This window comes from Talpa europaea (genome assembly GCF_964194135.1).
Source record: "Talpa europaea genome assembly, chromosome: 15".
Classification (NCBI taxonomy): domain Eukaryota; kingdom Metazoa; phylum Chordata; class Mammalia; order Eulipotyphla; family Talpidae; genus Talpa; species Talpa europaea.
In genome coordinates, this window is record NC_140083.1 from 68002401 (window position 1) to 68065334 (window position 62934).

The 62934-nt window shown below is 36.2% G+C and overlaps 1 protein-coding gene across 1 annotated transcript; it reads left to right on the plus strand.

Annotated features, from left to right (window-relative positions):
- Positions 1-5928: 5928 nt before the first annotated feature.
- On the plus strand, positions 5929-50769 carry LOC311185445 (ovostatin homolog 2-like; the record flags this gene model as incomplete). The annotated part of the gene is made up of 35 exons (XM_084256071.1): positions 5929-5993; positions 6316-6499; positions 6992-7148; positions 8424-8476; positions 8931-8951; positions 10795-10963; positions 11626-11710; positions 15020-15134; positions 16348-16459; positions 17535-17644; positions 17939-18097; positions 18738-18965; positions 20461-20519; positions 21245-21386; positions 21709-21858; positions 23694-23864; positions 24675-24819; positions 28011-28110; positions 30917-31145; positions 31795-31924; positions 34031-34149; positions 34858-34909; positions 36016-36099; positions 37119-37307; positions 37946-38027; positions 38828-38984; positions 43438-43512; positions 44285-44450; positions 45826-46037; positions 46988-47197; positions 47508-47632; positions 48735-48825; positions 49167-49235; positions 49849-49951; positions 50717-50769. The coding sequence occupies 35 exons, from the start codon at positions 5929-5931 to the stop codon at positions 50767-50769; spliced, it is 4371 nt and encodes a 1456-aa protein (XP_084112197.1).
- Between the last annotated feature and the right edge of the window lie 12165 nt (positions 50770-62934).

Genomic DNA, 62934 nt, shown 5'->3' on the forward strand with positions numbered 1-62934 from the left:
ATGGGTAAAGAATTTAATAAGCAGGGTTTGAAATGGGAATCCTAAAATGATTATACATTTTACAGGTGGAGTAGAAACTGAAGGAATTATTATTAAATTAACAGTTCTCAGAAACTGAAATAGGTTTTAAACTTCTGACACTTCAAAGTGGGCGGACATTAAATTATGTGTATAAATCTACATCCACATCTCTAACTTTTTTGAGAGTGCCAGATCTATTACTTCAACTGTCCACTGGATGTCACCTCCTTTGTGGTTCTGTGATCACCTCGTATTTACTATATATCAAACTTCAATCCTCCCTTCACCTATCATTCATTTTGTTTTCCTGTCTTGTCTAATTGCAACAGGATTCACCATCAGTATCTTTTTTTTTTTAAAGATTTATTTATTCATGCATATAAGAACAGGATACAGGCCAGATGTGCGGGAGGGTGAGAGGATTCACCAGAGACAGAGTGGGGAATGAAACAGGCAGACTGACGGAAATACACTGCTAAGGGGAGCAGCGGGTGCCACAGGAGAGGTCTGCCGTGCCATGTGGGTATCTTCCCTGCCAGCTGGGATGGAACCCGTGCTGCAGAGGCTGTGGACAGCCTCATAGCACTGCTCTCAACCTCCTGCACCACCAGGGAGGCCCCATCAATGTTAATCTTAACCTCTTCTTCTTCTTCATTCCTGTACCAGTCTTAAGTTCTAACAAAGGAATAAAATAAAATGTTTCTTGAAGGAATAATGCCTCATGCAGGCTCCTACTTCTGTAAACTGGAGGTCTCTGAACACTCTCACATGTGGCTTATCACTATTTTACTTTCACACTGTTCTGTTTTCCATGGAGTACATATCACACTCACTGCTTCTCAAAATAACATTCAAATTCCTTAGCACAAAGAAAAGACTTTTCACAAATCAATCATAACCTTGAGTTGAATGCCATTTCATACTATACTTTCCCCCACCAAAACAGTACCTCCTTTTATTTTTTAAACACTCAGAATACTTAATTATAATTTTCTTCAAAATGCTGTTAATTCAATAATAATTCCTTCAGTTTCTACTCCACCTGTAAAATTTATAATCATTTTAGGATTCCCAATTCAAAATCTGCTTATTAAATTCTTTACCCATTTGCCACTTATTATTTTAATGTAATTCCTTTGAGCATTGTTTATTGTTTTAATATAGGATAGTCTGTTTAACACACAGCTTTGCAATTTATGTCTTTATATCTGTAGTTAAACCAAAGTGACTCCATCTTATAAGAACAAGATGTTAAGCCTGTGACAGGTAATTCTCCTACCCTGGGAAGATAGCCAACTTCCTGTTTTTTTTTTTTTTCATGTGTTAACCTGCACTTGATCCGTATACAATTCTATTAACCTTAATAGAATAAAGACTCACGTGACATGGCCTGCTGACATCTGGAATTGTTTGTCTAATATAGGAATGATCACAAATACCAAGCAGGGTATAAAAAGGCCCTGTTAAAACTGTGGACATTAGTGGAGAAAGTTAAGTTTCTGAAGTTAAGAGGGAGAGAGAAAACATTTCAAAGGGATATAAGAAATGATGGTGGGAAAAAATATTGTACACATGATAGTATTAAAAATTAGCATATCTGATGATTTTTCAAATGCATACCTATGATTGCCTTATATGATATCTTCAAATGAACTGGTAAACTCTCTGATTGCTTAGATGACTCCTCAAAGAGATACAATAAATATTTCTAAGCTTAAGGGGATAAAAAAACAATTAAAAGAAGGTTCCTGTCAGGGTGAGTGGCATGGATCCTGCCTCAACCCAAGTCCTGCCCACTGGCCACACTCCTATAAATGAATACACTTTAATCATGATTAATGGACATGCCTATTTCACTCTTCAGGCTCAAATTACCTTGTCAATTTAGGAGAACATATTCGTTCCCACAACTGCATAATATCCTGCTGAGTGACAGTGAATTATTCTAGAAAAAGAAATGGTCTTACTCATCTGTTCATCAGCAGGACCTAGATCAATATTAAGCCCCTCCATCCCCAACATGCATCTCATGGTGCCCAGTTCTTTCTCTTCTGTAAGTTACCATAACTGTAATGAAACAATTAAATTGTGCAAGTAGTTATTTAACCTCTGCCTTTCCTGATAGAATGATGACTCTTAAAACATATATTCACCTCTTCATCTCCTCCACCTGCCATTATTCCAGCAGACAGTAGGTGCTCAATAAATATACACTGAATGGATAAGTGAACAGAGGTATTTCTGTAGCAGTGAACACCAATAACCTGAATAGTATTGAATCTGCAAGTCCTGATGATGCAGTCCTGCCCTCTGCTACATCCCTTTGCTCAGCAGAAACCAAATGAGAATGAGAACAACACATGGATCCATGTCCTTTTTATATTCTTACATATGAACCTTTGATCTCAATTTATGATTATTTAAAGAAATTCTTCCCCACTACTTCCTGTCTGGGTGACCTTATGAAAATTAATGTCTTTTTCTAATAGTATATGTTTCATATCTGTAAGATGAGAAAAAAATAATAAATTTAAGATAATACTTTCTGAGGATTAAGTGAAATACTATCAACATAAGTGTTACTGGGCAAAGGGTGTAAAACTGACAAAAAATGATTAATTTTAATTAACAGGAGAGAGAGAGAGAGTCCAATTATGGACTGATGGTATAGATGGAGCTGCAGCTACAGGAACCTGCAGGGGGCGACACAGCATGTGGTGCTCCAGGGCAAAGTCTAACAAATCCTGCCATGACTGGGGCTTCAGGGCAGGGAAGAGACTTGCTACTGCTGAGGCTGTGAGTCCCCCCAGGGGAAAGGTCTGTAGCCTGCCCTTTTATCAAAGTGCTTCCTTCTGCAGCACTCCTGACACCAGTGAGCAAGACCACGTGTGTTGCTCCCTTTCAAAGGAAGTGCAGGACTCAGCTGCCCCACACTGCTCTAACAAAGACACCCCAACACTGCCTGCTGCTCAATGAATATCTTCTTTCTTGCACAGTTCCTTCCTTCCTTCATCCTCATGTCCCTCCTTCCCCCCTCTCCAAATCTCCCTTTCTTCTCACCTCTCTTCCTTTCTTTCCTCCTTCCTTATCTCTTTGCTCCCTTCCTTTCTCACCTTGACCACAAGAATGTAAACTCCTTCAGAGACTTATTCATCTTTTTATCCTAGAACCTGTCACTAATGCCAATACACTAATGCCAAGGACTCCACAGATACTGTTGGATTCACATCTGAATTTTCTGGGATAAGAGCCCATTACCCTGAAGGCCATATTAATCCGACAAAATTATTTTGGGCTGTTAATCACATAAAATTGCATTCTGAGAAGGGATATTATAAAAGCATGCTGATTTCTAAGATGATTTAAATGAACAGTTTAAAACATGTTTCTGTTAACAGTAAATTGCTTTGATAAAAGTAAAGATAGAGTCATTTACTCAACTCAAAAATGTTACATTTAGAAAAATATTTTAGAGATATTTCAGTACTTGAGATTTATCAGCCCTGGGAATGAAGAATTAGTTGCTTTGGTTTATAAACTATCTGTTCATTTGCAATCTTTGTTTTGAATGCTGATAAGCGAAAGTTGGTGTGGAAGCTGATGACTTAATTTATGGGTGTGGAGAGAGGAATGTAGATAGTGACTCTAATAATAAGCCTAAGAAGCTACCAGAGGGAAGCATGTTTTTGGGCAAAAACAGAGACTAAGTTTGAGGTTGGTAAAGAAAGAAATTTAATCTCAAAACTGAGGCTTAGCTCTACCGCAGAGATTTGAAGGAAGTTGGCCTGCTTAAGTCTAAAGGACAGAGAGCAGTTCCTGTTGCTCATCACTCAATGTAACATTCTTCAACTGGGAGGTACTAACTCCATCAATACTTAATATCCTTTAAAAGGATGTTTAAAAAATAAAAGAAAATATAACAAAATGAGAGAATAAACACATGGAAGGAGGCCTATCAAATGGCTTTTTGATAAGCTCATTTTATTTGCAACTAAGGAGTACCCAGAGACCCTAAATTGTTAAGGGGGGAAACCCTGTTAGTATGTTCTAAAAGCGTCCATCATCCCCATGCCCAGAGGAAAAGAAAATGTACTCTAAATGGGAAAGATCTTTAATTGGTGTGCAGAGAGAGAGTAAAGAATGGGGTTCAAAATAACAGTTTTCCAACCAATCTCTGAAAATTATCCATCTCCTGATGGGCAAACACTTAGCCATACAGGCTTGGCCTGAGGCAGGTTAGGTACAAAAGCTTGCCATGAGTCCATGGCACCTTCTGGCAGGTGAGAAAGATCCCAGAGAGCTGGGACAGGAGAGACCTGAAATTCAAAATGTACCATATAATCCATGATGAAGTCAAGATAGACTGCCATTGTCTCAGCCAACATGCAAAAGTCCAGGAACAACCTCTGTGTTGACTTTCACGCATGTGTCTCTCCTCCCTCGTTCATTCCAGCTGATATGTGTATACAGCTGCCTCCTCCTCCCTCCTTCCCAGTTGCCCCCATTGAGGAAATCTGGTTCATGTTCATCTGGGAGTTGTAGTCCAAAGTAGCAGCATGTAAGTGGGGACAGGGAATATGGCACCATTCCTGGGGTTACTGTACTACATGTCTCCTCCCCTTTTTGCTGGGATGCGTTCTGTAACAGGAATGGTTTGCAATCAAAATCATTGTTGTTGGGGTGCAAAGTTCAGCACCCTGAAACCCTCTGGATTCTTTTAAACTGGCAAATAATCAGACAAGCATTGGGCAGAAAGATAAGAGAAAAAGTCATAGAGAAGTTTAATAATAACATATATGCCATCTACGTATCAGCAGAAAGAGACCCAGGAGGACTGAATAACCCACATGGCTTTAAATATCATCTTAAATAGCTTAGTTAAATCAAGGGAGGTTGGAGGGAGCAAGGGGAAGTTCAGTTAGGATGTTTATTGGGAAAACAAAGGAATACTGATTTAAAGAACTGCCTTTCCCATTGGAAAGCGATAAAGAGATTAGATCTTTCTGGGAGAGGTCCTTGTAGAGAGAAGGTGATACATAAATATCGAAAACAGCTTCTACCCAGCCTCAGAGTCCCTCCTATGAAATAAACCTCTTGCTAAAGACATGTTGTGGGGAGGCAGATTTTTGCCCTCCCACACTGTTTTTCCCAAGAAGCAATTAGTATATTTGTACATATCCACACATATTCTTAATATCTTAATTTTTTTCTTATTATACTTAGGATAGAAAAATACATTGAACTTTGCATAGAAAACCTCCCTAAGACAATCATAGTAACTATGGAACACATAGCAACATTTTAAATACTCTGTCCTCTTTTGTGAAACTATAAAAGAATAACTTAAATTTCAATTATCAATAAAAATGAGCTTATATTGAGATACCTTTCAGCAACATCAGATATGCTACTTGTTTAAGAAGCCTGAATAGTTTACCTTATGGAGAAATAGAATGACAACAGCTCTTTGTGGAGAGGTATTTTTCCTCCCGGTGCCAATTCCTATGTTTTTAATCCTCTGAGTGGTGTTAAAGAACTAAAGAACTCCTTAAGTGTGGGGCCACAGGTTTTTTTTTGTTTGTTTGGTACTCTTTCTTCCTGTCCAATCTGCCCTACTGATACGGAAAATAGAAAAGAATCCAGTGAACTTAAGAAGGAAGTGGTACATTAAGTGACACCTCCAGGAAAAGAATGAGCTAGAGGAAGGCAATGTGATTGGTAGGACCCCGATGCGTGTTCCTGAGAGTAATTGATCCTTCATTGTGTGTGGCTATAAAAGCAGCAATAGACAGAGAGCTGCAGAGAAAGAAGGCAAGAAAATACAGAGTTGAGGCAGTTAACTTCAAATGAGAGAGAGAGAGAGAGAAGATTTATCTTGATCTCTTTATTTTCAGGCCTCAGCATAAAATGGTGCCCATTATTTTTCTGAGCTCCCTTTTGCTTCATTTTACTGTTTCGGTGGCTTCAGAACCGTAAGGGAATATTATACTTTCTGTTCATATTAAAATACTAGCAAGGTGACCTTATTAAATATGTTCTGTCATTAAATTTGATTATTTGGAAATATTTCAACTTCTGAGACTGAGAACTGGTTTGCCTTATAAATTTTCAACAAGTGAATGAAGGAGGTATCTTTTTCTTAAGATAACTGCTCTGCACACTCAAGTTTATGGTAAAGGTGACTATGGAAAAAGTGTGTGTTTCAGGCATATTTCTATAAGCTTAAGCTGCTTTGTTGCATGTTCTGCATTTCTTCTATTTCTGCTCAGAGTGTTGGTTACTTTCTTTGCCTAGGCAATATCTCCTATGGGTCTCCCCTGTGATTCGAAGTCACTCTACAGAAAAAGCCTGTCTTCACCTTTTAAATCTTAATGAATCTGTCTCCTTGAGTGTTGCCTTAGAATATGATGGGTTCAATACCACTATCTTTGATCAGTCAGTGAAAGAGGATCACTTCTATGCTTGCACAGATTTCAAGGTAAGGCACTGAATTTGCCATTTCAGGATTTTCAATAGGAATATGAAATTAGTACATAAATACTATTTTTAGAAGATAGCACATCTTAATTTTGGATGAATTGTGGAAGCCAAGAAGGAAAACCAGAAAATTCCTGATGCAAAATATAAAAGGAAAATTCATCTAGGCAACAAAACTAGGGAAATATTGCCATTTTTCTAATGAAAAGAGTGCTGTAAGACCTAGTTCTGCTCTATAGATAGTACAGCTGTTTAACAATGTAAGAAGAGAGAATCTAGGTTATAGATGCATAACCTAGGATTGGGTCTCAAGGCAATAAAAAAGGAGACCTAAAAATGAGTGTATTAAAAGCTCTTCTCATACTAGTGATTGCTAAGCCTCTCAATAAAAAATTATGGGTTTGCATGACTCAGCCTGAGAAGACAAATTAAGTCATTACCTTCTTAACAACTACAAATAATTTTCCCATTCTCTACTTTTTAACATAAACAGGTTTCTCAAAAGTCTTCTGCACAGTTGTCTTTTTTGACATTGTTGGTGAAGGGAAAGACTCTTCATATCTTTGAGAGGAGATCTGTAGCACTTGTTGCAGAAGAGACAGTAACCTTTGTGCAAACAGACAAACCCATCTATAAATCTGGAGAGAATGGTAAGTCCATATTTATGTTTCCTTTCATCACTGAATTTAGGAATACACTCTTCACATTTAGAGCAACCCGTGAATTTTAATCTTAAATTTATTCTTAATGTCATAATGTGTACTAAAATATGTACTGGTGATCTAGATGAATTATGAAATAGTGTCCTTTAACATCAGTAACTGAATGCTTGGCCTCTTAAAATTTTGCTTGCCCCCCTCACTGTTTACAAATTCCAGGGGCAGGCTGACATGAGACAATAGTTAAAATAGAATGTGTTGCCAAATTACTTCCTGAGAATAGTTACTCCATAATTTAACAATGGCACAAACTAATTAAACCTCTTTTTACTCAATTTTTATCTGCAGAATGAAGATAAATAAGTGTCTCACTTGTGAAGATAAAGATAGTCAATGTAAAATAGTACCTAGGACACAGTAAAAACTCCATAAGATATTTTCATCATCATCACTATTATTTATTACATCATTATTATTATTATTTATATCACTAGAAGTAACCATAAATCTGGTAATGGAGGCAAAGTCCTTCTCTCTTCCTTGTGGTTATGAAAGGAGCAAAAAAGAATACCTAACCAGGATTCAGAAGGATATAGATTTTTGTCTTGGCTCTAAATAAACTACTGGCTTCCGTCATGGACATTCTGATCGTTCAGATATTTTGTTTTCTCATTTGTCATATTAGAGGGTTGGATGAAACAGCATCTACAAATTTTGTTCTAATATATGTCAGTATGAGTTATTACAAAGAGGTTAAAGAGCTAAAATTAAAACTCTTATAGTAATATTTTTGCTGCATTATATCCTCTATTTAAATGCTACGATGGCAGTTGCATACACAAAAGTAGCTAAAATGGGTTCTTCTGGAATTCTGCCAAAATTAATTTAACATTAGCCAACATCAATATATCTTCCAGGAAAATTATGTTTAACTCCTATCATCTATATTTCACATTTGTCCTCTATGACTAACACAGCCACTAATTTTAAAGATATCCTTATCCCTGTGGACTTTTATGGTAAAAGTGTCAGCTTTGGTAATAGAACATCAGAGCATCAACAGATTACAAATGTGCCATAAGAGATCTTTCCAAATGAAACCCAAGCTCAAAGGGTCAAAGCAGAGGTGGGAGAGAAGGGAGTACACTTTCTATGGGTAAAAGTTCTATCCATGTATAAGTCAATTTCTATCTTTGTACAAGTCATCACAACAGGGAGAGAATTAACAAGAAAAAACAATTATCCCCTCTTCATCTTGTCTTGTAGTTCAAATTCGCATTGTGACTCTGGATACCAAATTCAAACCTACTGAGGAATTGGTGAGTTCATTAATTTTTAATAGTACAATATAATGTAAACAAATCAAATAAATCCATTGCTACATAACGTGTCGTCAGGAAACTTTTCAAAAGTATGGAAATAGGAACCAATGTGGAGAAGGATGTAGGTATAGTCTCAATGCTAAGTCTCAAATTGACATGTAAGACTTTCCTTAATAGTGAGTTGATTTATACCTCTTCAGTTAAAAAATTAACTGCATGGGACCTGCCTTCCACTTCCCAGAAGAGGTTTGGGATCTTTTTACATGTAGAGTTTTCTTAGAATCTTTGGAATTTTAAATCTTTGAATTTTTAATTTACTTATAAACTCTATCCTCTAGGAAAGTGGGGCTAAGTCTCAGAAGTTAAATTAAGTTCTGTAATTATAATGCAATATCTGGTGAAAAAGAATGCACTATTACAACATTAACCTGTATTTTCTTCCCTCTCTCAGTATCCTTTCATCACACTTCAGGTAAGAGATCTGCATTTTTGCACCCACTATTTTAATACATCCAGCAAAGCACGTGTCTGTTTAATTTTCTTTATATAGAATTAGAAATTAACACAACTGAAATAAGGGGAAGAGAAAGCTGTATGCACACACACACGCACACACACACATACACACACACCCATGAAAGCTATCAGACGAAGACCTCAGTGAAGGGCTGTCACTTTTAGTGCCATGTGGCAAATGCTAGAGTCTGGGCTTTCATGGAAAAATAAAAGATTGGGCTTTTGCTAAGGGAGGTTTACATTTAAAATGGCTCATTTGGGGCTGCTGGCCCATCTTAATCTTAATTCAGTCACATGCTTAAAGGAAAAGCAAAATTTAAATACCTAAAAATTGGGCCTTCCCTGGTGGTGCAGGAGGTTGAGCATAGCGCTGTGAAGCTGTCCAAGCAGCCTCTGCAGCACCAGTTAGATCCTGGCCGGCCGGCAAGAATCCCACATGGTGAAGCAGACCTCTCTTGTCTCACCCGCTGCTCCCCTCAGCAGTGTATTTTGTCAGTTTGCTTGTTCTGTTCCCCACTCTGTCTCTGGCGAATCCTCTCACCCTCCTGCACATCTGGCCTATACCCCGGTTCTTGCATAAATAAATAATTCTTTAAAAAAATTAAATACCTAAAAATTTAGAAATATGCTAGAAGGTGATATTAGTATAAAATACATGCTTAGCTTTCAGAAAGTAGTCTCCCTTTGCCAGTAGAAATCTTTAGCGTAGTGTGGATTTCAAAATGATCTGAAATCTTAGGCTTATTAGTAAAGAATTTGTATCAGCTCCAACTATGTATTTTAATTTGTATGCATGATAGACACCATTGTTATTGCCTAATTATGAATTCAATATACGGGAATCTAGGTTCCTCATTAATGGTTGTATGTAAATATACAGTTCAAACATTTTCCATATAATTAGAATTTTTCTTGTGGTTTGCTTGTTTTTAAAGGCAATAGATCTCATATATTTATTATTTAATTATGTTTTTCAATTGAGGCAGTGTTGGTTTACACCTTTGCTTAGTTTAAATAAGTAAAAGAATTACAGTTTTCACAAATGACTACCTCTGAGTACAGTCAATTTTTCAGAAAGAGCTTCCATCCAATGGCTTCTACTTGTATTTAATTGGACAGCCCTGGGCCATGTGGATAATCCTTACAGAGAGAAGTCTGAAAAAATTTAAAATTTTTAAACTTTATTGTACAGGGAAACAAATTTTTAAAAATGAGTAGTAAATCATGTTTTTATTTCCTTGTGAAATCTTACCAGGATTTCTTTCATCGCTGTTGGATGACATTAACACACTTGTTGAATCAGGTTCATATAAGCCACAGTGTGTTAAAAGCAAAGAGAGAAGAAAGGGGGGTTTCTATCCTTCACTGGACAGTGGCTCTTTCTGAAAAATTAGACTGTGCAGGCATTGAAAAACAACACACTGCAGATGGCAGAGCTTGAGTTGAAGCCACAGCTCAAGATAACATTGTGCTGTTAATGAACTGAGCCTGAGGTGCTGACACTGAGAGGTAGTGGTTTGTAAAAACAATACACCCTTTACTGATTTCAACCAATGTCACTTACCCCAGCACTTCCTTTTAGCAGCTCTTATATGGAGCATGTACTTCACGATCCACTACACACAACCCAAATAAAAAATAGTGGCAAACCTTCTGTTACAGGGCAACCCCAATGAGATATTAGCGCAATAAAATGATAGAATTTTATCTCCCCCAAACTACAGAGTATAATAATAATAATAAAAACCAGGAAAGGATAATACTCTTATATCTGTTTTTATTTCTTCTTTATTTTCTAGGATCCTCAAAACAATAAGGTTTTTGAATGGCAAGATGTGGCTTCCTTTCAAAATATTACAGAACTCTCATTCCAACTGACTTCAGAACCAATGTTTGGAGATTACTCAATTGTCGTACAAAGAAAATCAGGAAAGACAACGGCACACCAATTTGCTGTTAATAAATACAGTAAGAGTTTCTACATTTTGTTGCCCTGCATAAATAAAGAGTTCAAAGGACTGAACAAAACAACTTTCAGATTAGAATTAGGCAAAAGTAGATAAAGTTTGATTTGGTTTTTACTATAATCTTATCTTGGTCATTTCTGCTTTATTGCCTCTCCTTTCCTGCACCTCCTTATCTTGATTCTGATCCCTGCTTTTTCTCCATCAGGAAATGTCTCATTTTCTAGAATACAGATAATCTTCTAGGGAGGATCTAAGGGATTACAAGAAATAAAATGTGAAGTTCTGAAAAACGGGGAGAGAAAAGAAAGGAACATAATCAACCCTGAACTAAAAACCATCACTCACTGGTGCCACACAGAATTTAGGGGCAAGTGAAATATGGTTTCTACAGATGTGTACATCAGACAGACAGATGAATGCCTACAGACAGATATGCGTACATACATACACACAGATGAATATACATACAGGCAGCTGCACAGAGACAAAGGAATACCTGCTACAGATTCATAAATACACATGCATGTACACATAAAGATGCATACAGATGTACACATGTACACAGGGAGATCACTGTGCATGGAAGCCAACTTAGTTACACGAGTACACTAAGTTTTGTTCAGCAGTGATGTGGGAGCTAAAGTGTATTTCTCTTTATTCCAGTGTTGCCCAAGTTTGAAGTTAAGGTCAGTGCACCTCAAACAATAACTATTTCAGATGATGAATTCCAAGTGACTGCATGTGCTAAGTAAGTACTTATTCAGTAGATTTGACCCCCTCCCCACCCCGGAGATCAATACAAAGCTCAGGGAGAATAAAACATGAGATTAACCATGTAACTTTAATAATTTACATGCTTATGCCACAATTAGAAGTAATGCATTCTTATCACAGAATATTTTTTAAACATAAAGAAATACACAAGAAATTCCTGCTAATTAATTCTACCAACTGCATTAAAATGGTGATATATTTTCCTTTCATCTTTTATGGATATTGTCCACAACTGCAATCATACTCTCTGCTCACTATGATTACGAAAATGTGCCTCCCTATCTTGCCAATCTTTCATGAATACCAGTTCCTTGTAGTATAAACATTTCCCTGTTTGGTTATACCAAATTCACTTAACTATTTTTTTTATTATATAAATGTAGGCTGTTCTATTCTGTTTGCCTAGAAATAATTAAGAAAAACATGTCTCCCTGTCCTGCCAATGTTTTCATGAATTCCAGTTCCTAAGAAATGTTTCCAGAATTAGAAGGTGTAGGAAATGTGTAACATTCTTTAGTCTCTTGAGACCACACTGTTTGCCATGTTGTGCCACAGTACAATCCAGAAGCTGGCACAGGGCCTGCCTCACTGAATCTTCACCATCACTGGGTATTCTCATTAACAAAAAGAAAGAAAATACATATTTGAAACATAATACTGTGAAAAGGTATTTTATCAACTTAATTTGAGTTGTCTCAAATATTTCCTAATAATGAAAAATAACCAATATTCCTTGTCACTTACTATGCTAAGCTTTCTATTTTTTATATTTTCATGCTATGAGATAGGAACTATTATGATCTCTGCTTTATAAGGAAAGGTAATAAAATACAGAGAACTGAAATAAGGTAATAAAACACAGAGAATTGAAATAATTTTCAGCATTAATGGACATTTTTGATGGCAGAATGAAGATTTCATCTAGGCTGATTGGCTTCACAGCTATTCTAACTAATACTTCCACTGTACTGTACATTATATAAATGATAAAAAGTATTTATTTGCCATATTAAACACTTTCATTTAACTGAAGACAGAAGAGTACTTGCCTTTAAATGTTATCAGCAGTTGATTAAAGATACACCATATAAAGGGCTGTCTGATAGATAACATGTGGAAGTAATGGTTAAGAATGCCAATTTTAGGAATCTTAGAAATCATTTAACTTTTTGGATAGTTTTTGTTTTTTTTAAGTTAGCTACTCTGGCCCTTTTTCTTTATCGAGGTAACATTGATTTACAACACTGTATAAGTTTTAGGGGTAAAGGTTCACTTTTCTTCAGATATATGTTGCCATATCAAGCCAACCATCTAAGTATTGGGTAGTATTTTTCAATCTTCTTTGGAATGCAAGAAAATGATTATAATTTTTCTCTGCATTTCAATGAAGTATAGTTAAATGTGTGCCATAATTTTGTATATGTAGTATATAAAAATTATAGATTATCCATGTTAAAAATAATGGGATCATCAACGAAATTTTGAAGAACTACAAGATCTTATACTGGTTTCACTGGGAAAACCCTCACAAGCCAGACTTGTCAAGGGAGTAAAATCTATCAATGTTTACCAGCCCAATGGAATGCTGTAAAAGTACAACACAAACCAAAGCAGCCAAAATGTTGTCAAGCATGACCTTCATGAAAACCTTGCTAAGCCAAATGCTGACATGGATTCAGTTATTCCTAAACATATACTTTGTTATTTTGACTTCTTGTGATTTCTTTATTATAGTCTACACATACCTGACATTAAATAATAAGCCAGTATTAACAATAATTATGGCCGAGCAGTGGAGACAAGAGCTCTACTTATTGGAAGTTATTTCTGGGCAGTTATGAGAACCTGATGAATGAAAGCAGTATATCTAGAAATTAACCTTCCTCAATGAGTTGCCTTACCTCAACTTGGATAATACAGTGTTTGTGCATTGTTCCTTCAGTATTCCCTGGGACTTACCTGGGATCAGCTCAAGAAAATAATATCAAATTAGGCAATTTTAGCAAACAAACTCAGAGATGAATTAAGCTTTTAAGAGAAGAAAACTTGCCTACAGGCAAAGACATTTTAATGAAGGCAAAGCAATAGTGCCTGCTGAAAGCTTTTCAAATTACATACAAACAGGGAATGTTTATTCTGATCTGAAGATTTAAGTTACATATTTCATGACATGTGCTAACCTGTAGATAAAACTAAAGAAACTTAGCAGAAATGAGATGTTCAGTTTTTAATAGTTATGGCCTCATATTAGTCTTGCGCTATGTAACACGCTATTGATCTTTAGAGGCTACAGATAATTTTAGTTAAGTTGGGTTGAGTCAGAATCCCAAAAGCATTTAGAATTTTTAAATAAGGAAACAATGAAATGAGCATGGACTGTGGAGTGTGATAGATTTATTTTAATTCTATCAATCACAATGTGGAGAAGCGACTCATTTGAGTTCAATTTACTAATCTGAAAAGTGAAGTAACGTCCCTACATCTCAGGGTCACTGGAAAAAATGATTGAGACAATGTGTATAAACACTGGAGATATATTAGGGGTCAATAGTTTGAAAAATAGTACTATAATTGATAAATTTGACTTTCTTCAGTTTTACAATATATTAGTTTCACATTTATCTTTTAAAACTATCTTAGAATTCTCAAGTTAAAAAAAAACCTCAACTCAGCTGTATTTTCCATGAGTGGACATTTTTTAAAAAGTGTGTTGTAGTTTTTTTGGTTTGTTTCAGGAGAAAATGAGATCTTTATACAACTCTATCCCATAAGAGATTATACTTTCAGTCAAAATGCATCCAATTTATGCCTATCTCCATACCTTTTATATTTGATGAATAATAAAATAAGAATTGCTTAAATATTGATCAGTAAGTACTTCAAGATCCTGTATCATCCAAATTTTATTTAGATACAGATGTATTTTTTGCTAGAGGAAAAAAAATACTGCAATCGTTATAATGTTCTATGAAATTAAAATATAATTCAAAAAATTCAGTCTAATCATTAAATTCTATTCACTGAGATTTTAGGTGATTTTAGATTCTATATTATCTTGAACTTGATTCTTACGAAAGCAGCTGAATTCTCCTAACAGGTCAAATGTTTAAATCAACCTAAATTCTGTGAGGAGCACAGCACCAGTAGGTGAGGATCCCTGGCTGAGTTAGGTCAGATTGGAGGAATGGTGGTTTAGAGATTTCATACATGACATTTAAGAAGACCATGAGATATTGCTGTGGTATTGTCTGGCTATAATCACAAGGATACCTTGTTCCCTTAGGTACACCTATGGCCAACCTGTGCAGGGGAAAGCCCAAATCCGAGTGTGCAGAAAATTTTTTTCCTCTTGGAACTGTGACAAAAACAATGAGATATGTGAACAATTTACTGCTCAGGTACAGACCATTTTTTGCTAAAAAAAAAAAAAAAAGTAAAAAACAGTTATCTTTCATTTTCATTCTTCTTTGATACCATTTACAAAAAAAAAAAGGAGAATTCTTTGTGGACAATAGAGGTTGTAGCTGGATAAGGTGAAGAAGGAGAAAATACAATGCTGAACAGTGTTCTTTTATTCTCTAGGGCATGTAAATTATTATTTTTTTGTTCCTACTCTGATTTTTGACTCCATTATTTTCTTTCTATTTTTTTTGTGTGTGCTTCTAAATCATTTATTTTAGTTTCACTGTTACCTTTACCTAACATTTTTCATTTATTCTGCTATTTAAAAATATATAGTAGTTCCTCTTGAGTAATAAACACATTCTGAATTTCATATTTTCCTTTAACCATAACTTGACACCATCGATTTTGATTCAAAGCATTTTCTTCTTCATGCTAAAGTAGTCTAGATTCTTACTAACTTTACACTTTCTCTTTGACTCCAAACTTCTTTTGAATTTGTCTGTATTATAATCAGTAAAATTGGTTTTGTTGTTGTTGCTATTATAGTTGATAACACAGAAGGGCACACATTTTAGAGTCAGAATGTTTAATGAATTTCACCATCTTCTGGCTGTGTGACCTTGGGCAGGTTATATAACCTACTTGGAATTCAGAATTTTCATCCAGATAATGGAGATGATAATAGTATCCAGTTGATATAGTAGTTTTGAGAATCAAATGAACTGCTATATCCTTCTAACATTTTAAGTTTGGAATTAATAAACAGATTCTTATTTTAAACTATTGCTAACTCTACCATTCTCTAATTATTAATGTCACTGATAAAAGATTTATCCTCCCCTTATTTGAAATAAGCTATTTGCCTTAAAAGGTATTTTGGTGTTACACATTTATAGTGCTTCTGTTCCATCTGTCCTTAGTGCCACTCATTTACCCTGAGAATTATTTCTTACCCTGAGAATATCATTCACAGCTCCATTATCATCTTTTTAATCAGTGTTCTATCTACACTGACCCTTGAAATCTGTAAAGTACAAATAACCTTCTTACCTTGGTTTTACCTTGGTTTAACTGCATCACCTCGCCCCCTTTTTTTTTTAAATTCATTGATCAGGGAGTTTGTGGAGTCACAAGATGGTAGGAATTAGACATCTGTGTTAAATAAAACTCCATATTTTAAAGACTTTCATTACTCTTATTTTTCAGTTGAGAAATGGCTGTGCTTCTCAAATTGTAAATACAAAAGTTTTCCAACTCTACCGCTCTGGATTGTTCTTGACGTTTGATATCTCTGTGACTGTTACAGAAAGCGGGACAGGTAACTAGCATTTGCTATGGCCAAACTAGGGCAATATGGCAGCTTACTAGGGAGAAGTTTGTTGAGTTACTAATACCGACTGGATAGAATAGTGAAGCATATTTGTCTATAGATCAGACTGAGGGTTGCTTTTGAATAAGATTTGCCTAATAATATTCAAAATTAAAGTATTATGTTAGGTGTTATATCTAACATAAATATATGTTATATATATATATGTGTGTGTGTGTGTATATATATGTTAGTTTGTGTCTGCATCAAACTTCCCTCTGTAGTATACACCTAAGCTAATAAATTATCTCTTTTTAACTTTGTGCACACCACTTGATAATCAATTGCCAAAGCCTAACCTTTGATTTAATACAAGAGTTCATAAGCTACCTCTAGAGAGTCAAGTCCAGCTCCCTATCTATGAGATGTAATTTGGGGTTGGGATCAGATTCAATTATTGATTATTTCTTGTTACTTAAAAAGTACATTCTATAAATATATGCTATCAATATTATAGCATATTATATGATATGATATATAACATATTACATAATGAATAATATATAGCATATTACATAATGAATAAGCTTGTCACAAATCTATTGTAATTTAGCTAGATATATTTGACTCTGCTTATTTGATTGCTCCATTGAAATCACAAAGCATTTCTATTTATTTTGCTATTAGAGATTTTTTTTAATCTGGTAAAAGTCTAACAACATAGCACCCTACACGCTAAAGATTTCAAGAAGTGAAAGTCTTATGCTTGAGATGCTCATGACATTCTCCATCATGAAGCATCACAGGCAAGAACTGATCAGCATAGTAGGGGGAAGTAAGGTAGGGGTGTTTTCTCCTGCTTCTGATTCAAATATTTTATAGTATTTCAATATTCATTTTGAAATTTCCCACACAAATATAGTTCTCTAGAAGATGTCCCAGCATACCCACACCTCCTTTTTCATGTGGATCAAGATTACAGTTCTGTGTATAGAAGTTGACATGTGTACCTAAGCTATCTGTTCTTTTGAAATTTTCGATCAAATGACTTCTCTCTGACACTATCATTCATTGCTTCTTATAGGTGTGCAGATCAGTGAAAAAGCTTCCACCTCTCTCACTCCATTACTCGGGCGAGTAGACTTTGAGAACATGGACCCTTTCTACAGAAGAGGAATTTCTTATTTTGGAACTGTAAGCTTGCCTGAAAAAATACATATTTTCATTTCCTTTTCTTGGGTCATAGACAGAACTCTGTTTTTCTAGATTTTTTTCTGCATTCAGAATACATTTGTAGTATGACTGTGTCTGATACACTAGACTGAAGAAAACAATAGATAAAATGATAGCTGTTTCCGTATTAGACACTTAATAGAAAATCTTTATTAGAATTTAAAATTATAAGGAAATGATCACATTTATGAAAAGGGTATTCTTTTTTCTAAAGAAATTTGTATTTTAAGAATCAATGCTTCTCTTTTTATACAGCTTAAATTTTCCAGTGCTGCTAATGTACCAATGGCGAACAAAGTACTGCAATTGGAGCTCAATGACAAATTTCTAGGAAATTATACCACAGACAAGAATGGTGAAGCTCAGTTTTCTATTGATACTTCAGGCCTATTTGATCCGGAGCTAAACCTGAAAGTAAGACATCAAAGTGTAGATAAAATCCCACAGAGGATTTGAATGTTATAAATTTTAATATTAGGAATCTCTTAATTGATAACTTATATTAATATATTTTAACTGAGTTTTAAAATAACAGGTATTTTATATGTTTGCTTGTTCAATAAATAATACATGAGAATATTTTGTCAAGAGGATGAGCTGATAGCCTGTACTATAGTTATATAGTTCCAAGCAATATGTTCCTCTGACAAACTAGAAACCCCTCTCGAAGATGATTTGACTTTTTCACCATTGCATGGACAGGGTAGATACTATGATTTCTTTCTTTCTGTTTCTTAAACAAAATTTTGCAGTTAATCAATTTGTCCGAGGTCAAATGTAGCTGAAAAACTGGGTCTACGGCTATGCTGTGACTTCAATTACAAAGTAAAAATAAGCTTTTAACTTTAGTTCTAAAGAAATACAATTACATCTTTTCCACATGAAAAGAGGAGAGTGTTATTATTTCATTTCCAATAACAAAGCTGAAGCATCAGCCACAAGTTAAGATTCCTCCCTGTTTTGAAGAGATAAGAAGCCTTCCAGTCCCTAATAACTGCTGTCCTGGGAAGGTCTTTATAGACTTAAGGGCCTTTGATTTCATTTATCTTATCAGGCCACATACGTTCATCCTAAGACCTGCCATCCTCTTGACTGGTTGGCTCCTGAGTACGCGGATGCTCGGTTCTCAGTCCCACGCTTTTACTCCCGAACCAATAGCTTCCTGAAGATTGTTCATGAACCAAAGCAGCTAAGATGCAATCAACAGAAGGTTGTTACTGTGCATTACTCTCTGAACGGTGATGCATACAGAGACAGTGCAAAAATAAACTTCTTCTATCTGGTAAGTTTCAGTTGGTGGCTTCTTGAAGCTTGTCTAATTGTATGTTGCTTAAGCAGAGTACAGCTTAGAATGTGTTCCCAGTCATGTCATATTAATGTGATTGATTGTTTATTAATTACTATGTGATTAATAATTTCCAATAATTAATGTGATTAATATTATTGTGAGCCCAGCTTCTCACTTTGTTGGTGAAAAGTACTGGATCCCTTAAAAACAAACACAAAAGCAAACAAACATCTAAGATCTAAGGTTGAAAAACTTAGTCTACTAAGTCAGTGTCTACTTTTTAAAATATTTGATATTTAAACATTCAAACACCAAATATCTTTGACTCTTCATGAATAAAATATCAGGCACATACTAAAGAGTAAGGTGAAAGGCTGATTTTGATAAGCAAGAATAAAAATAAAAAAGGAATTAGTCTTTTAGGTTCTGTCTCCATATTTATTCATTTTGTTTCTAAAGCGTATTGAGCTACAGACTTAGAAATTAAGACACTCCTAACTGGAATTCTCTACTCTTTCCTATTTATCATTAAAACTAGTTGATCTCAGACAGATGGCTTACACTCTCTAAGCCTTAGCTTCCTCAATTATATATTTCCAATTGGAAACAATGACTTATTCCTTGAGTAAGTATTATGTGTTAGGCACTGTTATAGACCTTTATATGTGCTAACACTTTAATCAGCCCATGGCTATTTCCATTTACAAATAAGAGAACAGAGGCAAAGAAGTAAAAAAAAAAAGTAGGGAAATTAGGCTGTCTCAGGGAACCCCCAGGGAAAATGAGGTAACATTGGTATGAGTCCTCACTACTGTGACAAGACCCAAAAGCAGACATGCAGAGAAAAATTTAAACAAGATGTTTATCCACAAGGGCAGTTAGAGGAGGGAGGAGAGAGAGACAGTTAATTGGCCAACATGGTCAGATATCCATCCTGCTAGCAAATGCTATCTGGGTGCAAATCAGGGGCTAAAGAAGCAAGAGTACCTACCTGCCTTCTGTGTTACATAGGTACACCTAGCTGCTCACCTCCACTCCTAGTTCCCAATAGCTTCTCTGCTCAGGAAGTCCAGTTCATGGCATACTGGGACTTGTAATCCAAGGTGGCTGCATGTAAGCAGGCATGGGGAAAAATAATGCCTGTTCACTGCACTGCAATATTCCTCCCCCTTTCAAGGAGATGCACTCTATAACAAGGTCACAAAGGTAATGAGTAGGCTAAGGCTTATTTAAATCCTGAGCAATTTCAGAGCTTTATGCACCCTCTTGCCCACTGCATATTGTTCAGCAAGTTTCTAGTCCATCATAGTCACTTCAATTATCACTTCCTCTGCTCTTTGCCAAGTTGTGCAAAATCCATTTTTCTTGTTCATAGAAGTACCTTATCTTATGGAATAGGATTACTGTCACAAAGGCATTCATTATCTAACATTAAGATGATATCAGTTAAAAAATATATCACACTTTGTGTCTTCTTTTTTCTGCACAGATGATGGTAAAAGGAGCTATCTTTCTTAGTGGACAAAATGAAATCAGAAACAAAGGTGTGTGTTGAATATAAATACACTCATTTCTAAACATCTCTACCTTCATTATCCTTTCTTTTTTAAGTCAAGAGGTTAGGAAGTATACTTAATATTTTGATTTGTAGCTGCAGGGTAATAGCTAACATGGCCTAGGGTAAGCTACTAAATATATTGTTGGCGATTTCAACTTGTTCCTATTATTGCCAAGTTATCAAGTACATTCTAGGAAAGTGATATCCCAAATCCAAAGTGTTACTGCTTAAATTATTAAATTCCTTATTTGTATATATCATTCTTATTACTTAATTTTTTGCCATCAAAATAAAACCCAGGGCCTCACCGGTGGTGCAGCAGTTGAGCGCTGTGTTGCAAAGCTGCCCGCAGCCTCTGCAGCGCCGGTTCGATCCCCAGCTGCTCCCCGGCCACCAGAGGAGGGTCCCACAGGGCGCACAGACCTCTCCTGCTGCCTGCTGCTCCCCTCAGCAGTGTGCTTCGGTCCTTCTGCCTGCTCTGCTCCCCGCTCTGGCTCTGGTGAATTCTCTCACCCTCCCGCGCTTCTGGCTGTACCCAGTGCTTGTATAAATAAATAAATAAATCTTTTTTAAAAAATAAACAAATAAATAAAAAATAAAACCCAATGGTTTTGCTCATTCTGTCCCTAAGTCTTTCTCTTTTATTGACATGTACACTGTGAGTAAGGAAATTGTTGGCATTGTGTGTGTTGATGACATCTGTTCACACAGCCAGGAATGGAAGCTTCTCGTTTCCAATCAACATCAGTGCTGATCTGGCTCCTGTGGCTGACATGCTCATCTACACCATTCACCCCAGTGGGGAGATTGTGGCTGACAGCATCAAATTCCAGGTTGAGAAGTGCTTTAAAAACAAGGTGATGTTTCCTTTATTTCTTGCCTCTGAGTGGGGTGAGCAGTTTTCTCCCTATGTCTCCTTCTTCTCTGACTAATGTTACCTTACATGTTAATCACCATAAATGTTGCTATCATTAAATCATAGGGGATGACAGAAAATCATCTTTGGCCATAACACCAAGCCTAGATGACAGGAGGTGGGTAAAGGGCTTTAAGGGGAGCTGAGGAAGAGATTAAGCAGGAGAAATAACAGTACAAAACATTTATAAAGATTTATTTGGGAAAAAATGAGTATATTCAAATAATTTTCATCTACTCATAACATTTTCTTTCTCTCTTAAGGTCAGCATAAAGTTCTCCAAAGAGCGGGGTCTACCTGGCTCCAATGTTCGTCTCTATCTTCAAGCAGCCCCTGATTCATTCTGTGCCCTCCAGGCTGTGGATAAAAGTGTCCTTCTCCTGAAACCTGAACAAGACCTGTCACCCGAAACTGTAAGCGCTCAGATTTTTCTCTTTGAGTCTCTTCTCCTTTGCTACAGAATTTCTTCACATTTAGCTGAGGCTTAATTTTTATTTTAGTGTTATTTTTACTCATCTTTTATAATGCCCTAACCTCACTTTTCTTCTTACCTAATCTTTAAACCTAAACAGCAGCCGATATCCTTATTCTACTTTCCGACCTCTCATTTTATTTTTTTAATTTTTTTAAATTTTAAAATTTTTTTTTCACATTTTATTTAAATTTTATTTTTTATATTCCCCATACAATTACAACCCCCTTGTTTTGACCCCAAGCCCTCCTTTCCCCGCCCCCTACCCCTCATAGAGTGTCTCTGGTTCATAGTTGCTTGTTGATTTTGATATTTTCTTTCTTACAGTTATTCTTTTTCCTGGTCCCTTATTTAAGTTTTCTAGATTCCTGCTATGAGTGAGACCATCTCATTTTAAAGTAGCATCTTCTGGGTCAGATAAAAGACAAAATTTGCAAGCTGACCATATAGATCTGAGACATACAGCAGGGAAAGTGAGGGGAAGGGTCCCAAAAAGGGGAGGTGAAGGTAGATTTTGGGTGCTGTGGTGGTGGAAGAACTACAGGGACTGCACCTGAGGGGAGAAATCAAATACTGTCCAAAAATTAACAACAATGTAAGAAAATAAATACAAAAACAAAGTAGCATCTTTCCTTCTTTGTCAGAACATATAACGTTTACATCCATTTTTGATTCACATCCACAAGGTTTTTCCTGTTTCTTTTGTTACCTTTTGGTTGCATAAATTTTGCTTATTTAAAATTTTTTTACTAAAGCCTTGTTATGAGATCAGTAGGAATCTTTGGTTCCTACTTTCTTTTCTTGAAAATGGTACTCTAACATTGCCTGGCTTAGAAGATTGTTTTTAAGAGTTCTGACAGGGCCTCCCTGGTGGCGCAGGGGTTAAGTCTCAGAGTTATCAAGCTATCCCCACTCCCTGGCCAGGGAGAAAACCCACATGGCATAACAGACCTCTCGCTGTCTTGCCTGCTGCTCCCTTCAGCAGTGTATTTCAGTAGATCCGCCTGTTCTGTTTCCCAGAGCCTGTTCTGCTCCCCACTCTGTCTCTGGTGAATTCTCTTACCCTCCCCCACAACACCCGCACCTGTGGCCTATACCCCAGTTCTTGTATGCATCAATATAAATCTTTAAAAAAAATTCTAACCTAAGTCTGAATCATTTGACCTTGTAATTACATGATTTTTTTTGCCTGAGATCTTGAGGGGTTTATTTCCTTTATATTTAAGATTCAATAGTTTTAGTAAAATATCTCTCAAAATGTATTGTTTGGGAGAAAATTTGTCAGCTAATCAGTAGCTCCAGGTGATGTGTAAATTCAAATCTTTCCCTCTCAGAATTTGTCTTGAATTCTAATTTTAAATATTAGTCTTTCCATTGCTTTCCCCTCTTCTAGAAAAACTTTATTGGATCTTCTCTTGGAATTACTTTCCAATTCAGGTACTTTCCCTGTGGTCCATTTTAATTCATTCTTACAGCTGCAATGAATTACCAGTACACTAAGCCTTGGATTAAACACAGGTCTTCAAGCATCTCTCCTACATGCTACCCCACATCTTGCATCACAGTTAAAATATTGTGTGAACATGATGTTGACCACCTAAAACACAGTTGAAGCTTTTCTCTTCTGGAAGCATGAGTTGACTCAAAATTGTTGGATTATATATTAAAGCTATGCTCTTCAAGGAAAGAATAAATGGTTATGGCAAAAAAAAATTGCCAAATTTTAAAAATAAAAGCAGCACTTAAAGTCATCGAACTATCTGCTCTTTATCGTAGGTGTATCACTTGCTTTCAAATATAGAACCATATGCTTATTCCTATATTGGTCTCAACCTTGATGATGGCAAAGTAGAACCTTGCATTCCTCAGACTGATATGTTTTACAATGGCTTGTATTATATACCCATAAGCAACTATGTGGATGGAGATATCGATTTTATTGTCAAGGTAAGATCAAAAATTATTTCAGTTCAATCTCAGTTTTAGTATTCATAATGCATGGTTACATTTTATTAATTATATTGTTTTCTTCCTATTCTTTGTGATCAATGTCAGTAAGCTATTTAAAGAACACTCAGAAATTGTCTTATAAAAAGGAGGTACTAATTTTTGCTGATTTTCTTTCTTGTTGAAAATAAGTGGTGGCTAAAATGATACAACTTCATGTTCAAAGCAATGAGAGAGACTTCAATTTATTGTGAAAAGTATTATATATAAATAATCAAATCAAGAGGCTAAATATTGTCTGGGTTCCATCTTTATCTAGGTATCATTAGTTATGCCTTCTTAAAAAGATCTTTATAATTGAAATCACAGGTATAGAAGAAAAGGGGCATAGAATTAGATATTTTAGTTTAAGTACCAGCTCTCCAGATTACTAACTGTCCATTGCATGTGTGTTTCTGTGTGTGTGTGTGTGTGTGTGCGTGTGTGTGATGTTAATTAGGGTAATGCCTACCCTATAACTATTTTTTTCTTAGAAATATATTGAGAATATGTAAAAATACTTAGCAAAATTGTAGAACTAAGTGCTAGATAAAGCATATTGATTATCTATTTTCTATCTAACAAAGGTGACATGACTTCTAAAATCCCAGTATTAACTCAATAAAAATACATTTTAAAAAAATCCCAGGCCCTTGCTAGCAGAGGTAACATGTATTTAGCATCTATTTGTCATTCCCCTTTTAAAGTCCTGTTACAGGTCTTGCATAAAAGGAATGCACCACTTTTCTTTTGTTGTTTGTTTCTTTGAAGAACATGGGTTTGAAAATCTTTACTAATCTCCATTACCGGAAACCAACAGTTTGTTCAATGGGGGTAAAGATGCCATTCTTTAGGCCACTTTATGGAGAAGCAGGTGGATATGAGGTGATGTACAGCGTCGCATCAAGGAATGCACGTGAGTCATCCAGAGTTTTGCATGTGAGAGATGGCCAAAGGATTCATGGAATTTGGACATATGTGGGATAAAACTCTAAATATTAGGATTTCATGTGTAAATTATGCCATGCTTTTGACTACAACTAGACATCCTTCAGTTGAATAAAGTACAATAAGGCAGACTGGAAATATGTTTGATAAAAAGGAATAATTAGTTACATATATGATAGGGAGGTTATTTTTACTGGTAGAATATGATATCAAAAAGTATATAGGAGGGGCCTCCCCGGTGACGCAGGGGTTGAGCGCTGGGTTGCGAGGCTGCCCGCAGCCTCTACGGTGCCGGTTCGATCCCTGGCTGCTCCCTGGCCACCGGAGGAGGGTCCCACATGGCGCGCAGACCTCTCCTGCCGCCCGCTGCTCCCCTCAGCAGTGTACTTCGGTCCTTCTGCCTGTTCTGCTCCCCGCTCTGGTGAATTCTCTAACCCTTCCGCACTTCTGACTGTACCCAGTGGTTGTATCAATTAATCAATAAATACATCTTTTTTAAAAAAAAAGTATATAGGAGTATGCAGTGTGATTGAAATGGGAGGACAATCATTATATTCTATTAAGGCCCTTGTACCTTGTACCTTATTATACTACATCCTACTATGCAGAGTTCAAGGTAGAGGAAATTTTGACTCCCAGAGTCAAGCAGCTAACATCAGAGAAATGTGTTCAAATACTAGCCCATTTTCTATTGGGAAGACCATAAGCACAAAACAGCCTTCATCTTAGCTGAATAAGTAATTTGGCAGGTTTCTAATAGAGAAATTTAGTCAGAGAAACAAAATGAAACAAGGTCATCAAAACAGAAACCAAATCAAAGCTGTGTTCCAGATCTGAAAATACTTGAGTGACATTCTTTAAATCCCTTTGATTTAACATTGAGATTAGTCCAGTACTTGAACTTGGACTGATCCTGAGATGAGTATCAGAAACTCCACTTCAGAAACACTAATGCCCTGACAAATTTATACAAGCAGATTCAGTGAGTACTGAAGAGACACTATGAAGTCCAGAAGTTAAGTCCTAGTCTACAGTCTGTAGACTTTTCTGTTACTAGATCATACCATATTTAGTGAACTTTATCAGAAACATCTAAACTTTTCCTTATCTTTGAATAAAATGTACTGAAATCCAAAGTCACTCATTTTATTCTCCACTTCTTTAGTTCTTCATTAATTCAGTCAATAAACCTTTGCTGTGGCCAGGATCCAAGTTACATATTGTAAATTCAGTGGCTTAGTATTTGTTTTCCTAGAACTTTTAGTCTAACAGGAAAACATTACAGTGAAAGAGGTAATTCCTAAAATCAGGGAGGAGAGTATTAAACGGAAAGAATATGAATAGGAGAGATGTAAATTTCTCAAGGGGACATTATGTCCTACTAGAGGAAGTAGCATTCATACTAAGACCTGAAATTGAATGATAATACACCACAAAAAGACTTAGAAAGACATTCAGAGCAGAGAAGAAAGTACAATGAAAGATTAGTCAAGAAACTAAAAGCACATCAGAATGGTAGGAGTTATGGCTCCAGGGTAAGAGTAAAAATACTAAAGCAAGAACAGAAAGTAGGCAGATCACAAAGACCTTGAAGGCTATTTGGAGTTTGGAATGTTAATGCAGTATCATTTTATTTTTAGTTGTATTTTTTTTAAAGATTTATTTATTTATTTACAAAAGCACTGGGTACAGTCAGAAGCATGGGAGGGTGAGAGAATTCACCAGAGCCAGAGCGGGGAATAGAACAGGCAGACTGACGAAGTACACTGCTGAGGGGAGCAGAGGGCAGCAGGAGAGGTCTGCGCCTGATGTGGGACCCTCGCCCAGCAGCTAGGGATCAAACCGGCGCTTCAGAGGCTGCGGGCAGCTTCGCAACCCAGCGCTCAACTGCTGCTCCACCAGGGAGGCCCTGCAATATCATTTTAATGTAATAATATACCACTGACAAGTTTTAAGCAGACATTCTGTGTTTTTAAAAGATATTTTTGGCTGCTCTGCGGAAAAAGGGATAGGATTTAGGCTGCTAAAGGCTAAAGACTTATGGAATTTTATTAATGCTAATAATTAAATTGACTTATAAAAAGGAAGTAGAAATGGAAAAATGTAAGATAATTTTTTACATCATTTTTCATTTTTAAACAATATTTTCTTTCCCCCACCCCCTCAGGTGTAGTCCCCTTAAAGTTTCCTTCACCAATGCACCATGCACATAAATTTAAGAACTGTTTTCAATTGGCTGGTTATGGAAAATGCATAATGGGGTGTAGGACAGGGTTCAGAACAATTTTTAAGTTTCTGGTGTTGTTAAATGGGTGGGTTTTGGTATTCTTTATAGAGATGAGAAGTGTTGGATAGAAGAAGGGAGAGTATATGATTGGGACACTTCCATTTGAAATGTTTATAAGACATCTGCAAAGAAATGTGCCCAAGGATGTTGCAGGCACAAGTCAGAGTTCAGAGAAGAGGCCCAGGTAGAAGGGAAATTCAGGAGACAGCAGCAGAAGTACTATGATGGGAGCCATGTGTGAGGATCTCAATGGGGAGACAGGTGCTTAGAAGCCTAAAACAGAACTCTTAGGAACCCATCAAGATGTAGAGATTCCATCCTCAAATGAGAAAGACAAAACAAGAGTGTCAAAGAGGTGAGAAGAAATCTAGAAGTCTTAAGAAAGTTAACAGTTGGGACTGGGAAGGACACAGAGGTTAAGATTATCAAATATAGCCCAGAGGCCACACAAATGGCGAAAGTATTCCTTAGGATTACCGATACTAAATCATTACGAATTTTAGCAAAATTAATGTCAGTTAGTGGAACTGGCAGGAACCAGAGTGCTTTCTGGAGGACACCTGAATGTCAGCTGAGAAACTTAAATCAGTGAAGAGACCTCATTTTCTCTAAATCTGGCTGTGGAGGAAAAAATGTAAGCAGATTGTCAGTTTTGCTTGTCTGGTGTTGGTTATAATACTGAGAGAGACTTGAACATGGAAATGCTAGTGCCTGGGGTGAGATGCACATTCACATCTCAGGCAGTGCCCTCTAAGAGCTAATCCCACATTGCTTCACACTAAGCACACATGGCTGCCAATAGAGCTGAGGTGTGTGTCACTGAAACTTGGGTGTTCATTCTCTCTAAATAACGCGTTTCTCTTTCTTTTTAGCTGATGGCATTCTCACACCCATATTTGCAGAACAGGCTATAGTGGAAACAGTAAGAACAAAGTTTCCAGAGACTTGGCTATGGAACCTCGTTAGGGTCAAGTGAGCTCTTAACAATTTTCTTTCCTATGTGTCTTTATTTCAATTTTCATTTTGATTTTCTTTCTTAAACTTTATTTCTGGATATATAAAGCAGTGCCAAATTTGTAAAAATATGTAACATCACCTTTTTTTGCATTTATTTGTAACTGTACAACTGAGGGTACTCAGAGACCCCAAACTGTAAAGGGGAAAAACCCATTTTGCACATTCTAAAGGGTCCAAGCATCCATGCACATAAAAACAGAGAAAGCATTTAGAGTTAATATTGATATGTTAACATCTGTATTTGCCATTGTGTCAGACTCCCAGACTTTAAACTATACTACAAAGCCATAATCATCAAAACTGCATGGTATTGGAACAAGAACAGACATACAGACCAATGGAATCGAATAGAAAATCCAGAAATAAACCCACAGATTTATGGTCAACTAATCTTTGACAAAGGAGCAAAGACTATGCATTGGAGCAAAGAAAGTTTGTTCAATAAATGGTGCTGGGAAAACTGGGTCGCTACATGCAAAAGAATGAAGCTTGACCATCACCTCACACCATACACAAAAATCAACTCAAAATGGATTAAAGAACTAGACATAAGACCTGAAACCATAAAATATATAGAAGGAAATATAGGCAAAACACTACATGATTTGCACATCAAAGACATCTTTACAGACACATCACCCAAAGCAGTGATAGTGAAGGCAAAGATAAACAGCTGGGACTATATCAAATTAAAGAGCTTTTGCACAGCAAAAGAGACAATAACAAAAACAAAGAGAAACCCCACCAACTGGGAGAACATTTTTGCACCCAACACTAATGATAAAGGACTGATCACAAAAATCTGCAAAGAGCTGATGAGACTCAACAACAACAAAGAAAATAATCCAGTCAAAAAATGGGCAGAAGAGCTTAAAAGAAACTTCTCTGAAGAGGAAATGCAAATGGCCAACAGGCATATGAAAAAATGTTCAACATCACTTGTCATCAGGGAAATGCAAATCAAAACTACCATGAGATACCATCTTACACCAGTGAGAATGGCACATATTAAAAAAACTAGCAACAACAAATGTTGGCGAGGGTGTGGAGAAAAAGGAACTCTTCTGCACTGTTGGTGGGAGTGCAAACTGGTCCAACCACTGTGGAAAGCTGTGTGGAGATTTCTGGACCTACTAAACATAGAGCTTCCATATGACCCAGCAATTCCACTCCTAGGTATGTACCCAAAGGACACAGAAACATCAATTCCAAAGAACACCTGCACCCCTATGTTTATAGCAGCACTGTTTACAATAGCTAAGCTTTGGAAACAACCCAAATGCCCAAAAATAGATGACTGGATCAAGAAGATGTGGTACATATATACCATGGAATATTACTCAGCATTCAAAAAAGATAAACACATGCAATTTGCTGCAACATGGATGGCGCTGGAAGGGATCATGCTCAGCGAAATAAGCCAAAAAGAAAAAGAAAAATACCGGATGGTCTCACTCATAGCAGGAATCTAGAAAACTTAAATAATGGACCAGGAAAATGAATAACTATAAGAAAGTGAAAATCAAAATCAACAAAAAACTATGAACCAGAGACACTTTTAGGGGGGCGGGGGCGGGAGGGGAGGGATTGGGGTCAGAATGGGGGGCTGCAATTGTATGGGGAATATAACAATAAAATTTATTAAAAAAAAAAAAAAAAATAAAAATAAAAAAAAAAATAAAAAAAAAAAAAAAAAAAAAAAAAAAAAAAAATAAAAACAGAGAAAGCAGACACTTAGTGTGAAAGATCTTCATCTTTCACTGGTGTGGAGAGAGACAGAGACAGACAGATAGACAGAGACAGACAGAGAGAGAGAGAGGGTGAGGAGGAGAAAAGATTTCAAATAACAGACTCCTGATCAGACTCTAAATATTACCCATCCCTTGTGGGCAAATGCCAGTTAAACAGGCTTCAAGCAAAGTGGGCAGGCCAAGGTTCAAGTGCTTGCCACAAGTCTAAGGCACCTTCAGGTCAGGACACACGAGAAAGGGGCTAGGCAGGTACCGGAGGAGGACAGAGAAACCTGAAATTCAAAATGCACCATATGCTCCACTATGACGCCAGGATAGTGGTTGTCATTTCTCTGCCAAAAATGCTAAAACCACCAGGAACAAGGAGCAAGTGCAGCTTCCCCGCATGTCTCTCACCCACATGCCTCTTCTCCAGTGTCTCTTCCTTCAATCTATCTTCCATATATCTCTCTCCACGTGTCTCTCCTGCCTCCTGTGTTCCAACTGCAATATCTATCTGCTTCACCCCTTCCTCCTTCCCGTTTGGGAAGCCTGGTTCACTGCATGCTGGGAGTTGTAATCCAAGGTTCTGAGATGTCACCAGCGGGACAATGGGGGCGGAGTTCATAAAGAACATCATTCACTGGCCTGGAGTTTGCTCCTCACTGTTCCACTGACAAAATGATGACCTATTTTTTCCCTCTGGCATTGTTTCTCTATTAATTTCATGCAGGTACATATAAGCTACCTCAATTTTTAAATAATAATGTGATATTTAAAGAAATATTCAGAACAGATGTGATGCTATACTTCTCAATCATACACAGAACCATAAACCATTTAAAAAAAAATGTGATCTTTTGAATGTTAAATTTTTTAAAAATCCAGCGCTCAAGATCTGTATCTAATGTCCTGTCTAACACTATAATTCATTTTCAACCTTCAGTTAATTCCTTTTTGCTTACTCTGGATTAAATTTAGGTTCCTGCTTTAGACAAAGCATGTCATTTACCAATAATCTATCCTTGCAGTTCCTCAGGCTCAACAGACCTTTCATTCTCCATCCCTGATACTCTAACACAATGGAAGGCCAACAGCTTCTGTGTAAATGGTGATTATGGATTTGGCATCTCATCAACAGCCACCCTAGAAGTCTTTCAACCTTTCTTTGTTGAAATGACCTTCCCCTTCTCTGTTGTTCGAAATGAACGATCTGATTTGATTGTCAATGTCTTCAGCTACCTGAATACCTGTGTAGAGGTGAGTGCTTCTTTTAACCTGGAGGCAAATGAACAAGGGCAAAACATTCCTTAATATATTCTTTCACTACTGCCATATTATTTTTATTCTCAACTGCAAAATTGTCCTCTAAAGGGATAAGGCTTGTTTCCATATTACCCAAATGAAAACAATTACTTTAACGCACAGCAATGATTTAAATACTGCTTTGAGAATGTCATTCCATAATGATATGTGTTCTACCATATTTATCATGTAACAAGTGGAGTCATTTAGTATCTTTTATTTTTGCAAACTTAAAACAAAATAGATATGGGGGCCTCCCCGGTGGCTCAGTGGTTGAGTGCTGGGTTGTGAAGCTACCCGCAGCCTCTACAGCGCCGGTTCGATCCCCGGCCACAGGGCGAGGGTCCCACATGGTGCGCAGACCTTGCGGCTGCCTGATGCTCCCCTCAGCAGCGTACTTCATCAGTTTGCCTGCTCTGCTCTCCGCTCTGGCTCTGGTGAATTCTCTCACCCTCCCGCGCTTCTGACTGTACCCAGTGCTTGTATAAATAAATAAATAAATCTTTAAAAAAAAAATAGATACAGCAGCATTTTTCCAAAATGGGAAAAGGAGTAAAAGCAAAGTATTTATAGTGCTACCCTTGATGCATAATTATTTTTTTAGATTTCTGTTCAACTGGAAAGATCTCAGAATTTTGAGGCAAATATCAGCACCTCTAAAAACAATAGGAATGAAGTTATCCAAGCTGGAGAGAAGAAAACCTATATCTGGACTCTTCTACCTAAGAACTTAGGTAAGCAACTGTGTGTCTATGGCATTCTTTCATGGAAAGCCAGCCCATTTTTTTTTGCCTCTCCTTATTGTCTTCAAATCCCCTATACAATTTTCTCCCTCATATTCTTTTTTTTTTTTCAATTTATCCATAATTCTTTGTGGTTTTTACAATAAAACTAAGTTCTAGGTCATTAAAAAAAGAATGAGGCAGGATAAGGATATATATGATTCATACACTTTCCCAGGATATTTAATTATGGATTTAGCATAATTAAATATGCCCAGTAGGGCACAAAGTCTTCATTTTGGCACTGGAGAACAGGCAAGGATGGGTTTGGGGAAGGCCATTTGAGTCTTATTCTTTAATGTCTTTTAAACTGTAGTAGAATGTTGTCCTCTATGCATTCTTCCTTTTACCCAATTACAATCCCTTCTCCATACTCCCTCCAATATAAAGAATAATTGCTAAACCATCTGACATCCTTACCATAAAATACACTTATTAACTTAAAACAGCAAATAACTTTACATTTTTTTAATGAGACCTATAAGAGAAAATCTAAACATCTATTCTCTTTCTCTTTACCTGATCTACTCTCACACTCTTTGGCACTTGCTATTCATCTGCCTGAAATATTCTTGCCACAATTACTCTACTGGATAAATCATTCTTTAAGGTGTCAGTTTATACTTCCTTTCATTGGAAATAGCCCTCTCATTCTTGATTATTCTTTATAAAAATTATCAATTAAAAATCCTCTTTTCATAATCTAATTTCTGGTTGCTAATGCTTGGGTAGAACAATCATCCTTCATTTGTGTAAAAATTTAATGTAATTGAAATGCAATTGAAATGCTAATTTGCATGACCTATCAAGTCCATCCATCATATCCCAAATGAAAGCCTTATTTTCACTAATGTTGCCCAATTCTTTTAGTCCTCGCTTGCTCTGTCACCTGTCATCATGAACTTATGTCACCCAAACAAAAATTGCTCCTCACTCTAAATGATTGCTAGGAGTTGCAAATTTACTAAATATATCATGAAACACCAAAAAAACTCAACACTGGATGGGGATTAAGCAACGATATGAGCATTGTCTCGGTGCATGTGCTATCTGCAATACAGAAAACAAATCTGAAAATATATTGTTGGAAATATTAGGAAAGGGAAAAGTTAAAGCATTTAGTAAATAAAGAATGCTAAATGTAATGGCTGCAGAGTAGTCATTATCACTAATTAAAACAAATTGAGTCATTAAAATTTCCTTTATTTCATATCCCATATTCCCTGTATTAACTTAGCAGCACAGAGCTTATTTATGAGATCATTTTAGTTCACCTGTGACACTGGTCTTCTTAGGACCAATTTTCCCATTAATGTTTAGTCCTCTCATTTTTTTCTAAGCACACAAGGTCTTCAAAAATCTTACCCTGAAAACTGATACAGAAATACTTACCAACTTGCATGATTTTATGACACTGAGTAGAGGATAAAATTCTATTAGTGTAATAGCAAAGACTTACTAAAAAGAAGCAGAGAAAATAGAACACCCAAACAAGAAGAAAAGTATATTAATTAACATATTGGCATATTGGCATGCAGGTAATATTAAGCCAGAAGAATTATCTTTTTCTTTCTTGTAATTTTTATAAGTAAAGAAACTAGAGGTCAGTTTTAATTACATGACCTATGAGATCACAGTGTTAAAAACAATAGATCCCTTGCTGACTTGATTTAAATCCAGTGCCTTTTCCATTATATCATATTTTATTATCTTTGTTTGATCTTAGGAAAAATTAAAAGCTTTGGTTATCATGTTATGTTCCTATGTTGTCATATATAACCTTTATAAACTATCAATATAAAGGAATTGTCTTGTTTCACTTTGCAAAATATTATCTTTCTTTGAAATTTTTTTGAGTTCTTATTTAATATAAGGAATCATGAAACAGGAAAATCAGAATATATCAAAGTATCTCCAGGCAGGAGAAAGAGTAACTTTAATTTAAGTACGATAACTGAATTCAGTTCATCCAATTCAAGATGTGGTTTATAGACTAATCATTTTCCATGGTAAAGAGAGAAGTTTCTAATTTTACTCGTATTTGGGAATGTTTTCTAGGTAAAGTCAATATCACGGTAGTTGCAGAGTCCAAACAAAGCAGTGCTTGCCCACACAAAGCAAATGAGCAGGAAAATCTAAACTGGAAAGATACTGTGGTTAAGAGTTTGTTGGTAAAGGTATGTACATATAAAGCTGTCAGACTCGTCCAGGTAAGAACCAGATAGTATCTAATTGGTTAAATATTAAAAAAAAAAAATTCTCAAAGAGACTTAATTCATTGATGATAGTTTCTGTTGACCAAAGACATGCCATTTTAAAAATGAATTAAAACAGCAATAAAATTCATCTTTTCTTTAATATATACCTGACCCCTGATCCTAAAACTTAACACTTGAAACAGACTTGATGATTTTGGGTTTGATCCTGACCAGTGACATTTCTAATATACCTATTCTACTTCCTTCCCTCATCTTAATGGATCTCAAATCCGAGACATACCTACTTGTCCTCACTCCTATGTGGTTCCTATCATCCTCAGAAAGAATTAGTTTTCAGGGGAACGTTCTTACCTCACCTCTTGGCATGTTCCTACTCTGCTATACTTCCATTTGTCTCCTGGAAATGCTAGGCTGGATCAAATAAGTGTCCTGAAATGACAAAGTTATCTCTACCTGTGCTAAGTAAATACAGGCTCTAAAATGGGTGTGGGTGATGTACAGTGACTTCCAGGTGAAAACAGAGAGGGATATAGAATGGACAATCTCCCAGAGACAAATCTGTGCCAGCTATGCCTATGTGAACTGGTATTTGATTATTTTTCCTTTATGGAAAGATGACCCAGACTCACAATTTTATGCTTGATTTTTTTGTTTGTTCTTAAACAGTGTGAAGGTATTGAAAAAGAAGTGACTCAAAGTTTCCTTGTCTGTGCAAAAGGTAAGAGGATCTGTTAGATGGTCAAATTAGTCCTAAAGAAAACTGACCAACAGGGTCTATTTATTTTGCTCTTTCCACATTCATTCACTTGCTATACTGAGTCCCTTAGTGATTTTTATTTATTTTATTCCCTTAGTCATTTTATTCTAGTGATTTTATAAAATCCTCTACTAGAGGATGGCTTTATTTCATGTCCTGTCTTCATTGTATAATTTTACCAAACAAAAAGTCTTTTGATGAGATTGATGAGATTCTTTTTAGGTCACTTATGATATTTATCTGCCTCAGTCTATTTTTCCCTATTTTTGACATGCAATTGTGGCACAGCAATGGACAGTGGAAAACCAGGATTATGCCCCAGTAGTGCATAATCTTTTTTTTTTGCACTCTTTACATGAAACAACACTCTGTAAGTCACTGCCCCTGAACCACGTGCTTTATGACCTTCACCAGTTTTATTGATTGATGATGATCTGATTTTAATGCCTAATAGGGGTCTCCATGGATTAACTTTTGTTTGTGCTATTTTTTATATTAACTTCAGTTGTTTCTTCTATGTTTTCATACATTAATAGCTTAGGCACTAAACTAATAGAGAATAGGAGCCATTATTATATAGATTTACATACCAGTTTCTTTTTTTTTAAAGATTTATTTATTTATTTATTTATACAAGAACCCAGGTACAGGCCAGATGCGAGGGAGGGTGAGAGGATTCACCAGAGCCAGAGTGGGGAACAGAACAGGCAGATGGACGAAATACACTGCTGAGGGGAGCAGCGGAGCGGGCAAGGCAGGAGAGGTCTGCCACACCACGTGGAACCCCTGTTGGCCAGCGGGGATCGAACTGGCAATGTGGAGACTGCGGACAGCTTCACAGCGCTGTGCTCAACCGCCTGCGCCACCAGGGAGGCCCTCCCTATATACAACTTTCTGAATGTATTGTTACCCTAAACTAGATCAAAACCTCAATTTTATCTAACCAGCAACTTATAAAATAAAAACAAATGATGGAATGAATTTCCTAATATCTCTGTCCCACAAATCTGTTGTTATTGTTTAGAAAAGGAAGTCATCACTTTATATTACTGATGTTTTCTTTCCAGGTACCAAAGTCTCCAAGCAAATTGTCTTAGACTTGCCAAAAAATGTAATAGAAGGATCAGCCAGGGCCTTTTTCAGTGTTGTGGGTAAGGTGATTAAATTTTGTGCTTCATAGTGATGTGAAAGTTTTGATTAAGGTGGTCTCAAAAGAAAATCCTTAAAAACAGGAAGGAGAGATTTTCTCACACTACCAACTGCAGGGCATTATTGTTGAGGATTATCTTCTATGCTTGTTTCCATATGAGATCTGAAGGGATTACAGTTCCATTTTCCAAATCTGTGTTCCTAAGACCCACTTATTTTGAGGAATGATAACTAGTATTTAGAAAACAAAGGGTTCTATTATAACTCATTAATCTGAAATATTAAATTCCCCTTTGGCAAATCAGAATAAATACTGGTTATTAAAAATGCTGGGAATTTCCTCATTAATGGGAAAAATCTGTTTTACAAAAGTCAAACTTCTTTGTCTATCATCAACATTAGCATTTGGGGAGTAGGAACAGATTACAGTTTATAGTGTCAGTTTCTCAAAAACCAAATAAGCACAAAAACAAGCAAACACTTGCATTCCTAAACCCCACTTTCATGCTCCCCTCCTCCACCCAGTAAGACTTTCAGGAATATGTGTCATAACAGAACCCTGTTAACTTCACACATCTTCCTGCCTATCTCCTGCTTAGAATTACTTCATAAAAAATTTCCTTGTCATTGAAATTCTGTTATTGCTGCTCACAAACATTAAATTCAATCAAAACATCAATAGCTTTGCAACATCAATATTTTTAATATGTTTGCATTGCAACAAACATTTCGGCTAATGGATTTCACCCATATTGATTTCCATGGGAAAGGTTAGTCTGACACTGAAATAATTAAAAAAAAAAAAACAGGGATTATTGGTTTGGAATTTTCAAGGAGATAGAAGTATAAAAATTGGTTATTGACTGAAAAACAAAACAACAAAAAAAAACTTTCCTTGTTTCCACCTTCTAGACTCAATTTTAAATGTTTCTTGTTTCCACTATGCCTCTTTTATCTATTGTCATTAGTACCGAGATGCCAACTTTCAGCAATAGTAATGATCTACTTTTTCTATCTTTAGGAGATATTCTAGGACTTGCAACGCAAAATCTAAAGAATCTTCTCCAGACGCCCAGTGGATACACTATATTGGCAGGAGAGGAAAATATTGCTCGACTCGCATCTGATGCCTATCTCCTTGACTATCTGAAATCTACTCGACAATTGACAGAGGAAGTTAAATCTAAGATTTTCTTTTCCTTTTCTAGTGGTGAGATGATTTAAATAAATTCTGTGTATAATAAATAAATTATAGAATATTTATAGGACTACAACTTTATAGAATAGTTGTTGCTAATACGAACATGTCATAAAGCTGTTGTTACGAGGTAGTCTTGAAGAAAAAATGAATCTGAATTGGGGTACTCAGAGTCTTTGCTATATTTTTAGTTTTTATTACTTTTTTACTACAAAATCTATGTAGTCATATAGCCTCACAATTTTTTCCATTTCAAAGAAGTGATTTGTCTGTACAAAAGGGTCTATAAACCTTGTAAAATGTGTTATCAAGAAAAAGTTCAAGGGTATAATGTCTTTTGGTCTTTTTTTTTTTAGAAAGATAACAGTGAAGTAAAATAAAGGAAAGGTATTTAACAATTAGTGGTGCCAATTATTGAGCTAGACACTGTCACATGTCATATCTTATTTGTTATTAAAATACTATAAGGTAGGAGTTATTTTTCTCTCTCACTATGAAGGGAGAAGCTGAGCTTCAGAAATAAAAATTGAAATGATCATCCTGGTAGTTTAGGTCTGACATTAAAACTCAGGGCTTGCACTACCCCATCCTTTTTCTCCTAACTTTCTTAGATTAAAATAATAATAATTTTCTACAATGTTATATTTTAGGTTATCAAAAGCAATTGTCTTTCAAAAACTCTGATGGATCATATAGAGTGTTTTGGCTGAGCAATGATGAAGGAAGCACATGGTAAGAAATGACAATTTTAAATAATAAAGGAATTATCTAGGAGGGCTGGTGAGGGAAGAGATTTGAGTGAAGTGGGAATTAGAAACAAATTACATATCAAATTAACAGAGGAAATCACACAAAACTAAAATATTTGATTATTACAATTCTAATGCAATAATATATCTGTGGTCTCATGGAAATGTGATTAGGACTCTGATCATTTAATGACATATACATGGAATAAATGAAATATATATATCCCCAATATATGGAAAAATATATACATGCATACACACACACATACATACATACACACACACACACACACACCATTCCAAAGCTTGCTAATTCCATGGAAAATGGCAGGTCTTATTCTACATTCTGAATCTATGCCCATATAGATTCAGGAGACTAAACTCCTAAGGCCCAAAACATCTAATTGCATCTGATTACACCCATTCTGTCTCCACATATGGATAATACAGTGGAGCAAGAACTGTGTGGATAAACATTAGAAATTACCTATCTTCTTTTCATATACCCATCATATGCCTATCTTATTTTCACAAGTTATACTGTTCATAACATCTTATTGGCACAAACCCACTATCAATCAACTCATTGCAAAAACCTATATGATGCTACAAACCAATGTTATATCAATAAAAATAAATGTTAACGATCATGCTATAATCAACATTAGCTAAATTCAGTGTATCCATTACCCAAAGGGAACAATGACAACACATGAATTGAGTAGACACCATCATCATTCTTTTCATACCTAACTTTTGTCTAACCAGCAATTTGCATTACAGGCTCAGTGCTTTTACTTTTAAGACATTAGAGGAAATAAAGAAACATGTTTTCATCGATGAACAAATTCAAAAGCAGACCTTAATCTGGCTGTCAAGCAAACAGAAAAGCAATGGTTGCTTTAAAAGTGATGGCAAACTTTTCAGCACTGCCTGGGAGGTGAGAGACTAACAGAACTGGGCCGTGCTTGTGCTTGGCATGTCTACCTTCGCTAACTCTGGCCTCCCAAATCTGGAACATGAATATTTTTCTGATGACTGTGTTACCCTTTCTGAGTCTGCTCTCATTATAAGGCACTAGTGCCCTGGTCAGCAGCCTCATTACTATCGCCTTTAACCACAGCCTGAATGGGACTCATGAGCACATTGTTTGCCTTCTGCAGTCCTTTCATAGAACCAGTCCTCTTCAGCAGATGAACTGGAAATAGGGGAGCATGAAGAGAAAAGGAACTGAGAGAGGAAACATTCATAAATTTGGAGCCAGGCAATATATTAAGGGAGGGAGCCTTGAATAGGTAGTTCATCTAATTTGTGGATAGCAAGCAAGCCCATGAAAAGGATCTGGGGATTTATACCATTTAATGATGCACTCTTCTAACTGCTTTTGAAGTCAAACTATGAGAATCTTGTTTGCCCTTGGTCAAAATACATCTGGTATGAAGTATGTTTTTGACAATACCCACTCCTCCTCTTTTCCTGCCTCTGTTTAGTTAAATCTTCTCATTTCCTTTCTTTGAGGTAGATGTTCACCTCCATCCCATGGTATCTTCCCTAGCCTCCATGTTTTGCCTTAGAAACACAATCTCCAATCATGATATTTCAGCAGGCTTTGACATTCCCTGAAATATTCTGGACTTTTCCTTGGTATACTTCTGAACTGCCACGCCTCTTCTTGGGTTTTGGAATATAAAGTTAATTTACTTCAAAATATGAATGAATAGCAACCCTGTATGGTATTTAATTTTAATGTGAATTATTTTCAAATTACTTTACTCGTATGTCATATGGAGAAATGATCTTAAATTATTCCAAACCTAATCTTCACAATGGTGGGGGAGGGAGGACTTGACAAAAAAGATCTCTTGTTCTTACATAGAAAAAAAGGAGACTTGGGCCTCCCCTGGTGGCACAGGCGGTTGAGCGCAGTGCTGTGAAGCTGTCCGCAGCCTTTGCAGCACTGGTGCAATCCCAGCCGGCCAGCGAGGGTCCCACATGGCAAGGCAGACCTCTCCTGTCTCGCCCGCTGCTCCCCTCAGCAGTGTATTTTGTCAGTCTGCCTGTTCCGTTCCCCACTCTGTCTCTGGTGCATCCTCTCATCAACCACGTGTCTGGGCCTGTACCCCAGTTCTTGTATGCAGAAATAAATAAATCTTTAAAAAAAAAGAAAAAAGAAAAAAAGTAGACTTTTACATATTCTTCTCTAAAACATCTCCTCCACATCATTCTTCTTGGATTCATTAGTAATCACTACTTCAATTTGTCTGACCTTACTCAATCCTTTTCTGTGATATTGTGTGTGAGTGTGTGTGTGTGTGTGTTTTCAATTGGGAGGGACAAAAAGCAAGGGAAAAATAATGCTGATCCAACTTATCATTTAAGTGTGTTGGCCCCTACATCTTGAGTGACCACCATCTGCAGGTATTTCACTTTGAAAATGGAGCTCCCCAGGGACATTCCCTCTGAAGAACAGAGGTCAGCTTTTAATTAAATGAAAAAATGAAGTTTATACTTGAATGCAATTTGCATCAGTATCACTAGAGCACCCTCTAAAATTCATTTCCTTGTATCTTATTCTCTGACTTTTAAAATCATAATATTTTGTGTGGATACTGGTTTATTTAATTCTTAAGTACCCCCACTGAAATTTACACACAGCTTGAAAACCAAATAAATTAGGAATGGTTTTCTAATTTTACACAGAAAGAATCTGAGTCCTGATCACTGTCACCTCCCACTATACTTTTCTAGGAATGTTCAGGAAGCTTCACAGCAACTTTCTGCTCTGCCCCATCATAAATATTGTTTGCTTTTCTAAATCAACACCAAATACAGTAAAATAGTCATATGAACTGTTTGGAATTCATGCTTAATGCCAGGTCATATAAATATGATTACAGGTGTCATTAAGTGTACTTGAGGTTCACTGTGTGTTTTATTTCATTATTATGGTGACTCTTGATGGATTATCACTCAGATAGCATGGTTATTGACTAACTCAAAAAATACACAACCTCAAGTGTTTTTTTTTTTTTTTTGTTTTTTTTTTTATAAATTTTATTGTTATATTCCCCATACAATTGCAGCCCCCCATTCTGACCCCAATCCCTCCCCTCCCGCCCCCGCCCCCCTAAAAGTGTCTCTGGTTCATAGTTTTTTGTTGATTTTGATTTTCACTTTCTTATAGTTATTCATTTTCCTGGTCCCTTATTTAAGTTTTCTAGATTCCTGCTATGAGTGAGACCATCCGGTATTTTTCTTTTTCTTTTTGGCTTATTTCGCTGAGCATGATCCCTTCCAGCGCCATCCATGTTGCAGCAAATTGCATGTGTTTATCTTTTTTGAATGCTGAGTAATATTCCATGGTATATATGTACCACATCTTCTTGATCCAGTCATCTATTTTTGGGCATTTGGGTTGTTTCCAAAGCTTAGCTATTGTAAACAGTGCTGCTATAAACATAGGGGTGCAGGTGTTCTTTGGAATTGATGTTTCTGTGTCCTTTGGGTAAATACCTAGGAGTGGAATTGCTGGGTCATATGGAAGCTCTATGTTTAGTAGGTCCAGAAATCTCCACACAGCTTTCCACAGTGGTTGGACCAGTTTGCACTCCCACCAACAGTGCAGAAGAGTTCCTTTTTCTCCACACCCTCGCCAACATTTGTTGTTGCTAGTTTTTTTAATATGTGCCATTCTCACTGGTGTAAGATGGTATCTCATGGTAGTTTTGATTTGCATTTCCCTGATGACAAGTGATGTTGAACATTTTTTCATATGCCTGTTGGCCATTTGCATTTCCTCTTCAGAGAAGTTTCTTTTAAGCTCTTCTGCCCATTTTTTGACTGGATTATTTTCTTTGTTGTTGTTGAGACTCATCAGCTCTTTGCAGATTTTTGTGATCAGTCCTTTATCATTAGTGTTGGGTGCAAAAATGTTCTCCCAGTTGGTGGGGTTTCTCTTTGTTTTTGTTATTGTCTCTTTTGCTGTGCAAAAGCTCTTTAATTTGATATAGTCCCAGCTGTTTATCTTTGCCTTCACTATCACAGCTTTGGGTGATGTGTCTGTAAAGATGTCTTTGATGTGCAAATCACGTAGTGTTTCGCCTATATTTCCTTCTATATATTTTATGGTTTCAGGTCTTATGTCTAGTTCTTTAATCCATTTTGAGTTGATTTTTGTGTATGGTGTGAGGTGGTGGTCAAGCTTCATTCTTTTGCATGTAGCGACCCAGTTTTCCCAGCACCATTTATTGAACAAACTTTCTTTGCTCCAATGCATAGTCTTTGCTCCTTTGTCAAAGATTAGTTGACCATAAACCTGTGGGTTTATTTCTGGATTTTCTATTCGATTCCATTGGTCTGTATGTCTGTTCTTGTTCCAATACCATGCGGTTTTGATGATTATGGCTTTGTAGTATAGTTTGAAGTCTGGGAGTCTGATGCCTCCATTCCCTTCTTTTTTTTTCAGGAGAGCTTTGGCTATTCGGGGTTTTTTGTGATTCCATATGAATTTCATCAATAATTGTTCTATTTCTTTGAAGAATGACATTGAAATTTTGATTGGAATAGCATTGAATCTGTATATTGCTTTTGGAAGGATGGCCATTTTAATAATGTTTATTCTTCCAATCCATGAGCAGGGGATGTCTCTCCATTTCTTTGTGTCTTCTTCTATTTCTTTTAACAGTGTTTTATAGTTTTCTTTGTATAGGTCCTTTACCTCTTTTGTTAGATTTATTCCCAAATATTTGATTTTTTTTGTTTCAATAACAAAAGGGATGGTCTTTTTGATTTCTTCTTCTTCAGATTTATTGTTTGTGTATAGGAAGGCTACTGACTTTTGCGTGTTGATTTTGTATCCTGCCACTTTACTGAACTGATTGATGAGTTGAATTAGCTTTTCTGTGGAGTTTTTGGGGTTCTCTATGTATAATATCATATCGTCTGCAAATAGTGATAGTTTGACTTCTTCTTTTCCTATTTGGATTCCTTGGATGTCTTTCTCTTGTCTTATTGCCCTGGCTAGGACTTCCAGTATTATATTGAAAAGCAATGGTGAGAGTGGACATCCTTGTCTTGTTCCAGATCTTAATGGAATTGCTTTCAGCTTTTCACCATTGAGAATGATACTGGCTGTTGGCTTGTCATAGATGGCCTTTATGATGTTGAGGTATGTTCCTTGTATCCCAAGAATTTCAAGGGCTTTTATCATGAATGGGTGTTGCACTTTGTCGAAAGCTTTCTCAGCATCTATTGATATTATCATATCAACCTCAAGTGTTTTTATGAATGGCATTTGTTCCAGTGTTTCTTCCCTTCCTAACTTGGCTTCAGAAAATCAGCTGTTATTTTGTGCCTCTGCTATCCGATATGACTCCTTGTTCCTTTGTGTTTAGGGCGGAAATGAAGAGGATGTCTCACTCACTGCCTATGTAGTTGGAGCATTTCTTGAAGCTGGGCTCAATTTCACTGTATGGATTCCCATTATCTTTTAGTTTCAGTAAATGAAATGCACAAGAAATAGGATTCAGAATGATCTGAAATACTCAGATTAATGACTGATTAATTAATGATTGATTGATTAATGATTAATGAAATATGAAAAATTAATGAAATGTGAAAAAGTACTCAATTCATTATCACTCTTTAAATTGATATTACTCAGACTGATTTGATTCATAGAAACCTTTGGGAGAATATACTTATGCATGCACATGCGCGCACACACACACACACACACACACACGTTTTTCAGAGCATTGCATGTATTTCCTATCTCCTGAAGTTCAGCAATGAACTTCAGTTTAAGAACCCCTGTTCTAAGTATATTTAATGTTCTGCTCATCTAAACAATTCAGTATGTGAACATTTTCAACTTAAGTGTGATTCATTATGGCTACTTTCCAATCCAAAATTCAGATTATCTAATTTAAAAAAATCTACAACTAAGATACTAGAAATATTTAGATTCATTAGTATATCTCGAAAATTATCTTTAGAAATATAAACCTCTATTTTAAGCACCAGAGTAAAATATCTTAGATATTTTATGTTTTTCTACCTAGAAGAAACTTACACTAACTAAAATACGACTGACCAGTATAGACAGGCATTTTCATATTACTTAAATTTTATTTCTCAAATACTAATATTGCCATTAAAATAAATTTCAGGAATATATTTAAAGTATGATATATAAAGCATTTGGGTGTTATTTTAAAATACTTTATTCTTTCTAACTAGTTTCCAGCTCTACGAAATGGATTCTTTTGCCTGGAGGAGGCTTTGAAAAATGATGTCACTAATGGCTACACTCAAGCAATTCTAGCTTATGCTTTTGCATTAGCTGGAAAAGAAAAACAAGTGGAATCTTTACTTCAAATCCTGGATCAATCTGCTACAAAAACAAGTGAGTATTATTATTCCATTATGCTAATAGAGGTGACTGTGAACAAAGTGATGAAACTTAATTAGCATCACAGAGACCTCTTCACTAGTATATTTGTTTTTCTCTTCTGGAATTTTTCAGGGGCCCTTTATCTTTATTTATTTATTTTTTAAGATTTATTTATTTATTTATTTATTTATACAAGCACTGGGTACAGTCAGAAGCACAGGAGGGTGAGAGAATTCACCAGAGCCAGAGCGGGGAGCAGAGCAGGCAGAAGGACCGAAGTACACTGCTGAGGGGAGCAGCGGGCGGCAGGAGAGGTCTGCGCGCCATGTGGGACCCTCCTCCAGTGGCCGGGGAGCAGCCGGGGATCGAACCAGCACTGCAGAGGCTGTGGGCAGCTTGGCAACCCAGCGCTCAACTGCTGCATCACCAGGGAGGCCCGGGGGCCTTTATCTTTAAAGAACATCATATGTTTTCTATTTTCCTCTTCTTCCTTTTGTGCTAGTTTCTTTTCAAATAAGTTACTAAAGGCAATTTAACTTGGTGACCATGACATAAACAAAACAAAAATTACTTGTGAAACAATCACATACCACTTTTGACCTTAAAAAGTGGCAATTTGAAGACTTATAGTTGTTTTGTTTGATTTTGCTGGGGCTGCCATCACAAAATACCACAGAATGAATGGCTTAAACAACAGAAGTTTGATTTTTTCACAGTTCTGAAGGCTAGCAGTCCATGATCAAGGTATTGACAGATATGATCTTTTCTAGTAACTTCTCTTCTTGTCATTAGAAGAAGGTCATTTTCTTCCTCTCTCTTCACATGTGTGGGAACATCCCTGGGGCCTCTTCAGCAAGTCCAAATTTCCTCTTTTAATACAGATACCAGTCATATTGGATTAGGCCCACAGTAAGGGTTTCATTGTATCTTAATTGGCTCTTTAAAAGCCCAGTCTCCAAATAAAGTCACATTCTGAGGTATGGCGTATAGGGCACTTGAACACTAGGCATGATTCAGCCCTTAATAGAGACCAAAATGGAATTTGCATCCTTTTATGTGTAGTCAGTGTGTTGTTTTTTTTTTTTTAAGATTGATTTATTTTTATACAAGAGCTAGGTACAGGCGCCGGAGGGTGAAAAGATTCACCAGAGACAGAGCAGAGAGCAGAACAGGCAGAAGACGGAAATACACTACTGAGGGGAGCAGAGGGCGAGGCAGGAGAGGTCTGCCACACCATGCGGGATTCTTGCCAGCCAGCGGGGATCAAACCAGCACTGCAGAGGCTGCGGACAGCTTCACAGGGCAGCGTTCAACCCCCTGCACCACTGGGGAGGCCCTAGCCAGTGCTTTTTAAAGGGATTGTGTGAAAATTCTTCTTCTTCCTCAGATAATTTGATATATTGGGAAAAAACAAAGAAACCTAAGGCCAAAATACCTCCAGCTTTTATTCCCTGGATACCGTCTGCTGAGACAGAGAAGACTTGCTACGTGCTATTGGCTGTCATTTCCAGGAAAACTCCCGACCTCACCTATGCTAGCAAGATTGTGCAGTGGCTTACCCAACAGCTGAATTCCCACGGAACCTTTTCATCCAACCAGGTGATCGATATGGACCTGATATTAATAATGATATGATTAACACCTAATATGAAACTCTAAAAGAATCTAGGTAGCAAAAGTAGTGATAGAAAATGCCTTGTGAGATGAAGAACACTTGACTTTATAAATCTCATTTTATTTTATTTAATCTCAGTCATTTCTGGGGGCAGTTATTATGTATCAGATACTCCACTTGGAACGACCTACATGAAAATGAATAGACTAAGGCCCTCATTAGGAAATTTGTGCCTGGTTTATATCTCCATTTAGATAGTAAAAACTGAATGTTGGTCTACAAGAGATTATTGCCATGGGGACCGGAGTCTTAGTCAGTTAGCTATCTGATGATACTATGGTCAAACTATGCAGCAATCAAGAAGAAAGTGTTTTCTCTGTTTCTATGATCTACCCATTGGGAAAAGCAAATGAAAGGAATGGGTCAGAGGAAAAAAGAGGCATAAGAAGCATTGATCTGTGTCTTTTAAAAGGAAAAACATTTTGAAATGCAAAGAAATACAATTTCATTCCCACAAGGAAATTCTTGACTTTCCGCCTTAGTTTTGTCTTAGCTTCTGAATAGTCATATGTTAGTCCAACACCCTTCCCGATGCTGACTTTCCTTCCTCGAAGATATCTGGGCACAAGCATTATCCAGGGCAGTCAAATTATATAACATCTTTTTTTTAAAAAAAAAAAAAAAAGAGATTTGGCACTATTTTCAACAATAGTGATTGTACTTTATAAAATCCTTTAGAAAAACTAAAATCTAATTAAGATTATTGCAGAATATTAAATGGCAACAACCTGCACAAGCAAATATATTTTCCTTTGGTCAGGTTATTGCTTCTTGGTGTTCTATTGACCTGTCTTAGGAATATTTTTATGACCAAATGATGATGAATATCCCATCCTAGCAGAGCTCAGATTGTTGCTTGTTCTTTTCTGTGCAGGGCAACGCCGTCTGTCTTCTTGCCATAACCCGCTACGTGAAGTTAACCTTCTCCAATGGTCAAAACAAGGTTACCATCAGCACTGAAAAATCCAAACAGATTTTCCAGATTAACAGTGACAACCGCTTACTGGTCCAACACTCAGAGCTAACCAAAACACATGGACAATACACAGTAGAGGTGGAAGGACAAGGTTGTATATTTACTCAGGTAATAGAAATCCTGGATGTTTGTTACTTAAAAAGATTGTTCAATTATTCATGAAGTGTCATTTTACCATCTTGCATATTGCCATGATTATTCTTTCTCTCACTGATATTTCCCAATCAACAGCTGAAAATGCAAATTATTTCATGAAGATTTTTGTGTCTTCTGAAAATTAAATTACATTTAGCCTTATTCTCTGATGGTAAAGATGTAAATAAAGTGCATTATAATGAAAATAGAGAAACCATAAACCCTTCAGTTTTTATTGCAAGATACATGAATGGCTTTTCTTATGATTTGTTATCCTTTTTAGGTTACCCTGAGGTATAATGTGCCCCTCCCAAAGGAGGCTTCTGGATTTTCCCTAGCCATGGAAATGGTAAAGAAAAACTCCTCAGATAAATTGCAGAGTAATTTTGACCTGACCATAACCTTCAAGTAAGTGTTATATTTTGAATCAACTTCCAGGTTAAAGAAAGAGTAACATATTAAAAAAAATTTTAAACAAGAGCAAAACACTGATGTTGCTAACCACGATGAGTTCACAGATCAGTGTGTGGTTTCTACAACATGGTCACTTAATAGCTCTCTAGGTATACACCACAATTTAGTAGTTCTTTAAATCATAGCTAGAATTATGCAAGCATGATCTGAATTGTATGCAAGTATAATTTGAAAGTTCTTGCCACACTGACAATCAAGCAATTCTTCTGTTTGTTGTTTTCTATTTTTTTTTTTTTTTTGCATGGAAATCTTGTCAGTTTTGGACAATGGACACTCTCTTTTTCTCGTTCAAGACAAGCACTTTAGGAAGTGAACCTTTAGGAGAAAATCAACAAATACTTCTTTCATACTTGTATGGAGCAACATTTCAGATTTCTATTTTTCAGAGTTGGAAAAAAAATTTTGTTTTGAAATCATTTATCATTCATAGATGCCAAAGAATTTCAGCCTTAGTTAACATGTGGACAAAAATTGAGTAAAATTAGTTGGAAATTAGTTAGGAATTTTTCTTAGGATTTTCTACTGAAAACCTCTTGACCCCAGAGCTAAGATGGAAATACAACATGGAATTCTTAATTTTTTTTCCAAAAAATTCTATTCAGAGTCAGAGGCATTACTTAGACTCTGGGGAAAATGTCTACTCTATGATTCTGCTAACACCCTGCTTTTTAAACAAAGATTTCCTTTAAGTATTGCTTAAATTAGACTAAAAAAAGTATATATGATATAAATGTATAAGATTTCTTTGTGAGTTCTGAATCTAAGTCCTCAGATAAGCCTAAAAACAAGGTTTGGGGAGATTCCAGGTCCAGATAATTCATTCTTTATTTCAACTTAAGTTGCTTTGTATCATCTCATTCATTATCACTCCAATTGTGCTTCTTCTCAGAAGTTTGAAAATGACTTTCTTCAGGTGTTCTTCAGCTTTTGCCTTTCCTCCAGTATAGCTAATACATATTTATGTACTGATCACCCTTAGTATTATGTCACTTTTCTACACTGATATTTAAACTAGTGTTCTGTTTATAAATTTCAGATATACTGGAATTCACAATAAGTCCAATATGGTCCTTGTTGATGTAAAAATGCTATCAGGCTTTACTCCAATCATGTCATCCATTGAGGAGGTAAATAATCAAAGCCCAATCTCAGCATAGAAAAAGTAGTAGAGGATAATGTTAGCACAGAAATAATTTGTTAGCTAAACCAAGTTATGAAAGTCTTCTTTTAAGCAAAGTTACTCATTTAGAGTTTCCATTTTTAATTGTGCTGTAACACCGGAGGGATGGTGCTCCTAATTTATATTTATTTAGTTCCTATTTTGAGTTGATGAAAACATCATGACACATGGGAACAATCCATAAAATAGATTCCTTACAACTGGTTAAGTAAAGGCATGAAGAAATCAGTACTGGAACGGAACTCTTTAACATCTATCCTCCATCCCTTCCTGTCAATTTTTTCAAAGCTTGAAAGCAATGGCCACGTGACAAAGACTGAAGTCAAGAATGACCGTGTTCTTTTCTACTTGGAAAATGTAAGTTGAACAGTGTATTTTTTTTCTTCCATGACTTTCTTGTTTTCTCCTGAGAGTAACTGGTATAGGTATATACCAATAGGGTTTTTTTTTTATTGATTTATACAATAAGGTTTGCTAGAAAAATATGGGACATTAAAGAGGACTAGTGTTCTGTTCTACTACTAATCTCTCTCTTCCCCATTAATTCTAATTTATTCCCTTTATGTGTTTGCTAACTTACTAGATAATTTTCAGGTTTAGAAACATCATTTCCCTGCTTTTTATCCTTCATATCAACTAACATAGTCTGGTCACAGAGTTAAGATATTATTCTTTTTATAGTTTGATTTGAACTTCAACAAAGGCTGGTGTGATTTTCACTCATATTTTCCAGAAGAACATCACTACCATTCATATAAATGCCTACATTACCCTAATGCCTCTATATAAGCAATGAAAGATAAAATTTTATACAATTTCATGTTACCTAAGTCATTACTTTGTCATTTTATCAGATATCAATATTCTAGATCCATTTAATTGAGTAGATCATGAACTTTGGAAGATAATTTCTTCAGTGATTTTCTTTTTGCAGAGATGCTCTGATAAATTTGTAACTTGTATTTTATAGGTATTTGGTACAGCACAGCGTTTTACTTTCTCCGTTGAGCAAAGTAACCTTGTATTCAACATTCAACCAGCATCAGTTTTGATCTACAATTATTATGATAAAGGTAGGCAAGCAATAATCATGCCCTAAAGCTACTGAACATGGTATTATATATAAGATTACCTGAACTATTACATTTTCCAACATCATCCTTCAAATACACACACATATATATATATATATAGAGAGAGAGAGAGAGTATATATACTTTATACACACACACACACACACACACACATTTGGTCCCTGATATATCTTTTTACTGGTCATTTTCCAGTTACCAGAGTTTTTTAATACTTATAATGCTTTAGATATAATGTTAAAAAGTACTCCTTTAATGTGAAATACAAATCATGCTAAATTTCCAGGACTTGTAGTTAATGCCAAGGCTTATCATTTCATCCAGCCTCTGTGACCTTTGATTTGAGAAAGGAAGTGGGCAACATTCTGAAATATTAGAGGAAACTCTTGACAGATTAACTTTCAAAAAAATTGTTAAGAAGTTGATAAAGAAAAAAAAAAAAAGAAGTTGATAAAGAATTAAAATGTTTTCCCTGGAAGGTTAGTGCTATTAATTTCTTACTGAAAGGCATAGAAAGTTTGTAAAGAAATAATACTTCAATCCTGGCTCTGTCATTAACTAGTTGAACGTACTTCAACAAGTGCCTTAAATTGTAATAGGATATTTCTGGATTAAGAAAAAGAAGTGATAGACTGTCTTGCAATATCATTGGAAAGATTAGACCCTATTCTATCTATGTTTTCTGAAATAATCTGGTTATGTAAAGTTGGAGATTTAATATGGTTGAACTTTCCCTCTACTTGCCAGATGAGTATGCCATTGTTTCTTACAACATCAAGAGTGTTGCAGTTTCCCAGTGATACAAAAAAGAAAACACAGGAAACGGTAAGGAAATACATACATCATAGACCACTGAACCCATTTAATAAGAAGATGGAAACTGAAAAAAAAAAAAAAAAGGATGAAGCAAAAAGAAGTCTCTGGAACTATGTGCACTAGATATTCAATATAACAGTCATTAAGATTTCATTAATTTCTTTAAAATGGTTTAAAGCATTTATAGCTATGCATGTGCCTTCTAAAAGTCTCATTAAAAAACTCAACTTTGTTTTATACATCGATGTCAATAAGTATGTGTGTATATGGATACACATTCATGTATGTGTTATATGACTTATATGTGTTATATTGGCTTGGCTTTATCTGTGTGTATATATATGCATGTTTGTTTCCATCTATATAGTTATCTATATATGTGTATACATGTGCACACATTTAATTGTTGTTTAACTATGTTTTTAAATTCCAGGTGCAAAGCTATTTACTTTGGACAAACTCATTCTTTTGTATCAAACCTGGAAGAAAGCCATGTCATGAACCCATCTCACATCTGGAATAGTCTAGAATCTGCTACAACTTTGTATCAGATATTATTTCTTTATTATTCCATTAAATGCAGTGATTTAATATCTGAGTCAATGATTTTCTTTTCATTCAGTAAAATCATCTTTCACCCTAAACAACTCAAGACTTTGTTTGGTAACAACTCTGATAATTTGCTTTGTTATCAATTCTGAATTCAAGTTTTTAGATATTATGGTACAGACCATGGAATTCTCCAATATGCAGAGAAAGAGAGAGAAAAAAAGGCAGGTTTAGTGGGAGGTGGGGAGGGGGGAACTAAATTGATAAGGACTTCATATGAACTCAAAGAGATAAAAGAAATACATAAAAGCAAAATACAGATTATTCTCAGTGAAAGATCTTCAAAGAATAAAGGAAAGTCATATGTTAACTGATGGTTTGCTGACTTCATGTACATGATCAAGTGGGCAATTCAAGGGCATTTTGTCTATAAAAGGTATTTTCTGGAAAAAATTATTTTATTGTTCTGAATTTATCACTTATTGCTGAAAAACAATATATAGTATCTATCCTTTCCTTAACACTACTGTTATAGCAATGAATTAATATTGAGAAGATTGAGTTAGGGAGAAGCTGGAGAAAATATGAAATGAAAACAATTTCCCTATTGACTTCTGATTATTCTGAAATTCTACTATAGATAAGTTCTCCAGTTGTAGAGTTACCAAAAAAAAAAAAAAAGGAAAAAGAGTATCCTAGATTATGTCAGTATTCAACAAATTAAACATGGGGTGTTTTAAATATAAGATGGCTAGACTTCTATCTTCTTGTAGTCTTCCTGCCCAATGTGTAACTCTAATATGCCTAAATTACAATTGGACCTTTAGTACATGTTTATTGTTTGATTCACCATAGATAAACTGGTGGTTTCAGGTCATACCTGTGTCTATAAAAATTTACTTTACTTTGTTAAGAATTTCTTCACACCTTCTCAGTTTTTCTGTTTTACCAAAACATGACACATCACATGCGTAAATAAGATAGCAACAGTCATATTTTTTTAAAAACCATACCAGGCTCAAGGAAATGTGATTCTACTAGCACACTTTGTATTCAAGTTTCAGTAAAAGTGAAGGGAATTCACTTTACAATAAACAATGTCTCTTTGTAGGGTAGAAGACCCATAGTTTAGTCAACAAGCCCACTGGTTTGAGTCAATATGGCAGTATTGAGTCTTTTTAATTAGACCAGAAAATGGTGCATTGATTTTTTTTATTGACTGACAACCATAATTCAATAAAGCTCTCAAAAATCTATTTCAATCTATTTCAAAAATAGCTTTAACTATTCTAATACAGACAATGTTTTCATGCTACAAAATGCTATTTTCAACTACTGATGAACAAAAAATTAATAGTTTAATGTTCCAACAGTAATATTAGATATCAACTTCAATATGCATAGGATTATAGTTGTCATACCTCTTAGAATCTGTGCCAGAAAATCCTTGAAGAATGAAAATGTGTCCATTAAGTTCCAGAATTTTCCAGTCTGCTCTCCACCAGGGCAAATATTTACATGGAAAATAATATATACAGGAAATCAGCAAGTTATCATGGAGGAAAAAAATGATCCCAATCTTGCTTCTTTTATTCATTGAAAACATAGCTACAAATATCCCATATGTACTAATGTGAGCTGCAATTTCATTCTAAATATGCCAACAATTCTAACTCTTCCTCCCCCAAAGCAAACTGCAGTGGCAAAGACACTATCTTTCTCACCCATTGACAGGTGCTCAAGGCTCTCTAAACAAACATTTTTGGAGGAAGGGGATAACGGCAGTGGCTTAGAAATATATTCAAAGTTAATGACATCTTTCATAGGGATTTTTAAGATAACTTTTTATTTTCATAATTTAAAATCTATTTTTATACAATTAATATTACATCAGAATTATCAGCAATAACAAAGTTAATTCTTTTCATGTAAGCTTATTCTCTTCTACCCCTTCATTATGTAAATATTTAATGCTATTATTAGATTCATAACTTGGTTTTTCTTTTTCGCTTAATAGTAAATAAAACTTCTGATATTTTAATAAAGTCTTCATATTTATCACTTGATTTATGTATGACATTCTACCAACTTCTCTTAATATTCAGCACTTCAGTTCATCTACAGTTTGTAATACTATTTTTTGTTTAGTGAATGATTTGGTGTATGCATTTTTTCTATTTGTATGAGAATTTTTTGATTGAGTCATTTATTTTGGGGGCTCAAAACCACAGATAGCCAACTCAGATGTGATAGCAAATTTCTCCTGAACAAGGAAGATTTTCTAAGATAACAATCAAAACAATAACTGGAAAAGCAACTTTATTAATAATAACTAATAATATATAATTCTATATATATTATAATAACTGCCAAGTACTCACTAAATGCTTCACATTTGTTAATTAATGTGACCTATTGCAAGGAAATTTTTTTTCTTTATAAATTTTATTGTTATATTCCCCATACAATTGCAGCCCCCCATTCTGACCCCAATCCCTCCCCTCCCGCCCCCGCCTCCCTAAAAGTGTCTCTGGTTCATAGTTTTTTGTTGATTTTGATTTTCACTTTCTTATAGTTATTCATTTTCCTGGTCCCTTATTTAACCTATTGTAGGTCTCATACGTCCATCTACCTTTAACATAGTCCTGATACAAAAAAAAGTATGGCATTAGGAATGGGTACTTTTGGCCCATTTCAGAATTTTTTGTACTCATATATATCATAGTCATGAGTGACAGAAATAATGACAACTTCATTGAAAAAAATGACCTCTGCCCTCCTCCAGCTCTTTTCAATGTTTGTATTATTCCTAAGAGCTAGTTCCATAAAAATAAGGCAGAGACTGGAAAGAAATAGGGGAGTGTCTTACTTCATCCAGATAACAAATACCCACTAAGACACTTCATCTGATAAAATTCAGAAACAGAATAATTGTCATTGGAATGTCCATTTGTGAGTTTATTCTAATTAAAAATAAAATAATGTTTTTTTGCCTATCATAAGTAAATTTGAAGATTATTTTAAACAAAAAGAATTTTCTTTTCAAATTAGAAGTTTATTCATCCAAACATGTAAGTTACAGTTTTTTATGAAAAGACAAAAGTATTTTATGAGTTGTTTTTATTGACAAAATCATATTTAAGTTAATATTTTAATTTCCATGAGTTATTGGGTGTCTTTAAGAAAGCAACAGTTGGTAGTGATTCATCAGTGCTAGTAAGCCATATTTGCATAGTTTCCAGAAACTGAGAATAAAAGTTGATTCTAATGACTGAGTTCCAAATTCCTTTGCCTTTGACCTAGGGCCCAGTGCTTTGCTTTCAGTAACAGTAAAGAGGACATATTTTATTTATCTGTTGATAGATAATTAAAATTATTTTAAATGGTGATTACAATGTGATCCTTGATTTATAACTAGATGCTTACATAATTAATGTATTATGATAGAACTTATCTCATTTCTTTCTCTTCATATGAACAAAATTTCTTAACCCTTACAACCAGAGAAAATGAATATTCTAGAGTAGGAAAAGTAAAATTAAAAAAAAAATAGGAATGAATAGTTAAAACTTGCTTCAATTTAGCAATACATAAGATGCATCAAATTAAAATTTAGCTAATTAAGAAAGGATTTTTAAACAAAAGTTTACTTCTAGTATTTAATACTTGTGAAGATTACAGTTTACATAGTTTTAGAAATAAGACTGTATAAGACTATAGAAATAAGACTAATACTGAATGACAACTCAATCCAGAAATATATTATTTTCAATAACTTTTTAAAATAATTTTGATTATCTTTAGTTTTGTAATTGTATGATAGGATGAGGATTAAAATATATTAAATCATAAAGTAGAAGGATAAAATTATCTGTGGAATTCAAATAAAAATAAAATATCAATAACAATCATCAGATATGTTTTATTTATTTATTTATTTTTTTCCCAAGTATGGTCTCTCTTTTTTTTATTTATTTATTTTTTATTTTTTTTTTTAATAAATTTTATTGTTATATTCCCCATACAATTGCAGCCCCCCCATTCTGACCCCAATCCCTCCCCTCCCGCCCCCGCCCCCCTAAAAGTGTCTCTGGTTCATAGTTTTTTGTTGATTTTGATTTTCACTTTCTTATAGTTATTCATTTTCCTGGTCCCTTATTTAAGTTTTCTAGATTCCTGCTATGAGTGAGACCATCCGGTATTTTTCTTTTTCTTTTTGGCTTATTTCGCTGAGCATGATCCCTTCCAGCGCCATCCATGTTGCTGCAAATTGCATGTGTTTATCTTTTTTGAATGCTGAGTAATATTCCATGGTATATATGGAATATTGATCTTCTTGATCCAGTCATCTATTTTTGGGCATTTGGGTTGTTTCCAAAGCTTAGCTATTGTAAACAGTGCTGCTATAAACATAGAGGTGCAGGTGTTCTTTGGAATGGATGTTTCTGTGTCCTTTGGGTAAATACCTAGGAGTGGAATTGCTGGATCATATGGAAGCTCTATGTTTAGTAGGTCCAGAAATCTCCACACAGCTTTCCACAGTGGTTGGACCAGTTTGCACTCCCACCAACAGTGCAGAAGAGTTCCTTTTTCTCCACACCCTCGCCAACATTTGTTGTTGCTAGTTTTTTTAATATGTGCCATTCTCACTGGTGTAAGATGGTATCTCATGGTAGTTTTGATTTGCATTTCCCTGATGGCAAGTGATGTTGAACATTTTTTCATATGCCTGTTGGCCATTTGCATTTCCTCTTCAGAGAAGTTTCTTTTTAGCTCTTCTGCCCATTTTTTGACTGGATTATTTTCTTTGTTGTTGTTGAGTCTCATCAGCTCTTTGCAGATTTTTGTGATCAGTCCTTTATCATTAGTGTTGGGTGCAAAAATGTTCTCCCAGTTGGTGGGGTTTCTCTTTGTTTTTGTTATTGTCTCTTTTGCTGTGCAGAAGCTCTTTAATTTGATGTAGTCCCAGCTGTTTATCTTTGCCTTCACTATCACTGCTTTGGGTGATGTGTCTGTAAAGATGTCTTTGATGTGCAGATCACGTAGTGTTTCGCCTATATTTCCTTCTATATATTTTATGGTTTCAGGTCTTATGTCTAGTTCTTTAATCCATTTTGAGTTGACTTTTGTGTATGGTGTGAGGTGGTGGTCGAGCTTCATTCTTTTGCATGTAGCGACCCAGTTTTCCCAGCACCATTTATTGAACAAACTATCTTTGCTCCAATGCATAGTCTTTGCTCCTTTGTCAAAGATTAGTTGACCATAAATCTGTGGGTTTATTTCTGGATTTTCTATTCGATTCCATTGGTCTGTATGTCTGTTCTTGTTCCAATACCATGCAGTTTTGATGATTATGGCTTTGTAGTATAGTTTGAAGTCTGGGAGTGTAATGCCTCCATTCCCTTCTTTTTTTTTTCAGGAGAGCTTTGGCTATTCGGGGTTTTTTGTGATTCCATATGAATTTCATCAATAATTGTTCTATTTCTTTGAAGAATGACATTGAAATTTTCATTGGAATAGCATTGAATCTGTATATTGCTTTTGGAAGGATGGCCATTTTAATAATGTTTATTCTTCCAATCCACGAGCAGGGGATGTCTCTCCATTTCTTTGTGTCTTCTTCTATTTCTTTTAACAGTGTTTTATAGTTTTCTTTGTATAGGTCCTTTACCTCTTTTGTTAGATTTATTCCCAAATATTTGATTTTTTTTGTTTCAATAACAAAAGGGATGGTCTTTTTGATTTCTTCTTCTTCAGATTTATTGTTTGTGTATAGGAAGGCTACTGACTTTTGCGTGTTGATTTTGTATCCTGCCACTTTACTGAACTGATTGATGAGTTGAATTAGCTTTTCTGTGGAGTTTTGGGGGTTCTCTATGTATAATATCATATCGTCTGCAAATAGTGATAGTTTGACTTCTTCTTTTCCTATTTGGATTCCTTGGATGTCTTTCTCTTGTCTTATTGCTCTGGCTAGGACTTCCAGTATTATATTGAAAAGCAGTGGTGAGAGTGGACATCCTTGTCTTGTTCCAGATCTTAATGGAATTGCTTTCAGCTTTTCACCATTGAGAATGATACTGGCTGTTGGCTTGTCATAGATGGCCTTTATGATGTTGAGGTATGTTCCTTGTATCCCAAGAATTTCAAGGGCTTTTATCATGAATGGGTGTTGCACTTTGTCGAAAGCTTTCTCAGCATCTATTGATATTATCATATGGTTTTTATCTTTCTTTTTGTTGATGTGTTGGATAACGTTGATTGATTTTCGGATGTTAAACCATCCTTGTGCCCCTGGAATGAATCCTACTTGGTCGTGGTGAATTATCTTATGGATACATTGTTGGATTCTGATGGCTAAAATTTTATTGAGGATTTTTGCATCAGTGTTCATTAGGGAGATTGGCCTGTAGTTTTCCTTTTTTGTGTTGTCCTTGTTCGGTTTTGGTATTAGTGTAATGTTGGCTTCATAGAACGTGTTTGGTATTGTCCCTTCCTTCTCAATTTTTTGGAAGAGTTTGTGAAGGATAGGCACTAATTCGTCTCTGAATGTTTGGTAGAATTCATTTGTAAATCCATCAGGTCTTGGGCTTTTGTTTTTGGGGAGGTTTTTGATTACCATTTCAATTTCGCTAATTGTAATTGGTCTGTTTAGGTGTTCTATTTCTTCTTTATCTAGCTTTGGGTGATTGTAGAGTTGTAGGAATTTGTCCATCTCCTCTAGATTATTAAACTTGTTTCCATATAACTGTTCATAGTAGTTACTGATTATTCTTTTGATTTCTGCTGTGTCCGTTGTGATTTCTCCTCTTTCATTGATGATCCTGTTTATTTGTGCTTTCTCCCTTTTTTCCTTTGTGAGCCTGGCTAGGGGTTTGTCTATTTTATTGATTTTTTCAAAGAACCAGCTCTTGGTTTCATTGATCTTTTGGATTGTTTTTTTAGTTTCAATTTCATTTATTTCTGCTTTGGTTTTTATTATTTCTTTTCTTCTACTGGTTTTGGGTTTTTTTTGTTGTTCTTTTTCTAGATCTTTGAGCTTCGAGATTAGGTTGTTTCTTTGAGTTCTTTCTTGTTTCTTGATGTGAGCTTCTATTGCTATATATTTTCCTCTTATTACTGCTTTTGCTGCATCCCATACATTTAGGATATTGGTGTCCTCCTTGTCGTTCAATTCAAAAAATTTTTTAATTTCTTCTTTGATCTCCTCATTAGTCCAGTGGTCTTCCAGTAGTGTGGTTTTTAATCTCCATGAGGTAGGAAAGTTCCTTGCCTTCTTTTTATGGTTTATTTCTAGTTTGATGCCTTCATGGTCAGAAAAGATGGTTGATATGATTTCAATCTTGGTGTATCTGTTGATGTTTGTCTTGTGCCCCAGTATGTGATCGATCCTGGAGAATGATCCGTGTGCGCTTGAGAAAAATGTGTACTCCGTTTTTTTGGGGTTTAGTGTTCTATAGATGTCTGTTAAGCCCAATTGCTCTAGGTCCTTATTTAGAGCTTTGGTTTCTTTACTTATTTTTTGTCTTGTTGATCTATCCATTGTTGATAGTGGTGTGTTGAAGTCTCCCACTACGTATGTGTTTTCTCTGATGTCTGTTTTCAGAGAGGACAACAGTTGTCTGATATATTTTGGTGCTCCTTCGTTTGGTGAGTATATGTTAATGAGTGTTATTTCTTCTTGAAGTATTGTCCCCTTGATCATAATGTAGTGACCACTGGGGTCTCTTTTTATCTTTTTGAGTTTGAAATCTGTTTTATCTGATATAAGTATAGCTGTTCCTGCTTTCTTTTTTGGTCCATTTGCTTGTAGGATTGTTTTCCATCCTTTAACTTTGAGCCTATTTTTATCTTTTGTAGCTAAATGTGTTTCCTGGAGACAGCAAAAGGTTGGGTTTTGTTTCTTAATCCAGGCTGCAACTCTGTGTCTTTTTATTGAAGAGTTGAGTCCATTTACATTTAGAGTTAATATTGATATGTTAACATCTGTATTTGCCATTGTGTTTGTCTTTCCTTTGATTTTATTTATTTATTCTTTTAATAACTTTTTTTTTTTTTGGCCTTCTTTCATTGTTATTCGTCCCTCTGAGGTTCTGGCTTTAGGACTCCTTGTAGTATTTTTTGGAGTGGGGGTTTAGTTGCAATGAAATTCCGGAGTTTCTGTTTGTCTGGGAAGGTCCATATTCTTTCTTCAAAGAGGAAGGAGAGCTTTGCGGGATAGAGTATTCTTGGTTGGCATCTGTTTTCTTGGAGTCTGTTGACTATGTCCCTCCACTCTCTCCTTGCCCGTAGTGTTTCTTCGGAGAAGTCTGATGTCAGCCTGATTGGCTTTCCTTTGAATGTTATCTGTTTCTTCCCTCTTGCCAGCTTCATTATTTTTTCCTTGTCCTGGATTCTTGGGAGCTTTACTATTATGTGTCTTGCTGTATTTTTTCTTTCGTCGTGGAAGTTTGGTGTTCTTCTTGCTTCTTGTATATCAATTTTCAGCTCCTTCTTCACATTTGGGAAGTTCTCTTCAATTATCTCTTTGAATATTTTCTCTGTTCCTACTTCTCTCTCCTCTCCTTCTGGTATTCCTATAACTCTTATATTTCCTTTCCTCATGGAGTCAGATAGTTCCCGAAGTCTTTCTTCATTCTTTTTCCTTCGTACTTCTCTTTCCTTTTCTGCTTTGGTTCTTTTTATTTCTGTGTCTTCAAGAGCACTTATTCGTTCTTCCATTTCATCAATTCTGCTTTCATTGCTTTTCCCAGAATTCTTTAGTTCTTCCACTAATTCTTTGATCTCCTGCATTTCTTTTACTTCCCTCTTTAGGGACTCAATTTCATTCTTCTGATCGTTGATTATTTTTCCCTTATCATTGTTTTCCTTTATGACTTCTGTCAGTTTTTTAATCACGGCAATTTTAAATTCTCTTTCTGGAAGGCTCAGAAGTTCTTCCAAGTTACTGTCGTTGCAATCTGAGGGCTGGTTTTCTTTTTGTGGTGTGCTTTTTCTCTGGAGAGTTGCTAGGTTGCATGTGGTTCTTCTCCTCCCTACTGTCTGTTTTCTAATTTGCCGTATGCGTTGGGACACTGTGTAGTTGGGACTGGCCAGCATCTTGGGTGAGCTTCTCTGCTCCCCTCTGGTTCCTCCAGGAGTCATCTGTCAGTTTCAAGCAGTCTTTATTGGAGAAAGGTCCCTGTCCTAAAATGCAGATGTGGGGACACACTCCCCTGTGCGCCTGGTCTACCCCGGCAGTGGGTTCCTGCTCCCCCTCTGGGCTTGGACTGCAGGCCAGAGGGGGTCTGGCGTGGGCGAACTTCCCCTGCTCACCTCTGGCTCCTGAGGAAGCCTTCTGCAGGTAGTCTTTACTGAAGAAATGTCCCTGTTCTAAAATGGTGATGTGGGACACACTCCCTGCGCGTCCGGTGTCAGGCACACTCTTCTGCGTGCCTGGTCTGCCCTGGCTGTGGGTGCTCGCTCTCCCTGTGGGCTCAGACTACTTGTTCGGAAGGGTCCGGGTGTGGGCTAACTCCCCAGCTGGCCACTAGCTCCTTCAGGAGCCTGTGCTGGCTACAAGTCGCTAGGTGGCGTCAAAGATCTCTCCTAGAGCCCTTGGGGAGCTGATTTTCCACCCCGTGGGACAGGGAGCAAAGCGGGGACGGTAGGGTACACCTCAACGGCTTTGGGGTGCTGTGTCTGCCTTGTGCCCCACCGTCGTGGGGAACCCACGCCCCTAATTTCGTGCCCCGGGTCTCAGTTCCAAAGCCCTCAGTTCCAGGACGCGGGCTGTAGCCCAGTTCAGTGGCGCGGGAATGGCACCTTTTGCACCGCTCCCGTGCCTGGGCGCCTGGTTCCTGCTTACTCAGGGAGGGACCTTCACCTCAGTGAGGACCTCCGCGCGTCTCCCCGCAAGCCTCGGTCGTCTCCCAAGCCTAGGTCGCAGGCGCGGGGACCTGGGCAGCCGCGATCCTGGTCTGCACTTGCTTTTCAAGCGCGCCGAGCGCGCCGCTATCCGCGCAAGCTTACCGGCAGCCCGGGCTGTGTGCGCATCTCCTGGGGTCTTTGTTCTTCTCTAATGGCGCCCGGAGCCGTTCGCTCCCCGCCGTGGTGAATCCTGCAGGGTTCGCCTCAGCTCCCGTTCAAGGGGTGTGGTGGCTGCAATAGTTCCTTTCCATTCACAGTCCCGCTTGCTGCGTCCGTTTTTCTTGTTGGCCGTTTTGGTTTGTTGTTTCCCTCCTCTCTGCCGGTCGGAGAGTGCCGCCTCTGTGGGCGGGGGAGGGGAGCAGGGTTCTGCGCTTCCCTCCCTTCTAGTCCTCTTTTATGGCCACTTTCTTCTTCGGGTAGTTTGCTGGAGTCACCCGTTTATCTTCCGTGTCCCAGTTCTCACTGGGACCTGCCGCTTTTCCTCCCTATTAACTTTTTTTAATGGGAGATCTTACTCGCAGCGTCTCCTCGCCGCCATGTTGCTCCGCCCCTCCATCAGATATGTTTTAAATGGATGATGGGTGACAGCAAAAGATTGAGTCATTTACTTTTCACTGGGTATATTCAAAAGGTGATAGTATAGTTTCATTTTTTTTAATGTAAGTACGATAAACTTTTGGTCATCTTGATCATGATGAAAAATTTTAGAATTTTATTCAAGTTAAATATGTGTGAGGAGTTACATCATTAATAAAATTATTTTTTTTCTAATTTTTTTTTAAATTTTTTTTATTTTTATTTTTTTTAATTAATAAATTTTATTTTTATATTCCCCATACAATTGCAATTCCCCCATTCTGACCCCAATCCCTCCCCTCCCGCCCCCCACCCCCCAAAAAGTGTCTCTGGTTCATAGTTTTTGTTGATTTTCAACATCATTAATAAAATTAAAGAATACAAGAAAAAAGTTTGAAGACCACAAGAGTATAAAAGTCTCAGCTGAGAATGCTGACAAAGTATTATTTATGTCCCATATTATTTAAAATCTAGCTACTAAACTTCTCAATTAAAAATCACAATGGGGCCTCCCTGGTAGCACAAGGGTTTAAGACACAACCTATGAAGCTCTCTGCAGCTACTGAAGCATGAGTTCGATCCCTGGCCAAGGAGCTACCCACATGGTGCAGCAGACCTCTCCTGCCTTGTCCACTGCTCCCCTCAGCAGTGTATTTCAGTCATTCTGCCTGTTCTGTTCCCCACTCTGTCTCTGGTGAATCCTCTCAACCCGCCACACCCCACACACACACTTCTGGCCTGTACCCTAGTTTTTGTATGCATAAATAAATCTAAAAAAATTAAAAATAAAAAGCACAATGATAAAGTTTTACTAACACCTCCTATTTATTCTCCCATTCCTGAAGTCTAAACTATGATGCTAATTTTTGTTTCATTTAAATGTGGATATTTATACTTAGTCATTTGGCTAAAATATAGGTCTATTGCTTATCCCAAAAATATAATTACACTGAGGAAAAGTAACATCGAGACCTCTTAGCAGTCTATTTATTATAAATTAAAATATGCTATATTAAGCTGGTGGAAAAATAGGAGTATTTATTTGTGGCATTATAAGAATGTGGAATGGAAGCTCAGAGAACCAGTGATAGTGAAGAAAGCATAGATTCTAGTGC